The sequence below is a fragment of the Hakea prostrata genome, chromosome 10 (assembly GCF_041222555.1).
Source record: "Hakea prostrata isolate BN-2017 chromosome 10, UWA_Hpros_2, whole genome shotgun sequence".
In the NCBI taxonomy this organism is placed as follows: Eukaryota; Viridiplantae; Streptophyta; class Magnoliopsida; order Proteales; family Proteaceae; genus Hakea; species Hakea prostrata.
In genome coordinates, this window is record NC_142609.1 from 9,118,472 (window position 1) to 9,190,560 (window position 72,089).

Below are 72,089 nucleotides of genomic sequence, written 5' to 3' on the forward strand. Positions count from 1 at the left end.
GGCAATTGTTGGAATCAAAGTTTACGGTGTGATATTAGGAAGAGATTTCGCCGAAGGTTTTGCATTGGTGTCGTCGACAATTGTGATGGCGGCTATTCTCGCCGGAACACTAACTTGGGATGTATCAAGGAAAGCTACGCATGCTTTATGCCCAGATCCGACGGCCGAGAGATCTTGAAGAGGAATTTGCTGGCATGGAGTTGCAGTTCGATCACCGATGTCTCAGGTCTGCTTCCACTTTCCACATCCCGTCTTTAGGGGAGATAAAAATCTGGGTGTAATAACTAATCACCTTATTGTGACATGCTTTGGCAAAAAGACAGAAATTGAGAATAGTTGAATGGCTTGAATCTCAATCAATCACGTTAGTGTGAATTGGCAAAATAATTATGTAAATTCCAAAGGTAATTTAAACAATGGCACGTAATCCTGACCTTTCGTTCTGGTAATATAATTTTACAAAACATGCACTCAATGAATTGATCGATATCAGAAAACCGACCAAGTTCCCACACCGAATTATGTTAATTCGTTTGGCAATTTCGATTTGGGAATAATGTAATGATAAACAATTCCCCAATCTTCATGAAAAATTATTATTTTAAAGAGAAGAGGAACGTACGACATACCTTATGAGTGGATTACTCAAAAAGAGAATTTGAAGGTAGTATTACCTCACAAGGGAATTTGATCACCTCCTTATTATTTGGAGGTTGATTTAGTGTTTCTGATCTGATTTGCACGATGGCTTTTTGATCAAGATTCCCACGGACGGCGCCAATTGTTACTGCACAATCCTGTTCGTATGAGTTCATCTCGAACTAAAACATTACTTGGACTGCAATACGAACTTTAGTGATTGAGTCCTACTCAAATATGAGTTATTGAGTCCCAGTCGAATACTTTGTCTTCGGTTATTAATCTACTAGGATTCACTTTGTTATCCTGCCTTTACGCTTGTATAACTGACCTTGACTTGGTCTGTTTGACCTGGGTGTATTCGAACTGGTTCAACCTAGGTTTATCCGACCTGGTCCGACCTGAGTTTATCCGAACTGGTTTGAGCCATTTTATTTATTCTATATCATACAACCATCCTGTAAACCAAGAAATAAAAGTTTTACAAATGAAGTGAAAGAGAAACAGTAGGTTCTTATACTTTTCAGAAAATCCTAATCTAAAAATTAGATTTCTCAGATACAAAAGATTCAAAGTTATGTTGGTCGGAAGTACAAGCATGTTGGCCATCAAATCTCTAAAATCCGAACAACATGAAGCTCGGACTTCAGAGACTGGGGGGGGGGGCTTATGATATAGAATAAATAAAATGGCTCGAACTAGTTCGGATAAACCGAGGTCGAACCAGTTCGGATACATCCAAGTCGAACAGACCAAGTCAAGGTCGGTTATACAAGTGTAAAGGCAGGATAACAAAGTGAATCCTAGTAGATTGATAACCGAAGACAAAGTATTCGACTGGGACTCAATAACTCATATTTGAGTAGGACTCAATCACTAAAGTTTGTATTGTAGTCCAAGTAATGTTTTAGTTCGAGACGAACTCATACGTAGAAAACCTATAAAAAGGTAAGGGAGCACAAGAGAAAAGTATGTTGAATAGAACTATAACTATTCAAATTCTTATGGTTTATTACTTTCTTATCTTCCTCAATCGGATTCCTAACTAGATCGTCGGAAGTGAAAACTCGACCTCCACGGTCGAGCTCATTCTTACAGGTTCATCCGGCTGAAGGGACAAACATGATTGTGCGGCAACAAGAGTAATGGTAAAGGAGTAGGCCATTTATTTTTTTGGTTAAAATACTTTCATCCCAAGGAGGAACACAAAGTCCTAGAGTTACAAACCGATTGAAGCCCTGGAATAGAAAGCGGCCAATCTGTCCTTGTAAGGACAAGGCCTTCCTGGCTAGGCATCTGCAAGAGTTTGCTGCCCTAGGAATATAAGAAAAGATACATGTTAAGGGAAGGTTTACTAAATTGCAATAAGTCCCTAAGGAGTAGACATTTTAGAAAAAGGAGAATAGTAAAGCCTTCTACGTGGTGCAACATAACAATTCCCTTCCTTTCTTGCCTTTTCTCCACCATTCTTTCTTTTTCTTTCATGGCTTCAATTTGGAATGACATCCGCTCAACGTTAAATGCAGCTTCAGCCACTTACAGAAAACCTCACTTCTTACCAAAAACCTAACAGAAGTGCATGTTTGATACAACTGAGACACAAAGAATCAGTGAGAAACAACTATTTCTTTCCCCTTCCCTGGTTTCCTACTCAAAACCTGTGGATTCTTTGTTCCTGACCATATCTATACGTCTATACATACTCTCTATATGTCATCCATGAAGATATTGGATCATTCAAGGATGCCATTAAAAAATGATGGAAAACCTTTTAATCATTTCAATCATGCTCTTCGTTGTGCCAACCCAGTCTTCCTAGTGTAAATTCCAAGTTAGGATTCTTGATGTCCAAACGGGATCCAACAAAGCTTTTGGACTGGCTGCAGTCACTCTCCTGCGAGGATGAAATACATGTTATCTCATGTTCGCAACTGAAAATGTGAACACAAGGGAGTGAATTGTACAATGAACATGAACAGTAGATCTTTACCTCAACATGGTGTCCAGATCTTTGCTGAGAGGATAAGGTTGGAGGTCTGTGTCCATCCATATCACTTGAATTACTTTGCCGCCAAGATTCTCTAATGCTGAAAGTAATTTCATAGAAAAGAAGAAGCAACCATGACCGGATTTTGGAGGAAAGCAATATCAATAATGACAAATTTGAGAAATTAAATTGAACTAGAGATTTTGTGTAGCATAAAACAAAATTGTCATTTTTCTACTATAAAATATATAGGAATCTATCTTCTCACTGACTCTCATTCTAGATGCACCCAACCCTATCCACATCAGTCAAGGAGATGGCAACCAATCGTCTGCCCGAAGGGGGCTAGCGTGGTTAAAAGTTAAAAGGCTTCCATCATGAATCTGTAAGCATATCGCATCCTTCACAAGGCCCATCAAATGGATTTTTATTTGCGGCAGCGTCTGCTGCCAGCTGCCGATGGTGGAGATCTCACCACGTTTGCAAAAGAAAATCCAACGGTGTGGGATTAAAAGTCAGGGGTTTAATTGTAAATGTGATTTTTTATTTTTTCATTGAAGGATTTTGAAAGTTTGTAAATTTACGAAATGAAACTCTTGTTCTACCCAACTCCAACGTCTTCTCTCGTCTCCAGCGACTAAAATCATCCTGCAACGGAGACCTAAAAACAAATGACCTTCCCAAGGTTTCTTTATCCACCATTTTCATGGCGTAAAAACCGCTCCCTTCGCTCCTAAGTAGGTAGAGGTAGACCTTCCCAAGGTTGCCACTCCCAATAGTACGAACAAAGCTTGAAATCTATAGTTTAACCCTTCTTTTCGGCCAGAAGAAGCAAAACGTATAGCTTCCCAGGCAGAATCAGACGACCTGTGAGGCTTCAAGTTGAGATTCTTTGGAGACTGAAATGGCATCTTCGCTAGGATTTCAAGAGCATCCAATGAAAGGCGATAAAAACTACTGTTACTTTTGCTAGCCATCGAGCTCTGGCTAGAATTAAGAGTTTCAAAACCAATCTCACTGTCCGACTCCGGTAAAAACTCTTAACATTTTAGGGACGACCTCAGCTTGAAAACTTCAACACGTTTATAAATTCTGAAAGCACTATAACTACATAGCATCTCCCAAAATTTATTTGATGAACAATTAGACAAAACAGAGGACATTCTAAGTAGAAAGGCTAGACAATGAGAGAATCAGAGAAAACGAACCAAAGAACATTCATAAACAGAGGATAACACTGTATTTTATTGTTTCCTCTGCTTGTTCTTGAACCAGATACAAAGCAATCAGGAAAACCCCCAAAAGATCGTGACAGCACAAGAAGGGCAAAAGCCAGGACAAAAGCCAAAAGAAAAGACTAGGATTCTTCAAAAGAAGCGAACAACCGTTCATTTTGAATTGGAAATTCTCGTCTCCACCAATGAAAACCTAATCAAGAACCATTTATAGAAAATGAACCGTCAAATACTCAAAACCAAGTCATTTTCTCAGTCAAGAACAAATTGAAATTCATGAACACCGTCTACATCTCGATTAGAACCACCTTCTCCACATCGTCTCAGCCAAGAATCGCAGCTTTTCTCTGCAACGCTTTCACTCACACAGAGTTACACTTCGTTTTCGAAATCAATCACATGGAACCCAAGAGCCAAAACGTGTTTTTTAAAGATAAAGAAATTGTAACAACGCGTAAAAGCCTCCAAGATCTTCTCATTAGTTTTTTCTGCTGGTAAATGAGGGTCGTTGTTTTTAGGGCTCCGTTGCAGGATGACTTCAGTCGCCCAGAGACGAGAGAAGACGTTGGAGTTGGGTAGAACGAGGGTTTCATTTCGTAAATTTACTAACTTTCAAAACCCTTCAATGTAAAAATAAAAAATCACATTTACAATTAAACCCCCGACTCTTAATCCTACACTGTTGAATTTTCTTTTGCAGACGTGGCGAGATCTCCACCATTGGCAGCCGGCAGCAGCCACTGCCGCAAATAAAAATCCCAAATTCACCATCAGAATGGACTTTTGGGGATACCAATCATAGATCCGTTCAGTTCTGCTTCTAAACTAAAGCAAAATCTTAATTGCAGGAACAAGTAATGTCAAACTATCAGTTTTGCCCTATATGGCTATAACCTTAACCGTATCATCTATAGTAACATTTTCTCTTCCATACCCCCGGCCGTGTGCATTAATGTGCACGCTTGGTAATGCCTCTATTTCTTTGTTCTGGCATTTTAGAAGAATGGAGTCTTCCATTTTGGTCTATTGGTCAATTTTTATGTGCTAGCAAAACAGACTAGCCTTTTCCTTTTTTTTTTTTTTTTTTTCTTTCTCTCCCTCTCTCTCCCTCTCTCTCTCTCTCTCTTCATGCTCCTTCTCAATCCATACACTCCATGTCTTTGCTTCATGATAAGGCAAGCCCTTTGCCAAATAAGTATGTCAAATGCCGAAACAATATGAACATTTGATTAAACACCCTACTCTTTTTTTTTTTGGTAAACAACAATCTTATTCAAAGCGGGCAATGGGTGTGGGGGGGGGGGGGGACATAGTTCCGCCAACCACGCAATGGAAGATGGCCATTCTTTCGGGCCCGAAACCGAAAGGGCCTTCCTGGCTAAGAGATTTGCAATTACATTAGAACTCCTAGGAATAAAGGCAGGGATACAATGTATGAAGTTATCCATTAAATAATATATATCTTGGATCAGAGGCTCCACTATCATCGGGGGTTGAATCTCACCTGCAAGATACCTGATTATCTGCTTACAGTCCGACTCAATTAGAATTGACTCATATCCGCATGCAAGCACCTCCAATAGTCCTACTCTGAAAGCAAGAATTTCTCCTTCCTCAGCAGAATTATAGTTTCCAGGTAATGATGAAGCACTCAAGAGCTTTCCCTTGGCATCTCGAATGATGATGCCTACACTGCCCTTCTTTGTTCTTGCAATCCATGATGCATCTGTATTAACTTTCACAAAACCTCTTGGAGGGGGTTCCCAAATAAACGGAACATTTTCTTCATATCCAACCCCTCTTTCTGAAGCTATTATTGCTGATTTTTGGATGTCCCAAAACTCTTGCAAGGAGTAGACTGTCTTCTCAACCACTTCTTGAGGTTTCCAACTCCTTTCTCCCATGATCCGGTCATTTCTAGCTTTCCATAACCACCACACTACAAAGGAACTGGAAATTTTCATACTTTCTGCATCTTGCTTGCTTTATTTGCTGAATTCCTTCCAAAATGGATATCCATTCTTGAAGAGATCTACATTTATCATCTGAGATTCTCCAAGAGAGAGGAGAACCAAACCATACACTCTTCACAAATTGGTAATGTAGTAGTACATGGGAAGTTGTTTCCTCATCCAAACCGCATTCTCCACTCAATGCATCTACTCCAATTAGATTAGATTAGATGTAGTTGCAATGTAAAGTACTTCTTGGAAATTAGATTAGATGTAGTTGCAAGACATTCATTGCACGCCCTCCACAAAAAGTTCCTAATTTTTGGCCATGTTTTACACTTCCATATCTCTTTCCAATGTTCGTCACTGAACTCGTTCCAACTATGAGTTTTAGATGTAGACGGGATCTTCCTTTCCTCCTCTTGATGTTGTATAAGTACTTTATGGGCACTCTTCACTGAGAATCTACCATCTCTACTGCAGCCCCAAACTAGAGCATCTTCATTAGGAAACAATGCCAACTTGATGTTTAAGATTGCACTAGCCTCTTCAGGAGAAAACCATCTAATGATTTTTGTGTTGTTCCATGTTCTTGATTGTTGGTTTATCAAGTCTGCCACTTTTGAAACCCCACAATCATTCGGCTTTTTAGAAAGAACTTTGAACTTCTTAAGTGTAGGAATCCATGGATCTTTCCACACATCAATATGGTCTCCCATTCCTATTTTCCAAATAAGCCCTTTTTTGAGTACTTCTCTACCTTCAATGATATTTCTCCATGCCCAAGATGGATTATTGCCCAACCTTGCCTCCAAGAATGTTGTATTTGGGAAATAGATCTTTTTGAGGAATTGAGCCCAACATGCATCGGGTTGAGAGAGAAGTCTCCAAGCTACCTTGCTTAGCATAGCTTTATTTTTCATTAATGTATCTTTGAAACCCATTCCCCCCTTGGCCTTTTCCTTGCACAATCTTTTCCAAGACATCCAATGTATTTTCGCTTTTTCCTTTGTCCCTCCCCAAAAGAATCTCGCAGCCCTATTATTGTGGATGGAGTTCATAATTTTAAAGTGAGAGGTGGCATAGATAGAAGATGGTAGAGCCACAGCTTTTAAAATTACTTCCCTACTAGTTTGATTCAAGAGCTTGTGTGTCCATCCTTGGGATCGAATCTTATCACTAAGGGAGTGAAATAATGCCACTTTAGATATCCCAAAATCTGTTGGAAGACCTAGATATTTGGTTGGCCCATTTCCATAGGATACCTTCAGAATTCTTGAGAACCACCTCTTCACTCTTTGCAAAGTATTAGGGCTAAAACATACATTGGACTTGTTGTAGTTTATCATCTGGCCTGAAGCTTTGCAATAAGCATTGATTCCTTCTTTCAAAGCATGGACACTCTTCAGGTTTACTTCAAAGAAAAGTACACAATCATCGGCAAACATCAAATGTGTGAGAGGATCTATTCTTCCCTTTATGCGAATTCCTTTAATTTCACTTCTTCTTTCTCCACGTGTGATCATCTGAGTCAGGCCTTGTGAACACAGTACCAAAAGTGCTGGTAATAAAGGGCCTTAGCCCTCTTTTCGGGGTTACCATAAATTACTCAGATCCATTGATTAAAAAAGAGTATTTCACAGATGATAACACATTTAATATTAAATCAACAAATCTAATATTAAACCCTAGCTGAGTAAGAATGGCCGCAACATACCTCCATTCAACTCTATCATATGCTCTTTTCATGTCCAGTTTGAGGGCCAACATTGCCTTCTTGCCTTTCTTCTTCTTTCTAATGAAATGGAAAGCTTCATGAGCCATAAATATATTATCTGAGATGAGTCGATCTTTCACAAAGGCCATCTGGGCTGAAGGAACAAGATCAAGTAATAGGGAGTGGAGTCTGGATGCTAGCACTTTGGTAGCCACCTTCACTGCAACACTACACAGGCTTATTGGTCTAAAGTCCTCCACAAGCTCAGGAGCATCCCTTCTTTGGTATTAAGCATAGAAAGGTATCATTTGTACCCTCGGGGAGGAAACCTGATGAGGAAAAATCACACATGAATTTAAACAATTCGTCATGGTTTAGTTCCCAGAATTTTGGAAAAATAGAGGAGGGAAACCATCAACACTAGGGATTTTCGATGGACCCATAGCATACAAGGCACTTTTCATTTCATCAATGGAAGGGGCTACAAGTAACATAGAATTTTGTTCCTCTGAAACATTTGGTTGAATGCCTTGAAGTACACAAGTGAGATCTATATCTTCTACCTCTTCAGATGTGAAGAGAGTTTGGTAGTAGGCTTCAAACAAGCTGTAAATATTCTCCTCATTGGAGCACCAATCTCCATCATCATTCTTTATTTTAAAGATTCGGTTATGTCTTCTCCTTGCCACTGTCGTTACATGAAAGAAAGATGTATTTTTCTCGCCATCTTGGAGCCAATCAACCTTGGATTTTTGTCTCCATAATGTCTCCTCACAAGCTAGTAATTGTTCCAATTCCTTAGACATTTGATTCTCTTTGATTTGAGAAGCTTCTTGTACTCGATTACCTTGTAATTGAGAAAGCTTCTTCTTGAGATTTTCAATTTGAGTATGAATATTGCCAAAAGAATTTTGATTCCATTCTTTGAGGTCTTCTTGACACCACCTAACTTCTTGAATAACAGTGAGGGAGGTGGGGTATCCGGTTCTCTTAACCATGCTTTCTTCACTACAGCTTCACAATTTGGATTCTTCAGCCACATAGCTTCGAATTGAAAAAGGCGAGGGCCTCTCCTAGGTCTCCCATTCGAATCAATCACCAAAGGGGCATGATTAAAAGATACTGCAGTCTCCACAAGTACTATTGTTTCTGAAAAATTACAAAGCCACTCAGAATTACCCAAAGCTCTATCCAACTTGATTCGGATATTAGTTGCACCAATTCTTTTGTTACTCCAGGTATAGGCTGCACCATGTGAGCCTAAATCTTTGAACCCACAGCCATTCACCATTTCTTGAAATTGTCCATACGTCTTTCTTGCCTGTACATGCACCTCCACTTTTTTCCTGCCAAGAAAGAAATGAATTGAAGTCACCTACACACAACCAATTCCCTTGTCTTCCTTCACTCATTTTGGTCAATGCCTCCCACACTTGATTTTCTTTTATGTTTTTTGGGATCCCCATATACTAGAGTTAGAAAAGATTGTTGTTTCTTGAAAGTAATGAAACAGTCAATCATTCTTCTATTTGATTCCATAATTTCCATCTTAACATCACCATTCCAGAATAATGCCAATCCCCCTGCCATTCTTAAAGGATCCACAGTTATGCTGCATTCCATTCCAATTTTTTTCCTTATTTTTTTCTATTTCAACTAAACTAATCTTGGTCTCCATCAATAACAAAATATATGGTTTCCACTTCTTGGTGAGATTTGTGAGAGCTCGAATTGAAGGGGGGCTCGCCAGACCCCTACAGTTTCAAGAGATGATTATTATTGTGACCCATGATGCTGGTCTCCACCACGCACCACGGGGTTAAGTTGTAAAAAATGATCACCTTCCTCCTCTTATTCCTGACCACTATGAGAGGCTAATTCATGAGAGCCTTTTCTTTTTTTCTTATTTGTACTCTCATTAGGCATTTCCATCTCGCCTTGAGTAGCACTTTCACTCTCAAAATAGAAAGAATTTTGAAAGTTGGCTTCGATTGAGAGAGGGGAAGCAACGTTCACATTCTAATTTATGATGTGGGAATTTTGAATTTTACTAACATGTGTATTCTGGTGAAGATAAGCTTCAGAGTTCTAGGTAAAGTGTGAGATGGATAATTGGGTTGGTAGCATTATTTGATTTTGGGAATGTGAGTGGGCTGGGTAGATTGTATATTAGGTGAAGGTGGGCTTACGGGTGGGGAATTTAGTGGGGAGGAAAATGGGCTTGGGCTTGGGCTTGTGGGTATTGGGTTCAAATTCGGTCGGGACATATTGGGTATTAGTTGAGAAGGATAAGGGTTAATGAGGGAGACAGATGCTAGGGTTGGGAGTAAAGATGATATGAGGCGGTGGAATTCAGGATTGGAGAGAGAGGCAGCCGTTTCAGAGGAGAGAGAGGAGAGATTACCCACTAGGTTGGGTTGGGCAATCTCCATGATCTGTTGTAGGGTGGGGTCGGAGCATCAGTCTGGGTTGATAGTACTGTTGTGTTGCTCTCTCTGGCCGATTGTGGTCCCCTATGCATGCTCTAAGAAATGGAGTTGAAGATTTGAGCGACTGGCACTAAGGACGCCGTGTCAGAGATGGTCGGTGCTGTGTTTTCTTCTCCTTCTCCGGTGCGGCGACGTTTTCCGTTGCAATATTTGGATTTCTACGTCTGTAATGATCTGAAAATGCATAATAAAGGGATATTGCTTTTTTTATCATTCTCTTCTCAGGTGGTGCTGCTCGCAGATTTGATCCTCTTCGGTTGAAAGTTCTTCTTTGATGTTGAGTAGTAAACAAGTGTGGACATCTTTCCTCTTCATGCCCTAACATCCCACACCCGTAGCAGTACATGGGAAGTCTTTCCCATTTAATCAAGATATGATCCACCGACCCTGATCGTCTTCTTGCCGGGATTGATGATTTTAGGGGTTTCCTTCGATCAATGGTAATACGGCATCTGAAGAAGCAAACCCTCTCTCCCCACTATGTCTCGTTTATAATCATCCCCCTACCTGGTTCTTCGATCAAAGCTACTAATTGAAAGCCAAATTCTAGATTTAGCAGATCAGTTGGTATATCATGAAATTGACACCAGAAGTCGATGTGTGTGAATGCCCATTGTTTGTCATCTCTCCATGGTTCTAGCATAAGCACGTTACCACCAATGCCCCAAGGTGATTCTTCAATAACATTGAACATGTCTTGATTATATTCAAACTGAAACTTATACTGATCTCCTGTCATTTGTGTGATTTCTAGTGATTTAACAAGGTTCCAAGATTTGGCAAGAGCTTCAAAAATGGCTTGTCTTTGGTAAGGCTTCCCTACTAGCACCCAACCTACAAGTGTGTTACCATTGCCTTCGTGTGCTTTATCTTCAAATTCATCTGGCACATCTATTCCTTCATCATCTGAAAAAATTATTTCTGAATAATCTTCGATATCACTCTGATATGATGGTCGATGAATAGGTCCTCTCCCTCTTCCTCTTCCACTTCTTGAAGCCATTCTAATCCTTACTGTTCAGAAGAACTAGAAATCCAAAAGAATGCTACAGTTCAGTAAATTTTTCCAGCAGCTAGAAATCTAGTTTAATGGAGAATGAAATGCCCTGGGAAACATTCAGATTCACACTAAGTATGAACAATTACAGAAGATATTCACTCACAGAGGAGGAGAATAGTATTATAGAGGTTGAACTCACAAATTTTGACATGGCCTACTCTTTGATGCTACATTGCCCATTATCTTTGACATTGCATTCTTTAGAAGTGCTGACAAATTCCTTGCACTGATAAATATTTCCAGCATGAGTGGTAGTAGATTATGAATTCTTTTAAGGGAAAAAACAGTTGCAAGTTGATGCGTCCAAAATCTGCTCAGCCCTTAGATCTCCTGAGAATGACCTGCAAAATAAAGCGTTAGATGTGGCCCGATCGCTGGGATCGGGAGTCCACCTCCGAAGGCTAAGTCAGCTGATGAACTTAATCACAAACGGCTCTGCTAGAGCACAGAGCTAAGGAATGAATAACAGGAATACGATTTAGATAGTAAGCATTTGAGTGATTTTTTGTCCCTCCCTACCTTGTGGGTAGGTGATGTCTTATATAGAGTGTACCTTCGAATCTCCGTCATTGGATGTATTTGAGCCTTCTTCGGATAGTCGTTGGATCCTAACTGATAGATCCATTGAGTGATAGACTTCTACTAGTTTGGACTAGTAGATGACTCCTAGGATAACCCGACTGTTATCTGATGGTTATCCGTATGATAGCGATGAGTGTCAGCCGCCGAATTCTGCTAGCCGTCATCAGGTTGATTAACCTATTCCGAAAGTCGATGATTAGGGCGTGCTTGTGGTTGAGTAAGTTTTCTTCTTCAGCAAGCCATCTCATGGACCCGGCTCGCTCGGAAGCGAGTCGATTCCTTTCGTCCCGACCGAAGTCGAGGGTCGAACCAAGAATGAACCAAGTTCGATCATATTTTATCCGTATCACGAGCCCCCCAGACCAAGCGTTAGGTCGATCCCGAGGGCTTGGTTTTTAACTGGGTTCTTCGTTGAATGTCATGTCACATTTAATGCGGTTATGTCACTTTTTTTCTCGAGCATTGTAAGGGTGATGCCACGCGTCCTTTTGTAGCCCAAACTATCGTTGCTCATGCAATCCAAAACGACGGTTTCTGAGCGCCTGCTTTGGATTCGTGAGTTCAAACTTTCGAACCGTCTTCAAATCTCGATCGTTGATGCCGAATTCATCTATATCATACACGTCCTTGAACACTCGTGCGGGTGCTTAAAAGCGGTTCGCTGTCTTCGTAGGTTTCATTCTGCTTGTCTGGAATTTTGAAACCTCGTCGTCTTCTTCGGGCCTTCACGATCCTCTCATCCTCGAGCTTTCTGCCTCAGTGATTCAGTAACTTTACTGACTCCTTTGCAAAGTTTACTTTCGTCTCTAGGTTTCTTTTTCTCTAGAAACCACAGTCATATTTCTCAGTAATGGAGGACAGTAGGGTTTCTTCTGACGTTTCCCCTGTGCCCAGCACCGGTAAGGGCGATAGTGGTGATGAGGTCTTTGTTTCTGTTCCCTCTGAGCAGTCGGATAGTGACAAGAAAACCCTAACTGCTCTCTGGCGTGACTTCGCAGAAGTTAGCCAAAAACGAGAAGAAGAAAAAACTGAGACTTCTTCTGCCTTTCCTGAGTCTGGACCATCCATGACTCCTAAGATGACTGCCGAGTCCTCTGGGCAGTCAAAACAAACTACCAAATCCACTAGTGGACCTGATTCCGTTGCTTCCTCCTATAATAAGGAAAATCTTCCTTTAGCCATGTGGGGTTTTGACTTTCCTTCTTCGTACCATCTTAGGGCTCCCAATTCTGATGAGAGAGTCGACAACCCTTCCGGGTGAGTTTTCCCTGTATATTGATACATTAGAAAGCGGTGTTCACTTTCCCTTTTTCAATCCTTTGTTTGCAGCCATTCTGAATCATTGGGACATTTGTCCTAGAATGTTTCTTCCCAATAGCTGGCGTCTCATCGTCGGCTTCTTGGGTTTACGTTTTGAACTTGGCATCACGCCTTCTCTTCCTCTTTTTGTACATTTTCATGTTCTTTCTATTTCCCATCCTCCCGGCTAGGTTGTGCTTTCCAAGCGCAACAAAGTGGAGCTTGACTGGACGGGTAGCATTCTTCCAAAGGAACTTGCCCTTCCAATCATAAAGGATGGCGCAAGTGGTATTTTTTCTGCCGAGTGCCTCAATCAGATCTTAACTTCTTGACCGTCTGGAAATAGTACACTTCATACTCTGAGGGTAACCGGGTCCTTCCATTATCCAAAGAAGACAAAACGGCCGTTGGGAAGATCAAGTCAATTCCATGGTATCAAGAGATACATGGAATAAAGATTCCTAACCGCTTCGTTTCACTTTCTTGACGATACTGTGAATTTTTTCAATTCTGACTCTCGTCCTTCTTTGCAGTGCCTCCAAGAATGAATCCCAAAAGTCTTCAGATGAAAGCTGCCAGGGCTGTTGTGACGCCTGAACAACGGTCTCCTCGAGCCTTGACTATAGAACAAGTAGCTTTTGCTCCACCTCCAGACCCATCTTATAAGGGTATTAGGAACCTGAAGCCAGTGGTTGAGGCTTCGGGGAGAGGGAAAGACCAATGGAAGAGGTAGACCTCCCCTCTCCCATTCGAACTAAAAGAAAGCACGATTCAGCTGATGCTTCTGCTCCGAAGAAATCCAAGAAGAATAAAGATTTTGAGGAGATCTTCGTGCCTCAATGGACGCTGATGCGGACAGATAGGGCAACATAGGATCCTGAGAAGGCTGCCGAATGGAGCTCTCTCGGTCTTTTGCTTGCCGATCGTCAGGCCTTTGAGGCCCTGGAGGATGACGTTCTCGTTCTTCATTCCACGAGGTACTATTTTCCTTGATCTTCCACCAATTGCTTTGTAGTATCTCATGAGCTTTTCTCCTCGTCTTTCTAGGAATGCCGTGTTGAGCTTTTATCAACACATGGAGGCGTTGAACCGAGTTGGTCGCAATGGCTCCTTGCTGCAAACCTGCGAAGAGAATTTGGCGAAGGCCAATTCTGAGGTAGACCGGCTGAAGAAAATAGCCGATGAGTTGAAGGAGAAGCACGATGAAGAGATGAATTCCTTGAAGAAGGAACTTGACTCGTCAATTACTCGTGCTGTTGCTGCCGAACGCGAGGCCAAGAAGCATAAAAATGAGGCTATTGCTTTTGGCGAGAGCCTCGAGTTTAAGTCTTGGATAATGAGCGCTTGTTGAAGATGGCAGTTCCCAGCTAACCCGAACATATTAAACCAGATCTTCGGAGGGACTGCATTCGGAAGTATCTGAACATCGTCCCCTTCACCAAATTGATGGGCTCCTTCAACCTTCAAGCTTACCGAGCGGGGCAAAATGACGTATGGGAAAAGATCCTTGAATCTAACCCTTCCTTCGACACAACTCCCTTTCGAGAGGTGTGTCACAAGGGAATCTTTTGGAAGCTTAAGTTGGAATTCCCCGACTGGGTTTTGGAAGAGGAGGATCCTATCCCAGCAGACCCAAATATTGAGGAGTATCTTGCTGACTCGCCGCCTCTTCCCGTAGAACCTCAACAACCTGCCTCGGAGAAAGATCCTGAGGAAGAGCCTTTGGTCAATAATGAGGAAGAAACATAGGAAACCATCTCCTTATTTTCCTCTTTCTTTTGTAAGGGTTGACCCTCCACAATTTTAATGAAATGGAAATCAGTCTTTGTTTTCTCGAACTCTTCCAATGATTGCCTTAATACTTCCTCATCTCATATTCAAAAAATTGTCTTAAGAACCATATGTGAATAATATAAGTTATCATGTAGATTAACTCATACCTTAACATTCGGGATATCATGGAAACGCGTTCGGGAAAGATGTGTTTGGTCTACTGCTAGACCTTGTATGCCATATGAACTCTTATCTCCCAATTGCTCCTTTTATGACGAAACCTTGACGAAACCCAAACGTTTCTTGTATTCGTATACCAATCGCTCCTCCTAAGGAGTTAGAAATACTCTATTATTTAATGCTGGTGCGACGGTTGGTACTTGGCAGTATCTCGTATCAGGTGCATACTGTTCCACGTGGAAACTTTGTTCAACCTTCGAATTTCGAATTTGAAGTGCCGTTATCTTCTGACCGTTGATCCTGCATATTCAGGAATTCGAAGCGTTCCTTCCATCCTGTCCCTTGATTGTCTTGGGCTTTCAACCATCGCATCCCTCTTTGAGGCTATTTAAGCCCCTCAAGGGTACTTCATTTTTATCTCGCTTTCTGAAAGTTATTTATGTCTGATAGATTTGCAAAACGACATTCCGTCTTCCTTTGCTGTATCCGTACTCTTGTCCTCCAACACTATCTTCGATCAGAATCTGAACGAGTAAGTCTTCTTTTCTGTTTATGTCACGAATCTCTTCTTCTCCCTGAGTAAACTCCACAGTATTCATACTTGGGGTTTACTTATAATGAATGTTCTGAGTAGTTCATGTTCAACAGAGATCTAGGGATTTCCCTTTTCTGTTTGTTGTTGGATTCTTGTACTGACACTGCTTTTTTGTTTTTGCAGTGCCTCCCAGAATTAACTTGGACTTTATTAGGGCAAATTCTTGCAAGAAAACTGCCCCAGTACCGACGAAGGTTGCTTCCTCTGAGGTGATTGTCGTTGGCGAATCTTCTAAACGTGAGGAGACTGTTGTTGGTGAATTTTCAGATCAGATTCCCATAGTTTCTGCTAATGTTTCTCCCACGCTCCCTCTGCCTGAAGAGACCGTTCGGTCTCCCCTGATGAAGACCCTTCGAGCATCTGAGGCAAATATGTTGGCATCTAAGGAAGATGCGGTCCCTACCGGTGCCGCTTCTATTTCCAACTCTAGAGCTTGTTTGGCATCCTCCTCCTTTCCTTCTCCGGAGCTGGAGGATTTTGCCACTAGGAAGCGCCCTAGGTTGGCTGATGATGTAGCTCATCCTTCTTGTTCGTTGAAGAGGTCTGACTTGGTGACAAGCGACTTTGACAAGGCACTAGAATGGTGCACTACTGTTCAGATGCCTGCCAAGAGTAGAGCCCTCTCCACGATCCCGGACAGTGATTTCATAAAATCACTGGTGATGTAAGTTTTTCTTCATTACCTTTTGTTCTGAAGACTTTTCTTTTGCTCTTGACTATCTCTGAAGTTATTGCAGGAGTCTCACTGGTAACTTCCACAACCAAGTGGAAGCAGCCTCTAGACTCAGTAGACTGAGTGATGAAGTTTCCAGGCTTCGGGAAGACTCCAAAGCCAAAGACACTGAGATTGCTCGTCTTGGAAACCCAGCTTGGGAGATTGCCCGAGAGAAGAATTCCGAGATCGAGCGTCTTCGTTTGGATTTGGATGATGCCAGGGAGAAGATCCGTTGGCTGGAACGGGAAGCAGGGAAGTCAGGGGTGAAAGGGTTTGAAGCGTTACCCCAAAGGCAAGCTGTTATCCCTTTGCCCGAGTCCCTCCCAACTGATGTTCACAGGGCTTGCATCTTCAAGTATTTGCACAGTAAGCCTTTTGTTGATATGTTGAACGCTTATAACTTGCAGGCATACCGGGATGGCGAAAACGAAGTATGGGAATCGATACTAAGGAGTAATCCTTATTTCAACACGACTCCCCACCGCGCCAATAGTCATCCTGAAGTGTTTGCAAAGCTGGGACTTCCTCCTCCTACCTGGTCCAAGGATGCGATAGACCTTCCACCCCCAGATCCGGACATAATGCATCATCTCGACGATTCTCCTCTGAAAGGATTCAGCTATGAAGAGCTTGCCTTGAATGCAGGTTTGATCAAAGATCAGACTTCTTCCGGTAAAGCTAGATAAAGAGTATGGAGTTGCGGAGGATTTTGTACTTGCAGAATGCTTCGCAATCCCTAAGGGAGAAAAACAAATGATAACATATGTTTTCCCGACCTCGTTCTTCTTCTTCTTCTTCTTGAATCTGTGTTTCTTCTTGACTCTGTGTTTCTTCTGACAAAGCTTCTTCGATCCTGTTTAACTTCTTAATGATCACCGATGATGACTTCTTTTTTTTTTGACCGAGTGAAGATTGTACCCGAACACTTGTTGTTTCATATGTATGTTTGATGTAAAGGTTGGCCCCTTCTGGTCGTTTAAAGAAATAAAGAATTAACTTCATCTTGAACTTTGTCAATCACTTGAGTCATTGTTGCAATAGGTCTTAGCCGTTCAGAACAGTGCCTTTACTTAGACATTTCCGTAGAAATTCAGTAAGTCTGAGAAGGAACTCACTCGGGTTTTAAACCGATGCCTTTACTTAAGAATTTCCGGAGAAATTCAATAAGTCTGAGAAGGAACTCACTCGGGTTTTAAACCGATGCCTATACTTAAGAATTTCCGGAGAAATTCAATAAGTCTGAGAAGGAACTCACTCGGGTTTTAAACCGATGCCTTGTAGAAGGAACTCACTCGGGTTTTAAACAGATGCCTTTTGATTTTGTCCGCCGCTGGATCTGTTCTTGAGTGTTGTATGATGTCCCCCAATCAAAAGACAGTATGTTGAAAACTGATAATTGTATTGATTGAGTTGAAATTTGTTACATCATGAACGAAAATGATAATCTTCAAGGATAATATTTCTTCAGGTGCCTGGCATTCCACGAACGATCCAACTCTTTCTGGGTTGTCATGTTCTTTAGCTTATAAGCTCCTGAACCAACTTGTTTAATAACCATATATGGTCCTTCCCATGAAGGGTCCAATTTCCTTTGATGGCGTGGATCTGAAGCTAAGGTATTTCTCAATACCAAGTCTCCTGCTAAGTATTGACGATTCCTCACTCGGGAATTATAATGTGATGCTATCCTTCGTTGATAATGTTGAGTTCGTGCTATTGCTTTTGCACGAACTTCATCCAACAAATCAAGGCTATCAAGCAGTCCTTGTTCGTTCGCTTTTTCTTCGAACTCTCTGACCGTAGTGTTCCAGCCATTACTTCCACAAGTGCCAATGCCTCAGATCCATAAGCCAACTTAAATGGAGTTTCTCCTGTGGGTGTTTGAACCGTAGTTCGGTAGGCCCACAGTACATTCTGTAATTCTTCGACCCACAAGGCTTTGTCAGCTTCGAGTCTTTTCTTTATTCCCTCAAGTAATGTTTGGTTTGTAACCTCTACTTGACCATTGCTTTGGGGGTATGCCACTGATGACATAAGATGCTCAATCAAATAAGTTCCGCAAAATTGCTCAAATTGTGGATAGTCAAATTGGGTGCCATGATCGGTAACGATTATTTTTGGCATCCCGAACCGATATATAATTGACTCGAGCATGAACTTCTCCACTTTTCTTTTAGTGATGGTTGCCTCGACCCATTTGGTGAAGTAGTCGATTGCTACTATAAGATATTCTCTTCCGCCCAACGCCTTGGTGAATTTGCCCATGATATCGATTCCCCACATCGCAAAAGGGATGGGATCTAAAATTGAAGTCATGGTTTCAGCTGGGCTTTTAGATACTGTAGCGTGGATTTGACAATTGCTACACCGGCGAACATATTCCATAGCAACTTGTTGGAGCTTAGGTCAAGACAACCCAAGCCTTAGAATTTTGTGTGCCAGGGCTCGACCGCCCATGTGAGCACCACAAATTCCTTCATGCACCTCAGCCAGAGCTGATTCTGATCCCTCGGGACCCAAACATCTCAGGAGGGGTCCAGAATAAGATCTTCTGTAAAGCCTTCCATTTTGTATAATGAATCGCGCTGATCGCACTTTGATTAATCTCACCTCTTTCGGATCCTCTGGTAGTTTATCATCTCTCAGATATTCGACTATTGGATCCATCCAGCAACGCTCCGCTTCAATATAGGAAATTTTCTTCTCGTGATAACTTGGAAATGTTATCTCTTCTATGTAGACCAAAGGGTCTAAATTTTTTTCTTTAGCATTGGCTAATCGGGATAGCTCATTTGCCATTGTATTTTCTTTTCTTGAAATCTGACATACTTTCAGATTCCTGAACTCTTTCTCCAATGCTTGCACAATCTCTTGGTATTTCTGTAACCGTGGTTCTTTAACGCCATACTCCCCTTGTACTTGGTTGACAATAAGCTGGGAGTCACTATAAATAGTTACATTTGCTATCGCCAATGCTTTTGCAAGTTTAAGTCCAGATGTTAGGGCCTCGTACTCTGCCTCATTATTACTTGCCTCGAATGCAAATCTTAATGCATATCGAATAATAAATCCCGCCGGACTCTTCAGGAGAATTCCAGCCCCTGCTCCATCCTTGTTACTCGAACCATCCACATATACCTCCCACACTGTCGGGATAGTGGGTTCGGTAACTTCTTCCATGGGTGCAGCACTACAAAGTCGGCTAGTGCTTGAGCTTTGATTGCCGTTTGAGGCTTAAAGCTTACTTGGAACTCGCTGAGTTCAACCGACCATGCCACCATTCTTCCAGACAAATCAGGTTTACGAAGAACTTTACTAAGGGGAAAAGTAGTAAATACCTCGATTGAATGAGCCTGAAAATATGGCCATAGTTTCCTAGCCGCTATCATAAGAGCTAGAGCCTGCTTCTCGATATGAGAATACCGTGTCTCCGCGTCAAGTAGTACGTGGCTGACATAATAAATTGGCCATTGCTTCTTGTCCGTTTCCCGAACGAGTACTGCGCTGATTGCCGAAGGGGATGTTGCTAAATATAGCTGCAAGATTTCTCCCTTCTCGGGTTGAGATAATAGCGGTGGTCTCCCCAACGTCTCCTTCAGTTCTTCAAAAGCTTTTTGACAGTCCTTGGTCCATTTTGCCTCCTTACTGCCCCTCAAATCTTTGAATGCCTTGAAAAAAGGTAGACACTTTTCTCCTAACTGTGAGATGAAACGGTTTAAAGTGGCTACTCTCCCCGTTAAACATTGCACCTCCCGGACAGTTTTGGGGGCTTCCATATCAATCAAAGTTTGTATTTTGGCTGGGTTAGCCTCAATACCCCTTTGTGATACAATGAAGCCCAAGAATTTGCCTGACGAAACTCCGAAGGCACATTTCTCCGGATTCAGCTTCATCTGGTATTTTTGCAATACTGAAAATACCTCTGTTAAATCTTCAATATGTTTCGTCCTTGCAATGCTCTTTACTAGCATATCGTCAACATAAGCTTCGACATTCTTCCCGATCAAGTCCTTGAAAATTTTGTTGACGGCCCTTTGATAAGTAGCTCCTGCATTCTTCAGGCTGAATGGCATGACTTTATAATAAAAACTTTTACGATCAGTCATGAAAGCCGTAAAATTTTCGTCCTCCTTGTTCATGAGGATCTGATTATATCCTGAGTAGGCATCCATGAAACTCAATGTTTCATAGCCTGCAGTTGCATCTATCAAGAGATTGATCCTGAGCAACGGATAACAATCTTTAGGGCAAACCTTGTTGAGATCTGTGTAATCTGTACACATCCTCCACTTCCTGTTTGCCTTTTTGACCATCACCACGTTGGCCAGCCAGATTGGGCATTCAATTGGTTCGATGAAACCAGAACTCTTCAATTTTTCAACTTCACCCCGAACGGTTTAGTATTTTTCCAGGTGGTTCACACAGAACACTTCTACCTCATTAGCTCCCACTAGGCCCTCAATGCTCAAACATCACATAGATTGTGAGCCATGGATGTCCAGTAAATAGAAACACATTCAAAACTGGACAAAAAACTCAGACGGATCACCATCTGACAATCCGTCTGAGACGGCTCTCTGTCTGGGAGTCCATCTCCCCAGAAAACTACCGTCTCACCAGACGGACAATCCGTCTGGCATTCGGTGACCAGACGGATTTTGAGACGACGTACCGTCTGAGAGTTTGTCTGGCTTCTGTGACCAGACAAATTCTGAGACGGCGCACCGTCTAAGAGTCCGTCTGGCTTATGTGACCAGACGGATTTTGAGACGGCTCACCGTCTCAGAATCCGTCTAGTACACGGACGTCAATTCCCCATTTAACAAAAATAATATTTTTTTTCTCAAAAAAACAGAAAATCATGTTTATTTTTTCAAAAAATCATCTAAAAACACATGAAAAAAAATCCAACATTAAATCTTAAACAAAAATTATCATCATGGATTATTAATTCATGCAAATCTTCATTAGGGAAAATCACAAGGATCCTCCCACTCGGATCCGAACTAAAAAATAAGGGTTTCCAAAAAAACCCTATCAATTCTCCCATGGGTTTCGTATTAAACCCTGGATTCTTTGCGGGTTTCAATAAACCCTTGATCCTCCCATTGGATCCATTCATTGAAATTAAACAATGGGGAGGAACAAAGAACCGTGGGAACCAATGGCTCTGATGCCAATGTTGGTAATACTCCAAAATAGTTCAATTCAATTAATTGATGGGGGAAAGATTCCTTACCTAGATTCGCTTTCTCTTTTGTGAAGTATTCGCAGCGGAAGTAAATTTGGATCCACGTTCTCGTTCCACCACCAAATCTCTACCTGAATGATTCCACAATCACAAGGAAAGGGAAGTATTTCCACAACCCAAATGCCTGTGGAATAAAAGATGAAAGAAGATCTAAAGCAAGGAAGGAAACCTCCAAGCCAGCGATTCTAGGAGAGAGAGAGAGAAAGATGGAGCCGCCTCTTTTCTGGAAGAAATCTCGTACGAATGAATCACACCCTATCACTAATGCGGTGGTTATAAATATATAACCTATATTCTGTAACCGCCCTAATTGTGAGTTTCCAGACTTATGACCTCGCGGATGGAGAGGGATTCGAACTGGGGGAGGATACTAATAGAGAAAGTGGGGAAGGAAAAGCACGGTGCTAGCCCTTGGGCAACTAATTTATTAATTATATTAATAAATTCCAACATGTCCAATTTCCTTTTTTTAATTATTTTATGTTTTCTGCATTTTTTCTGGTCGACCACTTCCCCAATCATCACATCTCGCCTTCCTGATAAATCGGACCAAACCGAAAAACCCAGTCCTTCCCTGGTCTTCCTCCTTAATTTGCATATTTGCTTTCAACTACAACACCTATGTCTTTATTTCCAATCCACCTTCTGCTTCTTCTTTCTTTCCATGTATATAGCCTCTTGTTAGTTTGTCTTCTTCTCTGAAGAGTATCATATTTCAAACAATATTAAGTTTTGGTTTATAGAGACAACAATATGTAGTGTCTATCATTCCTTAGTTTCTGACCTGCAATTACCACCAAGAATCGAATATCTTAAATACAGTCCAAGTCTCGAACCCTAGCCTCTCCAAGTACCTTAAATGATACAAAGTAAAATCAAATATTGAATCAACATAATTTCTCACCTAACAAATCAAGAAATGGAGAATAAAAGAGAAGCTAGCAAACATTGGAAGATGTCCAAATTTTATCATTAATTTCTCTGAAAGTTGGGTAGAGGCAACGGCATCATGCTTGATGCCACCACTACAACAACTGACTATGTTGAAGGGGGAGGTGAAATAACCTTTCTAACTGAAGTTAGCGGAACAAAAAACAAAGAGACTCAATTGAAGGGTGATCTAGTCCATTTCCCAAATTGATTCAAAGAGAATCTCTGCTATTTTAGTGTTTTCATTGTGGAACTTATGAGAAAATAATAGGGGAACGGAGTCTTTGATCATGGCAAAAAAAAAAAAAAAAAAATGAAAAGAGGAAGGAGCAGTTGGGGTTTATTTGTTAGGGTGTCAGGAAGAAAATGAAATGATCTTCAGTTGAAAAGATGAGGATAAGGGATAACGAGAGAGGATGGTCTCTGATCAGTGGTGGTCTCCAATCAATGGTGACACAAGAGGATTACCGGGACATATCTTTGCCTGATGGGGGGAGTGGAGGGTTAGTCTTAGGGGTAACATTGTCCAAAAGGAGGAAAGGATATTGTTTTGGCTATTTTTGTAAACCTTAACTTTTTTATTCATTTTAGTTCATTGAAACATTGAGTGGCTAGTTTTGAAAGAGAACCTAAAAGTGGCTAATCATGTAATTTTTCTGAATATTATTGGTTGTCAAATCTCCAAAGATGCATGGCCCCACTACACTCGAAGACTTATAAGAGCACCTATGTTCGTATCATATGTGGCGGAATTTTCTTCCTTCATATGACATGTCAATCATATCGTCATCCTTTTTGTGTCTAGGTGCCTGTGGTGCGGTGCACTCTTCCCTCCGAGAACATTTTTTCTAACGATATACTTGAATGTGAAAGTGCATGTTTACGTTCAACTATAGAGCATGAATTAAAATGTTGAACGGCAACATGGTGAAAGTAACTTTGGGCCCTATTGTAATAGTGTCACTTTAAACAAATCTACTAGGGGTCTTACTTTTGCTATGCATTGAGCTCCTAAAAGCCTATAGCCTTGTTGAAGTCAAACACCAACTTGGAAGGTTGGCAAAGCAAAGACTAGAAGGTAGAAGATGCTGAGGCGGTTGAAGAGATGAAGTCGGTTCAGTTCAGAAGCTTGATGAAGATAGTATAATGCTGCAGAATCTTCAAGAGGATTGTAGAAGATGCAGAGGCAATTGAGCAACAAAGTCGGTTCAGAAACATAGTAGAAGCTTGAGGAAAAATCAGAGGCGGTAGAAGATAGAGTTGGCTCAAAGTAAACCGACTGTTTCAGATGAAACAGTCGGTTAAGAATCTTATAAATAGAATGGAATTGCTATTGTGAAAGTATGCGTGAGGAGAGCTAGTGGAAGGAGAGAAGGAGAGTAAGAGAAGAAGCAGGTGTAGAAACACCTTTGATACACGTGAGCAGAAAGAGATTGAAGAGAGAGAGAGTTAATAGTGGAGAGAAAAAGTGTTGTAGCACGTCTTTTGTAAGCTTTCCTTTTTTAAATTAGAAGAGTGTTTCTTTGTTGTAGTGTTTTTCTAAACCTCCTTCTTGTGAGAATTATATACAACTGTTTGTGAGTGGTTATACCATCACCTTGTTGTGCGCCAACACGTGGTATCAGAGCCTTGTTCGATTCTAGTTGATCTGAAGCATCAACTTGATATGGGATGGCGAATATGATCCAGCCTCAGATTCCTAAATTATCAAAATCCAATTATGATAATTGGAGCATTCAGATGAAGGTACTGCTTGGATCTTAAGATCTGTGGGAGATTGTCGATGAAGGCTATACAGAATCAGCTGCAGAAGTAGCCCTATCCGATGCACAAAAAAGTACGTTGAAGGATTTAAGAAGGAAAGACAAGAAAACTCTATTTCTCATTTATCAAGGTGTTGACGAATCAGTGTTCGAAAAGATTTCAAATGTCATATCAGCAAAGCAGGCATGGGATATTCTGCAGAAATCCTATCAAGGCGTGGATAAAGCAAAAAAGGTACGCCTTCAAGCTCTAAAAGCTGAATTTGAAACTCTTAGAATGAGTACATTTGAGTCTATTTTTGATTACTTTAGTCGAGTTCAAATTATTAGTAATCAAATGAAGAGAAATGGAGAAATATTAGATGATGTCCGGATTATGGAAAAGATCCTTAGATCCCTTGTTCCAAAATTTGAACATATTGTGGTGGCGATTGAGGAATCTAAGGATCCATCCACAATCTCTATTGATGAGCTTATGGGTTCTCTCCAAGCTCACGAGAAAAGGATAAATAGAAATAAAAATCTTGGTGAAAGTTTGGATCAAGCTCTACAGAGTAAATTATCCATAAAAGATGAAGGTTCAAGTAGCAGAAATCAAGGACGAGGACTAGGAAATCGTGGACGAAGCAGTCGCGGACGAGAAATATTCAAAGGCAGCAACTATAGCAATTATGGTGGACGTGGAGGATGGAGAGAACAAAATAATTATGATCGAGGACGATCCAATATAAGAGGTCGAGGTTGGAGATCAAGAGGACGTGGTTCTTATTCTCAAAGAAATGAAAGATCCCAATATCAATGCTATAATTGTAAGAGGTATGGTCATCTCAGCTATGAGTGCCAGGAAAAGCTTGAACCAAAGATTGAAGAAAAGACTCACCTTGCTAAAGAAGTGGTGAATGATCAATCCACAGTGTTGCTGACCTATAGAGGAGATGGAAAAGAACAGGAGCATACCTGGTTCCTTGACACCGGCGCAAGTAATCACATGTGTGGCATCAAGGAATATTTTACAGAATTGAACGAGACAGTCCAAGGAGAAGTCATGTTTGGTGATTCATCTAAGATTCCAGTCAAAGGAAAATGCAAGATAATGATCCAGGCGAAGAATGGAGACCACAAGTTCATCACAGATGTCTATTATGTTCCAGGACTACAAAGCAACATAATAAGTCTTGGACAACTCCTAGAAAAGGGTATGAGATCTATCTCTAGAATTTCACACTCACTATTATGAACAAGGTTGGAGATTTGATTGCAAGAGTAAAGATGTCTAAGAATAGACTATTTACTTTGGACATCAAAGAAGAAAAGGTAAAGTGCCTAAACTTCATCATTAAGAATGACTCATGGTTATGGCATTTGTGGTTTGGGCATCTTGGCTTCAACGGCTTAAAATTACTGTGGAAATCAAAGATGGTGAATGGTTTACCAAAGATTGATCATCCAAATCAAATCTGTGAAGGATGCATTCGAGGAAAGTCATACAGAAAAAGCTTTGAAGTTGGAAAGTCAAGAAGAGCAACAAAGCTTTTGCAGCTGATTCACAGTTATATAGTTTGACCACTTGAGGTTGCATCACTTGGAGGTCACAGGTACTTTATTACCTTTATTGATGATTTTAGCCGTAGTATTTGGGTATATTTCATTAAAGAAAAATCAGATGCTTTAGACAAATTTAAAGAGTTTAAAGCACTGATTGAAAAGCAAAGTGGCTATCATATCAAGACTCTCAGATTAGATAGAGGAGGTGAGTATACTTCAAGATAATTTGAAAATTTTTGCAAAGAGAATGATATCTTGCACCAGCTCACAGCTGCTTATACTCCACAACAAAATGGAATCGCAGAACAGAAGAATAACACAATTCTCGACATGGTGAGAAGCATCTTGAAAGGTAAGAATCTACTTAAAGTCTTTTGGGTTGAAGCTGTAGCATTTGTTGTTTATCTACTTAACAGATGCCCAACTAAAAGAGTCAAGTTCAAGACACCTTTTGAAGCATGGACCGGGTACAAACCCAGTGTTAGTCATTTCAAAATCTTTGGATGCATTGCATATGCACATGTGCTAGAGCAAAAAAGGAGAAAGCTAGATGATAGAGGAGAAAAGCATATTTTCATAGGCTATGATGCAAGAACAAAAGCCTACAGACTCTACAACCCAATTAGCAAGAAACTTATAATCTCAAGAGATGTTGATTTTGATGAAGCAGATCATTGGAAGTGGACAGAAGAAGAAGAAAAGAATGTCAAAGGAACATTTTTGGAAAATGAAGAAGCTCTTCAAGAACAAGCACCGACGCAGAATGAAGATCCAAGTTAGACTCCTCCACCATGTCCAGTTCCAATAACTCCAGACAGCAGTAGCTCCTCAACAGAAGCTCTTACAAGAACACGAAGCCTTAGTGATATCTACAACACTTCTGAACCAATACAAATGATAGATGATTTTACATTGTTTTGCCTTTTAGCAGAATGTGATCCAATCACATATAAAGAAGTTGCTCGTGAAAAGAAATGGCAAAAAGCCATGGATGAAGAAATAGAAGCCATCAAGAAAAATGATACATGGGAGCTCACTGATTTGCTAAAAGGACACAAGACAATTGGAGTAAAGTGGGTGTATAAGACGAAGACAAATCAAGAAGGAAAAGTTGAGAAAAACAAGGCAAGACTTGTTGCAAAAGGCTACAAGCAACAACAAGGTATTGATTATGATGAAGTATTTGCACCAGTTGCAAGGATTGACACCATTAGACTTCTGATTGCTTTGGCAGCTCAGAACAAGTGGAGAATCTATCAGATGGATGTAAAATCAGCTTTTCTCAATGGATACCTGGAAGAAGAAGTATACATTGAGCAACCCTAAGGATATGTGAAGAAAGGCCAAGAAGATAAAATATACAAGCTAAGGAAAGCATTGTATGGCTTAAAGCAAGCACCAAGGACTTGGAACATGAGGGTTGATGCATATTTCCAGCAGAACGGCTTCACAAAGAGTCCATATGAACACACCTTATATACAAAGATAAATGGAGATGGAGATATCATGTTCATTTGTCTCTATGTGAATGACATGATTTTCACAGGAAATAATCCAAGTATGTTCGAAGACTTTAAGAAAGCCATGACACGAGAATTTTAGATGACAGATATTGGAAAGATGTCATGTTTTCTTGGAATAGAGGTAACGCAAGCAGATGAAGGAATCTTCATTTCACAGAAGAAGTATGCAGAACAAGTACTCAAGAAGTTCAAGATGGATCATTGCAAGGCAATAGAAACACCAGCAGATACAAATGTGAAGCTGAGACGTGATTCAGAAGAAGAGCATGTCAATCCTACTTTCTATAGAAGCCTGATTGGAAGCCTAAGGTACTTAACTATCACAAGATCAAACATCATGTATATAGTAGGTGTTGTTAGCAGATACATGGAAGAACCAAAGCAATGTCACTTCATCACAGCAAAGAGGATTCTAAGGTACATAAGAGGTACAACTTCTCAAGGTCTGTTCTATACCCAGTCAAATAATCCAAGACTAGTTGGCTACACCGACAGTGATTATGGGTGAGACCTAGATACAAGAAAAAGTACTTCAGGGTATGTATTTCTTATTGGATCTGTAGCAGTTTCATGGTCATCAAAGAAGCAATCAACTATGGCGCTTTCATCATGTGAAGTAGAATATATTGCAGCAGCATTATGTACATGCCAAGCAATATGGTTGAGGAATCTTATGCAAGAGATGCATCATCCACAAAAGGATCCTACAACCATATACATTGACAATAAGTCAGCACTCTTTCTCGTGAAGAATCCAGTGGCCCACAGCAGAACTAAGCACATTGACACGAAGTACCATTTTATACGACAGCATGTGAAAGACAACAATGTGAAGCTGGCATACTGTCAAACTGAAGATCAAATTGCAAATATTTTTACAAAGCCACTCAAGACTGAAGTGTTCAAGAGATTAAAAGCACAACTCGGCATGACATGTTGAGTTTGAGGGGGAGTGTTGAAGTCAAACACTGACTTGGAAGGTCGGCAAAGCAAAGACTAGAAGGTAGAAGATGCAGAGGCGGTTGAAGAGATGAAGTCGGTTCAGTTCAGAAGCTTGATGAAGATAGTAGAATGCTGCAGAATCTTCAAGAGGATTGTAGAAGATGCATAGGCGGTTGAGCAACAAAGTCGGTTCAGAAACATAGTAGAAGCTTGAGGAAAGATCAGAGGCAGTAGAAGATAGAGTTGGTTAAGAATCTTATAAATAGAATGGAACTGCTATTGTGAAAGTATGTGCGTGAAAATTAGAGAATAGAAGAAAGAGAGCTAGTGGAAGGAGAGACGGAGAGTAAGAGAAGAAGCAAGTGTAGAAACACCTTTGATACACATGAGCAGAAAGAGATTGAAGAGAGAGAGAGTTAATAGTGGAGAGAAAAAGTGTCGTAGCACGTCTTTTGTAAGCTTTCATTTTTCAAATTAGAAGAGTGTTTCTTTGTTGTAGTGTTTTTTTAAACCTCCTTCTTGTGAGAATTATATACAACTGTTTGTGAGTGGTTATACCATTACCTTGTTGCGCCAACAAGCCTACCCTATATTCGTTTAGGAAGAACGACCTTGAGAATAAATTTCAAATCAATTTTTTGTTCTCTTAAAATTCTTTCTCCCTATCTTTATCGAGAGAAATTATCTCAAGTCAGTTATTCTGTGTCCAAGAATTCTTGAACCAATTAGGAAGTTGAATATAAGAAAATACTTGGGAATAAAAAGTGAAGAAGCAGCCTTTTAAGAGAATATATATATATATATTGCTCAAATCTGGGAAGGAGGGAAGGTAAAAAGTTTGGCTTACACGAAAGAGGAAAAGTAATCCAATTGTTACGCCCCTTGATATTCTTGTCTGCATGAGGAAGAGAATACAATCAAAGCTAGATTACAACCATGAGTACTGAAGATGAAACTCTCTTTCGTTCTTTTATTCTTTTCAAATTCAAGTCAAGACAAACTTTGAAATGGCCTGTACTTCCCAATGTCAAGTATTTCTTTCGTGTAGCCTTGGGAATTTTATGCTTGGTTAGGGAAGTAGGGCGAGGAGTTGAGGGAAGAAAGTAAATTAAGTCATTCTGGATCTTGTAGCTTAATTCTAGGTTCTGTTCCATCCAAAGGTGACAAATGGTAACTCCAAAAGCTACCTTACTGTTACAGTTTTAACTGGACCATGTGAAGGATAAACCACTATATACGTAGACATACTGTATTCTTTGTATTCTTGTATTGGTACATCTAAGTCTTGTACTTACAGCTGTCTATAAACACTGTAATCTGAGTCTGTAATAATCAATTGAAATCACATTCTCTAAATGGTATCAGTTTGTTTTCTCTGACGAAATTATCAAAATGCCTTCTGCAATCTCTTGTGTTGATTGCATTATCCCAGAATGGCACTTGGACCTTAGTTCCCGCTCTCCTCATCAGTGTTGTGGACTGCAAATGGGTCTTTCGTATTAAACGAATATCAGATGGAACCATCCCATGTTATAAAGCTGCGCTTGGTTGCTATTAGATCACCAGAGGACAGGATTTGATTTTGAGACATCTAGTCATATAGTTTAGCCGGTAAAAGTACGCCTTGTTCTCTCCTACTCATGATCTCTTGGAGCTCTTGTAGGCGATGTACGGTATCACGGCCTTCAATGGAGCAGGCGGAATACTGTGCTATTCCCTCTATTACAACTGAAATTATATGGATTAGATCCCTTCTTACTGTAACGGAAGTCTTCTTGCCGACTGCTTCTACAATCCTTTGTGATAATCTGAGTGCTACGTTACTCACGATGAATTCTATTTTCTACTCCCACACACTAAACATTTGCAACTAGATTTTCATTATGTGTATGAACTTGCGTCTAGCAAATGTCTCTCTTCGCTTTGTCTCTACAGCTGTTCAGGTTGCGATGCCTTAACCAAGGAACTGTTTAGGCCTCGGTTTCTCTTCCTACATGACAAGCTTGCTGTCCAAGGCGTTCTTCACTTGTAGGGGCATGTAAGGATAAGCCACCTTATATGTAGATATAATTTATTCTTTGTATTCTTGTATTTGTACATCTAAGTCTTGTATTTACAGTGTATAATTACTATAATCAAGTGAAATCATATTTTCTACAGACCAACCCCTAAAAGTGTTCCTAATCCACCTCTCCTCAAGGAATGCAATGAAAATGGGCAGTAGTAGAATACATATTAATTCCCTTGAAGAAATCTGAGTTGGAAGAGACGATAAAAAGAGATTATATGAATGTATACTTTTTTATTGCTACTTTGTCCTTCAAAAGAAGCCGTTTCTGTTTGTTAATGATATATTTGCTACGTTCGACCCTCCAATTGTTTGAATAGAGATTTTTTAGTAATATTAACCTTTCCCTTTCTACGCAATTTATGGTTTCCTTTCAATTATTAGTTAAACACGGCTAAAGGTACCTATTTGATTTGAGTAATTCTATTGAAGCAGAAAAGAAAAGTAAATAAAAGGCTAAATATTCCACGGCACTCTATATTATAATACAACCAATTATAATGTATGGTGCAAAGTGTTGGGCTATTAATAAATATTATATAGTTCTACCAAAAAAATAATAATAAGTATTATATAGATAGACTCAATATAGTAGAAATGAAGATGTTAAGATGGATAAATGACAAAACTATTAAGAATATAAGATAAGGAAAGATCATATTAGAATTGATCTGGGTGTAGCTCCGACAAATGATAAGCTACAAGAAAATTATTTGATGTGGCACAACTACATTCAACAGAGGCCTGTCAATGCCCCTATGAGGAGAAGCAATCTGATCAAGATTGAAGGAATTAGAAGAGCTAGGGCTAACCTAAGATTACCTTAAGAGGAGTGACAAGAAAGAATATGCATAGCTTAGGTCTTGTATCTAATATCACCTCATTGAAAGACAAATATTCATGTATTGACCCATGAAGTTGGGAGCAGGCATCTTGTTATCATTATTGTTGTACTTTATATCATAATTAGCTGAACTATAAAAGAAAGTAGAGCTCATAAAATAGGAAAATAATAGAGATAGAGATCCAGAAATCTTAATCAAACGTATCTGGAAAAATGCCAATAGCCCAAACAAATTCATTTAGTTTCCATTGTATATATACCAAATTGCAGGATCCAATCCACTATCAAACAAAAATTGTAAAGATACTTACTATTGAAGAGGTTAACAAATTAGCTAATATCAGAATATCCCTCTTATTCTCACACTCTTAATGTTAGAACGCAAATACACTAAAGTAGCCCAGATTTGATGCCTTTCTTAACAAGGAAATCTGCAGTTGGATTAGATTCCCTATAACAGGAGGAGATCTTCCACCTGAGAGATCTTAAATATGATTTCAGTACAGCAATCTTCTATATAATATTGTGATTAAGGAATATCTTGGTGTAAACTGTACTTCAAGAATCAAAACAGTATGATAATCTAATCCCCAGGTTAATATATTTTATCAAAGTGATCTAGGTCATAACTTTTTACTATACAATTCATGAGATCCTACGTGACAACGTGCAATAATTATAATATAGTAAAGAAAGGGAGCAATGGAAATCAAGGGATAGGTCTTTTTGGTTATATATGCAATCTCCTCGTGAAGAGAATAAGAACCTTGTTAGAGTACTAAAATATATATGTAGATATATATTTTTTTTGGTTAAAATATATGTAGATATTAACAGCTAGCTAAAAGGAGAAGAAGAGAAAAGCGTTTCAGGTTCCTTTCTTTTCTTCAATCAGAACGTTTTATGTTGGGAAACCCTTTATGTTGTATGTGTTTTGCTTTTATGTGTATGGAAGCTATTCTCCATAGAAACTTGAAAAAGAAAGATAATTAAAGAGAAACTGGAAAAGCAAAGGCTGCCAGAAGAGATCTTTTATTCTTCACAAACTGAAGATATATAGACATGGGCTGCATTTCTAAGCCAAGCTTACCCATGCAAAGGGAAAAGGAGAAGCATTCATCAATATATCTGTAAGTAAAAGAGCACGTGCACAAAGAGCATCTGGGTTCTGAGGGAGAGAGAGAGAGAGAGAGAGAGAGAGAGAGAGAGAGAGAGAGAGAGAGAGAGAGAGAGAGAAAGAGGGATGACTACCTTGAAGAGTTACTCCATAAAGTGGTGGTGGTTGTAGATGGGTAATCTGTGTCTCTGTGTATAGATCCATCTGATGCTCCTCCTTGATGATCAATTAATCGTGGTAAACTAAGATCACCCGACGCTGGCATGATATCTTCTTCTCCAGACCCATCTGATTGACCTGCAAGAGAAAACGGAAAAGATAAATTCTTGTAATAAGGTCAGAGAAAGAGAGATTTGTTTTTGTGTATGTGTGTGGTTAGGTACCACAGAGAGAGAAGAAGAAGAAGAGAAAGGATCTCAAAATGGAAAGAAATAGAGGAGGAGAGAAGAGATAAGGCTGCTAAAACAAGGTGAAGGCTAAACAATACGAATTACCTGAGGAAGCTGCAGGTTTGTCAGTAGTCTTAACAGTTCGATACATCTGCAAAGGCAAAGTATAACAAAAGTAATAAGTGAAAATGAAAGAAAAGCGAACCAGTTAACGAGGGTTAAAAAAATAAGAAATAAAAATGGAAAGGCCAAAGAGCCCTCGTTTCCCCAAAAGAAATAGAAATAACAATAAACAAAGAAATCAGGAAAAAGCCATTCCCAAACCGAATCAGATGGTTTCCTCTCTCTCTCTGTGCTTTTTTTATTTTTTGTTTTTCTTCATTAACCACGAGGTTGATGTTTGGTAAGGATCAGTAATGATCTGTATTATTGTGAAATGATGACTACTTTTCCCCTTATCATTCCCGTACGCAGTCTCTCTCTCTCGTTCTGTCTTTCTCTGGATCTCTCTAAAAGAAGAAGTTGTCGTGCCTAACAAAACCAGACTGTTCATTCATTCATTCAGCCTCAGCATTCATCGGATACTGTGCCAGACTAATAGATTTGATCTGACCGGTAAGAGAAAGAGAGTATCCGAGAGAGAACGAAAGGAGAAAAACGGAAGGTGTTTTGCAGTTAACAATACCTGCAAATGACTTTTCACATGAGCTAATGTGAGATCCTTGACATCCATGAGCTCAAGAACGGATTTTGGAGTAGCCCCTGAAAACCAAACAAATAATTATGATACTAATTATATTTAGAAAAAAAAAAACAAACAAACAAACAAAAACCGAAGATCTCTAATGTTCTTTTTCCTTTATAAAGTACAAAATTAGATAAAAATCAAGAACTAAGCAGTAAAGACAGTAAAAATGCTCACTTTCATGTCCGCCAAGGAGCTCCACTGCGTGAACAAAGCGAGCATGAAGGGTGCTTGTCCAACGCATACGCGGCGCTCTCATACTCCGCTTTGCCGGCAGCTTTGGCATGAATCTTGATCTAATCATTCCATGAGAACCTTCTGAAGGCCCCAAACCATACTGCTGATGGGGATACTGGAGGTTGTGTTGGTGTAGGTTGTATTGATGGTGCAGTAGTTGCTGAGATTTGAATGAATCCGACGAAAATCCATTTAACATAGAAGAAGTCACCGCTATCCGATAAGCTGTTGGAGATGAAGAAGAGGAGTTGGGTCCAGAGTTTAAGATTGCCATGGGATCCAAACCTCCAGGTAGAAAGCCAGTAGAAGTAGAAGCAGAAGAACAAGAGGAAGAAGCAGAAGGTGGTGATGACGAAGACCAAGAAGGATAAGAAGACGACATTGGGTACGAACACATCTTTGAAGGATCGTTCTCTCTTGAATGCTCTAAAGGCATAAAAGGGAATGAACGGCTGTGATAGATGGGAATCCCTTTGATCGGTCTCAAGCCTTCTGACACATCATGAAGTGGTGAGGCACCTTGATTAGTGAGTCGGTTTCTGCTGTTAAGATGGTGAAGAAACTGATGATGCTGCTCTTGATGTAGTTCTACTATTTCATCTTCTTTACTTCCTCTGATGAAGTTTCTCCTCCAACAGTTCTCAGATTCCAACCCATTTCTTGGATTTGTCAGTAAAAGCTGTGTGTGTGGATCTGTTCTCACTGATGAGCTATCACCGTTTGACCTCAAACCTTCCGGTCGTCGCCGAAGATCGAACCTGTTGTCCGGCTTGCTGTTGCTATTGTACATGGAGGAAGGAGCACTATTAGGTGGGCTAATGTGCAAGGATAGATCAGGAGCTGACATCGAAGAGGACTCTACAAACATTGTCGACCCCAAGGGGAATTTTTTTGCTCGATTCAGACAAAACCACTGTTTTTCCAGTTCCAAAGATAAACTGAATTGGGTATCTGAGCTTTTGATGAAGTGGGTCTTTCTCCTCCTTACTTATCCTTACTCTATCAAGGGGAGAAGAAAGTGAGATGGAGGAGCGCCTGGGTATGCTCAGGAGGAGTTCAGATTTAAGAGAGAGAGAGTGAAAGAAGAAGAAGAAGAGAATTGCAGAGCGATTTTCAGATAGGCACAGTATTCTTCTGGTCTTTTCTCTTCTTCTTCTTTAAGAAACAGACATGCTCGACAGAGGAAAATAGAGGGACGAAGAAGGGGATAGAAGACGGATAGGGAAACAGATGGGATATGTATGTTGTTACGCAATGAAAGATGAATTAAAAATTTGAAAAAGGCATGGAAAGGAGAGGGATGGATTTGGGTCTGCGTTCCTCGAGACTATATCGCAGAAAATGACACTCAAACTAGTCTCTGTCTGTGCGTCTCTGTTTCTCTCTCTCTTCCCTTCCTTTTCTCCATTGATCTATGGTCAAAACACGCAAAGCAGCAAAAGAATGGACCATGGACTTCTTTCCCCGGAGACGACGGGATAAAAAAATACAAGATAGAGAAACAGACACTCCCAAGTGATTCCTTTCCCCCCACTGTCTTCGCTTCTCTGATCACTTTCTCTCTTTCTCTGGTTGTTTGCTTTTTATTTTACTCATGGACTTTTTTTAATAATTTTACACAATCAGGTGGGTTGGGGTTTCAAACTCTCAAGTGGTTTTTGGTTTCTTCAAAATTTCGTGGGATAAACAAGTTTTAATGGTGATAGATTCTCGGGAGATATTGAGAAGGACAAAGCAATAATGGAGTGCATTGACCTGAGTGACCCATCCCACAAAGGGTTGTTTGAAAGGGTTGTTTGTTTGCTTTCAAATTGTTAACATCGTAAACCCTAATTCCACATACCTTCTAATTCCCTTTCATCCTCCCAAATATTCCCCTTCTAATCCTTCAACAACAGCTGCTCCTGTCAACCATCATGTGTGGTTTTAATTACGCCATCCCTCTCCCCACCACATAACCTTCCATCCACGCTACACCTCTCCCCCTCCCCCGGCTATATATATATATATATATGATTTCAATACCCTATTGAATATATCAATACTACCCCTCATTAAATAACATTCAAGCCCTCTTCTTATTTGGAAATTTTTTTTTGTCACACTTACTGGGAATTAGCACCTAGCCTCTTTATGTTTTTCCATTGAGGTGGTTCCACCAACTTACGTGGATCTAGAATAATCCTTATGGGGAAGATTTTATATGTTGGACCCCGGGTTTTTTTTTTTTTTTTTAATATTTTTTATAGCAAATTAGAAACTCCTTGCATCTCTACCTGATGCGTCCAAAATCTGCTCAGCCCTTAGATCTCCTGTGGATGACCTGCAAAAACGAACGTCAGATGTGGCCCGACCGCTAGGGTCGGGAGTCCACCTCCGAAGGTTAAGTCAGTTGATGAACTGATCATAAACGGCTCTGCTTGAGCACAGAGCTAAAGAATGAATAATGAAAATACGATTCAGATTGTATGTGTTTTCCCTACCTTGTGGGCAGGTGATGTATTATATAGTGTGCACCTTCGAATCTCCTTTGTTTGATGTATTTGAGCCTTCTTCGGATAGCCGTCAGATCTTAACGAATAGATCCGTTAATAATAGATCCATTTGAGGTTGGGCTAATAGATAACTCCTTTGATAATATGAGCGTTATATGGTAGTTATCCATAAATAACGATCAGTATCTTTTGCAAATGTTGCTAACCGTCTCCTTGACGATTAATCCATTCCGATTATAGCGGATTCGGGCATGCCTGTTGAATGAGTCAGTTTACTTCCTCAGCAAGCTACCTTTTGAACCTGGCCCGCTTGGAAGCGAGTCGATTCCTTTCGTCTCGACCGGGGTCGAGGGTCGAACCAAGGATGAACCCGGTTCGATTATATTTTCTCCGTATCACGAGCCCCCCAGACCAAGCGTTCGGACAATTCCGAGGGCTTGGTTTTGAACTTGGTAATCTGTTGAAAGAGGGCTTTGCATAATCCTCAGCTTATTAAATGTTGTATCGCATTTAATGCGGCTGTATTGCTTTTTTCTCGAGCGTTGTGAATGTCTTCACTTTCCATGGGAGTGATGCCACGTGTCCTCTGCAGCCAAAATCATCATTGCTCACGAAATCAAAACGACGGTTTCTGCATCGTCTGTTTTGATTTGTGAGTTCAAACTTTCGAAACGTCTTCAAATCATGATCGTTGATGTTGAATCCATCTCGATCGTACACGTCCCCGATCATCTGTGTGAGTGCTTAAAAGCGGTTCATTGTCTTCATAGGTTTCATTCTCTTTGTCTAGAATTTTGAAACTTTGTCGTCTTCTTCGCGCTCTAACGATCTTCTCGCTCTAACGATCTTCTCGCTCTTAAGCCTTCTGCCTCGGTGATTCAGTAAGTCTACTGTCTCCTTTGTAACCTTTACTTTCGTCTCCGATATCTTTTTTGCCAAAGACCACAACAAGACCTTTACAGTGATGGGAGGTGGTAGGGTTTCCTCTGAAATTCCTTCTGAACATAGCGCCGGTAAGGGCGATTTTGGTGATGAGGCCTTTGTTTCCGTCCCTCCTGAGCAGTCAGATAGTGACAAGAAAACCTTAACTGCTCTTTGGCGTGACTTCGAAAAAGTTAGCCAACACAAAAGAGCAGAAGAAAGTGATGAGGCTCCTTCTGCGCTTCCTGAGTCTGGACCATCCAGAACTCCAAAGGCGACTGCCGAATCTTCTGAGCAGTCCAAACAACCTATCAAGTTGACTGATGAACCTGGTTCTGTTCCCTCCTCCTTTATTGAGGAGAACCTTCCTTCGGCCATTAACGCTTCGACTTTCCTTCTTCATACCACCTTAGAGCCCCCACTCCTGATGAGAGGGTTAATTCGATCCTTCCTGGCGAATTTTCCCTGTATATAGATACTTTGGAAAGCGGAGTTCGCTTTCCCTTCTTCAATACTTTGTTTTCTGCCATTTTAAATCATTGGGAGATTTGTCCTGGCATGCTCCTTCCCAACAGCTGGCGTCTCATCGTCGGCTTTCTGGGTTTATATTTTGAACTTGGCATCACACCTTCTCTTCCTCTTTTTGTACATTTTCATGTTCTGTCTCTTTCTCACCCTTCAAGTTGGGTTGTTCTTTCCAAGCGCAACAAAGTTGAGCTTGACTGGTCGGACAACATTCTTGCCAGGAGAACATGTCCTTCCAATCACAAGGGGTGGTGCAAGCGGTATTTCTTCTGCCGAGCGCCTCAATCAGACCTTAACTTCCCGACCACCTGGAAACTGTTCACTTCATATTTTGAGGGCAACCGGGTCCCTCCACTATCCAAGGTAGATAGAGCAGCTGTCAAGAAGATCAAGTCAATTCCATGGTATCAAGAGATACATGGTTCTGAGATGGAATACACCCCCATTCTTCAATATTGGGGGCTGGCTCAATGTGAGCTTTCTAACTGTCATGTTTCATTTTTCTTGAGTGTACTGCAACCTTATTCAACTTTCTGACTTTTGTCCTTCTCTGCAGTGCCTCCAAGAATTAACCTAGACAACCTTCGAGTTAAGGCTGTCAAGGCCGTTGTGACTGCAAAGCAACTGTCTCCCGAGCATTGACTGTAGACCAAGTGGCCTCTATGCCTCCTCCTGACCCTTCTTATAAGGGTATAAGAAACTTGAGGCCAATAGTTGAGGCCTCGGGAGAGGAAAAAGACCGATGGTGGAAGAGGTCGAAGTCCCTTCTCCCGTTCGATCCAAAAGGAAGCATGACTTGATCGATGCTTCTGCCCCGAAGAAATCCAAAAAGAACAAAGATTCTGAGGAGGTCTTCGTTCCTCAATGCTCATTGGTGGTGTCAAACTAGGTCACACAAGACCATGAGAAGGCTGACGAGTGGAGCTCTCTCGGCCTCATGTCTGCCAATCGCCAAGCCTTTGAAACCTTGCAAGACGACTCTCTCGTTTGTCTGTCCACAAGGTATTATTTTTCTTGGTCTTTTGCTACTTGTTTTGTAATCTCTCCTGGGATTTTGATAATTTGCTTGCTTTCTCAGGAACATCGTGCTGAACTTCTACCAACACATGGAGGCCTTGAGCCGAGTTGGTCGTAACGGCCTTGTTACAAGGCTTCGAAGAGAATTTGGCGAAGGCCAATTCTGAGGTGGACCGGCTGAAGAAAGCAGCCGAAGTGTAGAAGGAGGAGAATGACAAGTTTGTCAACTCTTTGAAAAAAGATCTTGACTTGTCCATCAGTCGTGCTGCTGCTGTTGAGCGTGAGGCTAAGAAGCAGAAAATGCCTGCTACCGACAGTACTGACAAACTTGAGTTTCAAGCCATAGAGAATGGGCGTCTGAAGGAGATGGCAGTTCCCAGCAAACCTAAACATCTTTCACAAGATCTTCGAAGAGACTGCATTCGGAAGTATCTAAACAGCGTCCCCTTCAGCGTTCTGATGACTCCATTCAACCTTCAAGCTTACGAGCGGGGCAGAATGATGTCTGGAAAGCTATTCTTGAAGCTAACCCTTCCTTTGACACAACTCCCTTCTAGAGTGTTTGCCACAAGGAAGTCTTTGAGAAGCTTGAGCTGCCTTTTCCAGACTGGGTTTGGGAGGAAGAGGACCCTATTTCAGCGGATCCAGATATCGAGAAGTATCTTGATGATTCACCGCCTCTTCCCGAAGAACCTCCAAAGCCTGCCTCAGACAAGGATCCTTCGGCCCAAACTATTAAAGAACAATAGGAAGCTATCTCCTTTTTTTTTTTTTTGGGTTGATCTTGTACTAAAGATGCTTTCTTTTCCTTTGTAGTGCCTCCAAGAGTCAACTTGGATAATATTAGGGTGAAATCTTTCAAGAAGACTGCTCCAATGCTGGCGAAGGTTGTTCCATGCGAGGAGATTGTTGTTGGTGAATTTTCTAAACACGGGGAGATTGCTGTTGGTGAATCTTCTAAAGTTCGATTCCTGCAGCTTCCGCTGGTGCCTCTCCCGCGTCTCCTTCATTGATAGAGACCGTTTGGTCTCCCAAGGAGGATGCGGCTCCTTCTGTAGCTATTCGCACTGCCGAAACCCCTGCTGGCGTTTCATTGGAGTCTTCTTCCATGATGAAGACCGTTCGGTTAAGGAAGATGTGGTTCCTGCGGTCATCGTTCGGGTTCCCAAACCTGCCTCTAGTGCTTGTTTGGCATCCTCCTCCAATCCTCCAACTGTTGTGGAGGTTTTCGAGGAGGCCGAGGGTGCTGCTTCTAGAAAGCACCCTCGGTTAAATGATGATGTGTTCCAACCTTCCTAGTCGCTGAAGAGGTTTGACTTGGTGACAGGCAATTTTGACAAGGCACTAGAATGGTGCACTCTGTCCAGATGCCTGCTAAGAGCAGAGCCTTCTCTACGGTCCCGGATAGGGATTTTATGAAGTCCTTGGTGATGTAAGTTTCTATCCATTTGCCTTCTTTCGTTTTGAAGATTTTTTGCTCTTGACTAACTCTTGAGTTGTTGCAGGAGCCTTGCTGGTAACTTCCACAATCAGGTGGAAGCAGCTTTTAGACTCAGTAGACTGAGTGATGAGCTTTCCAGGCTTCTGGAAGAATCCAAAGCCAAGGATGTTGAGATTGCTCGTCTTGGAAACAATGCTTGGGAGGTTGCCCGAGTGAAGAATTCTGAAAACGAGCAACTTCGTTCGGATTTGGATGGTGCCAGGGAGAAAATCCGAAAGCTAGAGCGGGAAGTTGAGAAGCTTTCGGAAGGGGCGAAAGGGTCTGGAGCCGTATCAACGCCACAAAGGCAAGTTGTTACCCTTTTGCCCGAGTCCCTTCCGACTGATGTTCGCAGGGCTTGCATCTTCAAATATTTGCAGAGTAAGCCTTTTGTTGACATGCCGAACGCTTATAACTTGTAGGCATATCAGGACAGTGAGAATGAGGTATGGGAATCAATACTAAGGAGAAATCCTTATTTCAACACGACTCCCACCGCACAAATTGTCATCCCGAAGTGTTTGCAAAGCTGGGACTTCCTCTTCCTGCCTGGGCCAAGGACGTGGTGGACCTCCCTCCTCCAGATCCGGATATAATGCATTAGCTTGATGACTCTCCTCCTTTGTCTCCTCTTAAAGGATTCAGCTATGAAGATCTTGCCTTGAATGCAGGTCTGATCCAAGGCCAAGCCTCTTCAGAAAAAACTGGATAAAGAGTATGGAATTGCGGAGGATTTTGTAGGTGGGAGTTTACAGAATTCTTCACAATCCCCGAGGAAGAGAACCAAATGATGAGAAGACCTATGTCTCCATGGCCAATAGCCATCATATGTCTTCTCGACTCTGTTCTTCTTGACTCTGTGTTGCTTCTAACAAAGTTGCTTCGATCTTGTCTTTGGAGTTCTTCACAATCCCCGATGATGATTTTTCCACTTGACCAAATGAGGATTGTATCTCAACACTTGTTATCTCATATGTACATTTGATGTAAAGGTTGACGCCTTGTAGAAGGTGTGAAATCCAGCCCAAACCTATCCAGGACACCCTATCTGTTTTGGGTGAAGAAAGGTTAGTTTAATGATTGACCTTGAAGTTGGACCTTGATAACAATGTTGCTACCTTTTGAAAGCCTTAGGAAGTCATGTCAAACCTTTCCTTAGGGTAAATCCAAGGTCTCGAAGTGAAGGAAGAAGTCTTTATGGGCCCTCTCTATAGAAGACATTGTGTGACCCGAAACCCATGGATATTGTTGATGGTGCTCCCTACTTGGAAGCATTGTCAGTGTTTAGTGAGAAACTGTGCATCAAAGAGGGGTGAATTATTTGAAGTACCTAATGAACTCCCGTGCTCAATCCAAAGGTATTTCTAGAAACTAGACTTCTCGATTGACTTGTAGGAGAAAACCCCACTCAATTTGACCCTGTATAGCCCTCCGAATCCCTGTCCGAAGTTGCTGAACTGTGCATTGGTCGACTGGTTGGTCGATTGGGGCTAGTAGACCAATCAATCGACCAATGGTGTGTTAAATCCAAGAAAATCTTCGATTTAGGGTTTTTCACTCTCTATTTAACCCTACTTTGAGTTTCTTAGTTACGGCTGCCTCCTAAACACCCAGAGAACGTGGGAAGACCTTTCCAAAACTCTTTTCGATGATTTTGAAGATTCCTCTGCAGATCTGAAGCCTCTCATCTCTGATCTGACAATTCAAGGTTAGTATCTCTTTTGAATTCTAAATTATTCTTTCTTTGATCTTGTTGTTGATTGAGATCAGGAAGAAGATGTTGCATTCTTGCAACCATCTATTCCATGATCTCATTCTATTCTTTGAGATCTATGATCATCATTGTGATCTTAACCCTAGCCGAATATTTTCTTGAAACCCTGACCCTTGTTTGATTTTTGGAAACCTTTGGTAACCTCCCATGCGAGGGAAACCTCATGGGTAATGTTTAGATTAATCTAAACTTGATTATTCAATGATTTTCTTGTTATATTTGGCCAAGCAATTTATTCCCTTTCATCCTGTGATCATAGCCTTTTCATGAGAGCCATAAGGTTTAAACCCTAGTTTCTTGGTTCAAATCAAGAACCCATCTCTTGACCTTGACTTGATGATTTTACCTTCCTATATAGTTCTAATACATTCTAGGAAGTTCCCCTTCGAATTTTGGATCAATCCGACTTCAAACGAAGAAGTTATGACCAATCTAGTTTCTGCAACCCGTACTGACTCGGTTGGTCGACTGGGTCAGTAGACCAAGCACTCGACCAATGAAGGCAGTAGCTTCATTTTTCGCTTAGTTTGATTAGTTTGCTCTCTGATCTTTTAGGTATCTTTCCTAATGTTATATCTATGATTGTTAGGGGTTTATTTGCTAAGTTTGGAGTTGCTCTCTTTGATCTTTGGATTATCTTCGGCGATAATCAAGGTAAGGACAGTTATTTCATGATAACATAGATCGCATACTCTTTGGTTTCTACTTTAAGAAACTCTGAGTTTATTTACTGTTCTTGTATTTTATACTTCTGATATACTATTGTAAGTACAGTAGCACTTCACTTATGTTTTCTTTTTCATTATTCAAGCTTATATGAATTGCTTATTACTATATTGTTTAATGATTTGATTATGCTTTTATATTCTCTTTTATATGATGAAGTGTTGATTGGATATGACATGACTGATTTGAGAATGTGTTTGATTAGGTATGGTTTGGGATTGAGAGGTGTCCTTTTGACACTTCTGTCCTTGGCCATTATTGGAAATAGTATGGGATGTTTCCGGGGTTGCCCATTGACGCTTTCCCGAATCATTGATTGTCATACCTAGGACTGTCTAGTAGTGTTTGGCTAGGATGTCCCTGTTATATCAGACCTAAATCGGAAGGGTATTGAGACCGAAAGACCTGTGGCAGGAATGGGGATTCACGGGCGCTCAAGACCGATAACCAACTTGTGAGAGGATGGGAATCACATTGTGGGGGCCATTTATTGGAAGGTTGCATATGGATAGACTTGGGCTCATGGGCGCTCAAGACCGGTAACCAACCCATGAGGGGACATGAGAGCTTCCCGTTTACCATATGTGGATAACCAATAGGGTTGATGAGTCCGTAGTCAGGGACTATTAGGACTCTAGTGGAAAGGATACCGGAAAGGATCGCCAGGGGCGAGGAATGGACGTATCTGGACCTGAGTTGATGTAACTAATTAGATGACTTGCATTGGGCTAGGCTTAACCCTGACATGCGCCAGTACTTAGACCAATGGTGATGTGAGAGAGCGGTGACTTAACCCCAGCATGCATAGAGTTTAGATGCATAAATACATTATTTGTTTCATATTGCATTGCATCTTGTTATGTTCTGCAGCATGTTATTTATGTTGTTATGAGTTAACTTGTCTTACTGGGTTTCTTTCGAAACTCACTCCTTTTGTACCATATCTTTTGTTAGACTTCTCTACAGGTTAGGAATACTTTGATGGTACGTATGAGGAAGCGCAAGGTGAAGAAGATGAAGAAGAGCCGACAGAAGATGTGGATTAGATTTCTCTTGCTTCTTCTGAACTTATCTATTACTTTACTTGTATTAGCTTAGAGCTTTACTTAGATTTCGATCTACCTTCCGCATATGTTGTGGAGTATATTTCCGCTATAATCTACAGTTGTCTTTTGATTTGGTATCTTGTTATTTCGCACTCTGATATTCTTAATGATCCTTCTGAGATATTTTCTTGAATTTTATTATTAACTTATCATAATACAATGATTTATTCTTGCTTTTGATTATGTTATTGTGCTAAATAGATATGATCGTTCCTAAACTTGATCTTTTGGGCTGTGGATCACTCCCACGGGTAACCCAGATAGGGTTTAGGCTGGGTGTATTTGGGCGGGATGTGACTGAAGGTCCCACATGGGTTTTAAACCGATGCCTTGTAGAAGGTCCCACACGGGTTTTAAACTGATGCTTTACTTAAGGATTTTCGGAGAAATTCAATAAGTTTGAGAAGGCCTAACTCGGGTTTTAAACCGACGCCTTGTAGAAAGTCCCACACGGGTTATATACCGATGCCTTTACTTAAGGGTTTCCGGAGAAATTCAATAAGTTTGAGAAGGTCTCACTCGGGTTTTAAACCGACGCCTTATAGAAGATCCCACACGGGTTTTAAACCGATGCCTTTACTTAAGGATTTCCGGAGAAATTCAATAAGTTTGAGAAGGTCTCACTCGGGTTTTAAACCGACGCCTTGTAGAAGGTCCCACATGGGTTTTAAACCGATGCCTTTTGATATTGTCGTTGGATCTGATCTAGAGTATTGTGTGTTGCCCCCAATCAAAAGATAGTGTGTTGAAAACGGAGAATTGTATTGATTGAGTTGAATGCTGTTACATCATGAATGAAAATGATAATCTTCTCAAGGTTAATATTTCTTCAAGTGTCTAGCATTCCACGAACGATCCATCTCTTTGTTTGTTGGCATGTTCTTCAGCTTATATGCTCCTGAACCGACCGGTTTAGTTACCATATATGGGCCTTCCCATGAAGGGTCCAATTTCCTCTGGTGGCGTGGGTTTGAAGCTAAGGTATTCCTTAATAATAAGTCTCCCACTTGGTACCGACGACTCTTCACTCGGGAATTGTAATGTGACACTATCCTTCTTTGATAATGTTGAGTTCGTGCTATTGCTTTTGTACGCCGCTTGTGACTGACTTTCATGAATTCCCAACTTCATCTAATAGTTCAAGGCTATCTAGCAATCCTTGTTCGTTTGCTTTTTCCTTGAACTCTCTTTCCCGTAGTGTTCCAACCATTACCTCGACAGGCACCAATGCTTCAGACTCGTAGGCCAGTTTAAAAGGAGTTTCTCCTGTGGGAGTTCGAACCGTAGTTCGGTAGGCCCACAGAATGTTGTGCAATTCTTCGTGTCACATCCACCCAGCCGGTACCCTATCTGGCATACCCGGGAATGTGATCCACAGTCCAAGGATCAAGCATCAAGGGACTATGCCTCCCACATACGCGATAACACAATCATGAACAATGATAATCAAGGTAAAAGCAATAAATAACATATATCATGAATAAGATAAGATCAAATAATCAGAGTGCGGAAATAAATGATACCAAGTGTATAAGTATAATCATAAGAATGAGAAAATGAGTGAAAGTCACTCTCTCAATGGCAGCGGAAAAGTAGTAAAAACCAAGTTAAGTTACAATCCCATGTCTAAAGAGTAACTCAAAGAAAGTTAATTACATATCCCAAATGTTCAACAAAATCCAGGGGAATGGGGCACTAAGCAAGGGTTTCTTTTATCTTAATGATTATCTCCTTAGAAGTGTGGACGAAGAAAGCCCAGCACGGCCGCTCCCTTACCAAAGTGGGGCTAACCCTGGTACATAGAGTAATCCTCTTTGGCACCATAACTCTGATCTTCACTGTAGCTACCACCTGGAGGGTAGTATGAGGGATCAAAGTCCGTCTCGTAGAGTGTGCCATCAGAGTCTTCAGCACCTGCAGGAAAATCTAACAACATTTGCACAAAAGGAATGAGTTCAAAAGAACTCAGCAAGGCAGTCATTCCATAATTCATAACCATATGAGTACAAATCATAACATGATGCAATATGATATGAAACATGTGATGCAAGTATGATTCTAACTCTACGAATGCTAGTCCTCCAAGGTAGACATGCTAAAAGCCATAGCACCATACTTCTTTGTGGGTCTCAAGTCATGGAATTGGGTCCTGCATCCATCTCGGACAAATCCATGGTTGGGGTTTCGGTCACTGCTCTCTCACATCACCATTTGGTCTAAGTATTGGCGCATGTCAAGGTAAAGCCTAGCCCAATGCAAGTCATCTACTTAGTCATATCAAGTCAGATCCAGATATGTCCATTCCTCGCCCCGGGCGATCCTTTCCGGTATCCTTCACACTAGAGTTAGCATAGTCCCGGACTATGGACTCATCAACCCTATTGGTCATCCACAAATAATAGACGGGAAGCTCTCATGTCCTCTCACGAGTTGGTTACTGTCTTGAGCGCCCGTGAGCCCAAGTCTAGCTATTTGCAACCCTACCAATAAATGGCCCCTTTCGGGTATCCGTAGCATGGTTTATGTCCTCCCCCGGGTTGGTTACCGGTCTTGAGCGCCCATCAAACCATACACTACCATGGGTCGTTCGGTCTCAATGCTCTTCCGATTTGGGTCTAACACGACAAGGACAATCCTAGCCACACAATTAGATAATCCTATGTATGTCATCCAATAACTCGGGAAAGTATCGTTAGGCACCTTCGGAGAACATCCCATACTATTCCCTCCGATGCCCAAGGACAGAAGCGTCAATAGGACACTTCCCAATCCCAAGTTATACCTAGGCAATCACATACTCAAGTCCATCATATCTCATACATTTGATACATCATCATGATAAAAGTTAAATCATATTATCAAAGTGATCAATCATTTATACAAGTAGCAAGAATAATAAATCCTTATAACAAGAGAATATGAAATCCATTAATACTGTTCTAACACATGTATAGTAGTCCTATGATATTCAAAAGCAATTAAGAGACTATGTTCACTAAGTTAGAAGCATCAAACCATTAAGTACACAGTCTATGTGTTTATGGCAATAACCATCCTTACCTTAGGTTGAGTTGATGACGATTCAAGAGTTACCAAGGAATGATCCAATAGTAGTGTTAAGACCCTAAACAAACATAAATAATAGATTAGAGAAGAAATCGGGAAGATCGGATGTTGAACGGGTCAAGAATGGTTGAAGTTGCTGTCAGCAACAAGTTTGGTCAATGCTCTTGGTCGATGGCATCGACCAAGGATGATCGACCAAAATTGTCTTCAGGGCTGCATAATGGGTTTTGGGGATTTTGGTCCGGAATTGGTCTTCCGGGGTTTGGATCGATCCGGAACTTGGAGGGATGCTTAAGAACAGTATGAGAACACTACAAATCAAGGAATTAACACAATCCAATGGTCTAAATAGAAAGCCCCAAATTAGACTACTAAGTTCAATAGACAAGCATCATGGCATGGATTGAAATCAATTGCATTTGCATTGGAAAGGCATGCATTAGCTAGGGGAACTTATAGGAATTTGATTAGGATCATATGCTAGTGATAAACATATACATAGCACACTATATACCTCAGTTTTAGACGAGAAAGCATGAAGTTAAGAAGAAAATCAAAGAATGCATATGCAAGGCTTGAAATGAGAGCATAGCATCAATGGACAAGTGAGAGGATCATAGGTTAAGCAAGAGTGAGCACTTGGAGTGATGGTTGCAAGGTTGCAAGGTTGCAACACCATCTCCAAGGTCTCAACAGCAAGAAGAGGGATAGAAAGAATAGAAAAGAATAGAATAGAGAGTGAGAGTGATGAATCATATCTTGTAGTTGTTGACGGAGACAAGGAACCAATGATGCCCATGTCGCCTGGTGTCGCTGTGTCGTCGTCTGGCGACACCGGCGACATGTCAGACATGTTGCCCGACTTGTGGATCATCAAGAAGCGCCGAAGGAGATAGGCGGAGAGAGTTAGAAGGGCAGAGACAGAGAAGAGAGAAACCGTGCAGAGGAAGAAGGAAAGTAGCAGAACTGCAGAAGTTGTGGCCTAGGGTTTCGTCTAGAGGCTCTGTGAACAAATCCGGTTGGTGACTCTGAGTCTGAGTCTGGTCGGCCGGTTTCAGACATAGGAAGCTCCCATGATCGGACTTGATAGAAGGCAAATTAGGCAAACACAAACCCTACCTGTTCTTGGTTCTCTTCTTCGTCTTCTCTTGCTGTAAGCCTGTAACACCTCTCAATCTAGTTGGTTTTCTGTGTTCCTTAACTTCCTTTTGGATCTCGATTAGCCGGCCTTAATCATCACGCTGAACCGTTCATCACGGCTTGCTGCTGGTTGTTGATGGTTGAAGGAGCAGACTGCAAACGCAGGGGTGTCGACTTTTTCGACTGTCAGTGATATATCTCCGATTTTCCGGCGATATATCGTCGACATATTGTAAAGTCGGTATCGCCAGGGGGTGTCGTGTTGCCCCCTGGCGACACCTCGACATTTCACCCCGTGTCGGCGGTACTATGCAAGGAACAATGATTAACAATGATTTTTGGTGGAATCTTCGTAAAAAAAGCCTAGGAGGTGCTTTGGGAAGCTCTCCCATGTTCTCAGGAGTGATAATGATTGGAATAGGGCTCAAAACACGAGGCTAGTATAAATAGAATAGGGAATATTCCAAAGAATCATTAACTTAGAGTCTGGGAAACTTTGGACGATGGTCTTTGGTCGATGGCATCGACCAAAGAGGATCGACCAAAACAGAATTCAACAGAAAATCAAAATTAGTTTAGCAACTTCGGATAGGGATTTGGAGGGCTATACAGGGTCAAATTGAATGGGATTTTCTTCTACAATTCAATCAAGAAGTCTAGTTTCGGGAAATACCTTCGGATTGTGCACGGGAGTCCATTAGGTACTTCAACTAAATCACTCTTCTCCGATGTGCAGATTTTCACTAAACACCAACAATCTACTCAAGTAAGGGGTATCATTGTCAATGTCCATGGGCTCAGACTCCAACTCATAATTATCAATCAAAAGGGTCCACAAGTCTCTTCTACCACCACTTCGGGTCTTCGGACCTAAAAACAACAGTGGATCCGGGTTAGAGTCAGGGTTAGGATAGGGGTGGATTTTACACTTTGACCCATAAAGCTTTATCAGCTTCGAGTCTCTTCTTTATCCCCTCAAGTAATGTTCGGTTTGTAACCTCTACTTGGCCGTTGCTTTGGGGGTATGCTACTGATGACATACGATGCTCGATCAGATATGTACTGCAAAATTGTTCAAATTGTGGATTATCGAATTGTGTGCCATGATCAGTCACGAGTGTTTTTGGCATCCCGAACCGATAAATGATAGACTCTAACACGAACTTCTCCACCTTTCTTTCAGTGATGGTCACCAGAGCACAAGCCTCGACCTATTTGGTGAAGTAATCAATTGCTACTATTAGATATTTTCTTCCGCCGGATGCCTTGGTGAATTTTCCCATGATATCGATTCCCCACATTGTGAAAGGGATGGGGTCTAGAATCGAAGTCAAGGTTTCAGCTGGTCTTTTTGATACCATAGCATGGATCTGGCAATTGCTACACCGACGAACATATTCCATAGCAGCTTGTTGGAGCTTCGGCCAATACAAGCCGAGTCTCAAAATTTTGTGGGCCAGAGCCCGACCGCCCATGTGAGCCCCACAAATTCCTTCATGAACCTTTGCTAGAGCTATTTTCGATCCTTTGGGACCCAAGCGTCTTAAGAGGGGTCCAGCATAGGACCTTCGGTATAGCCTTCCATTCTGTATTATAAATCGTGCTGCCTATACCTTGATTAATTTTGTCTCTTATGGATCTTCTGGATATCTCCTTCTCCTAATTGCTTGGGAATGTTACTCCCTCTATATAGATCAAAGGGTCTAAATTCTTTTCCTTGGCATAGCTAGTCTTGATAGCTCATCTGCCATTATATTTTCTTTTCTTGGGATCTGACATACTTTCAGATTCCTGAATTCTTTCTGCAAAGTTTGCACAATCTCTTGATATTTTTGTAGTCTGGGTTCTTTGATGCCATACTCCCCTTGTACTTGATTGACAATAAGCTGCGAGTCACTAAAGATAGTTACCTCAAAAGCTATCGCCAATGCTTTTGACAAGCGAAGTCCAGCTATTAAAGCCTCGTACTCCACTTCATTATTACTTGCTTCAAATGCAAATCTTAACGCATACCGAATAATAAAACCTGCTAGGCTTTACAAAAGAATTCTTGCCCCTGCTCCTTGTTTATTGCTTGAGCCATCCACGTATACCTCCCACATGGTCGGAATACTAGGCTCGACAATCTCCTCCATTGGTGCAGTAGTTTCTAATACGAAGTCATCCAATGCTTGGGCCTTGATTGCCATTCGAGGCTTAAAGCTTACTTGGAATTTGCTTAGCTCGACCGACCATGCCACCATTCTTCCAGACAAATTAGGTTTACGAAGAACTTTTCTAAGGGGAAAAGTAGTAAATACCTTGATTGGATGCGCATGAAAGTATGGCCATAGCTTTCTGGCTGCTATCATAAGAGCCAAAGCCTGCTTTTCGATCTGCGAATATCGCGTTTCCGTGTCGAATAGTACGTGGTTGACATAATAGATTGGCCACTACTTTTTGTCTTTTTCCCGAACGAGCACCACACTTACTGCCAAGGGGGATGTTGCTAAATATAGTTGCAAAATTTCCCCCTTTTTTGGTTGGGACAGGAGTAGTGGTCTTCCTAGTGTTTCCTTCAAATCTTCGAATGCTTTTTGACACTCTTCAGACCATTTCACCTCCTTACTGCCTCTCAAATCTTTAAGTGCTTTGAAAAAAGGTAGGCACTTTTCTCCCGACTGTGAGATGAACCGGTTCAATGCGGCTACTCTTCCCATTAGGCATTACACATCTCGAACAGTCTTAGGTGCTTCCATGTCTATCAAAGCCTGTATTTTGGCCGGATTAGCCTCAATACCTCTTTGTGATACCATAAAGCCCAGGAACTTGCCCGACGAGACACGAAGGTGCATTTTTCCCGGGTTCAGCTTCATCTGGTATTTCCACAATATTGAAAATACCTCTACTAAATCTTCAATATGTTTTGACCTTGCAGTGCTCTTTACCAGCATATCGTCAATATATGCTTCCATGTTTCTCCCGATCAGGTCTTTAAATATTTTGTTGACAGCTCTTTGATAAGTAGCCCTTGCATTTTCAGGCCGATCGGCATGACTTTATAGTAGAAGCTTTCACGATCGGTCATGAAAGCAGTAAACTTTTCATCCTCTTTGTTCATGAGTATCTGGTTGTATCCCGAGTATGCATCCATGAAACTCAATGTTTCATATCCTGCTGTGGCATCTATCAACAGATCTATCCTGGGCAACGGATAACAATCTTTTGGGCAAGCCTTGTTGAGATCTGTGTAATCTGTACACATTCTCCACTTTCCATTTGCCTTTTTGACCATTACCACGTTGGCCAACCAGACTGGGCATTCTATGGGTTCAATGAAACCAGAGTTCTTCAAATTTTCAACCTCACCCCGAATGGCCTCATGCTTTTCTATGGAGAAATTTCTCCTCTTTTGAATTACTAGTTTTACCTTCGGATCTATCCAAAGTTTATGCTCTACAACCTGCCGATCAATTCCCGGCATATCCTCTGCAGACCACGCGAACACATCGCTATTTTGTTGAAGAAAAAACTTTAGTTCCTTCTTGAATTCCTCTAGCTGCTCAGACCCGATGTAAATAATTCTTCTTTCATTATCAGGATACAGCTGGATTTGTTCCAACTTCTTGAATGGCTCGGGCCTTTGCATCTCTACCTCGTCCCGATCGTCTCGTATTTCTATTGGTAACGTAGTTACCTTCCTTAGGCCCTCCTTATCTTTCAAATATGCTACATAGCATTGTCGAAGATTCTTTGGTCAGAAGAAACCTGACCAATTCCCATTTCTGTCGGGAATTTTATCTTTAGGTGCTTTGTTGAAACTATAGCACCTAACTTCGATAGGGATGGCCTTCCGAGAATGACGTTGTAAGCTGGAAGTTCTCGAACCACCAAGAAGTTTACCCGAACAGTAGCCTCTTTAGGGAAGCTTCCGATTGATAAATCTAGCTGTACTGATCCTTCAGCTATTGCGGACGATCCCGCAAAGCCATACAAGTGCGTGGATGACGGTTCCATCAAATCTTCATCCACTTTAAGCTTTTGATAAGCTGCATAAGATAAAAGGTCTGCAGCAGACCCGGTGTCAACTAACACTTTGTGTACTTCTCGGCGAGCAATCTCTACCTTGATGACTATGGTATCATCATGAGGTAAACAGACGCCTCTTTCGTCTTCCTCACCGAAGGTGATCGAACCCTCACCATTCGGCCTTTTCCGCTTCTGCGTATCTCCGATCCCAACGAACTTGGATTTAGCCTTCAGCTTCTGAAGCGACTCAGGTTTGGGACCTCCAAATATTGTCAATATGGGTGACCGAGTGGCTTCGATCACTTCCTTACCTTTCTTAGATTTAGGAGCCTCGGTCGGTCGTTCTGGACTTACTGAACGTTCCCTCTTGTTACCTGTGTCTCGCGGTTCCATTCATCTCCCTCTGACGAAATTGGACAAGTGTCCTTGCAATATTGATCTTTCAATATCGGCTTTTTAAGTGCCTATAATCATTGGTATAATGACCGTAATCCTTGTGGAAACGGCAATACCTCTCCCTATCTTGCTCCCCAGGCTTCGTGGAAAGCTTTGGTGGCCACTTCAAGATATTCTGCCTCTTAATAATGTTTAAGATGTCAGCCCGAGGAGTATTTAATGGAGTATACTCACTCTTGCCAGGAGATCTTTGCTGCCATGCCTGGCGAGGCTTTCCAACTCGATCACGAACATTTTGCCTCGGCCTCTACTTGTTCTCACCTACCTTCTATTCTTTTGTAGAGGCCTTGTTGTCCCCTTGACGTGCATCCAGGATCTTCGTCACCTTTGCCTGCTTCTGACACCTTTGCACTAGTTTAGCATAGGTGGTGGGCATGTCTTGAAGTAGTAACTCCAAGAGTCGCCGGTTAGTGAGTCCAATGAACAAAGCAGTTTTAGCTATCTGTTCATCTAGATTCTCTATCTCCATTGTGACCCTATTAAATTTTTTCAGATATTCCTGAATCGATTCGCTTTTCCCTTGCCTGATAGTAAACAAGGTCTCCTCGGTCTTTTTAATCTGGATTCCACTTTGGAATCGTCCTATGAATTTTCGTGCCAACTCTTCAAAGTCCACGATCCTTCCCGACAGGAGATTTGAAAACCATTTCTGAGCTGCTCTAGTCAAAGATGAACCAAAAACCTTGCAAAGGATTTCATCTGAATTACCCGCAACAGCCATAGTCTGCTGGTAGTAACTGATATGAGCGATGGGATCTCCCGAACCATCGAACGTAGGTTGGCAACCGGAAATTATGAGGAAATTAATATCCGGCTATGGCCTCGGCAAACAAAGTCTTTCGAATAACCGAATAAATATCATTAGTTATTCTCCCTCTCGCCAATTGTCTGAGTTTTTGATTGATATTAGCCAATTCTTGACCAATATGTGCTGATCGATCATCGACGATACGATCATTCTCCCAAACCGCGCCCCTGATAGTCGGTGAGTGAGTTCGTACTCCTACACCCAACCTTGTCGTTGAATCAGTTGTGCTTCCTTGCGGTCCTTCAAACCGCTCATCTCTCCTAGGGAGTTCTTCAGTTCTCCTAGGTTCTCCTTCTTGCCTCCGGGCGCCTTCCCGGTGGAGTGGATCAGGAGGATTATTATCTCCCTGACCACCATCCTCCCATACTTCAAGAGGTCGACTTCCCTCAGGGATATCAGGATTATTTGCTCCAGGGAGTTGAACGCCAGCTTCTCGCTGGGCTGCTGCAGCTATTGCTGCTGATCTAGTAACCATGGCTTTCTGAAGCGTTTCCCACAGACGGCGCCAAATGATGCGTCCAAAATCTGCTCAGCCCTTAAATCTCCTGTGGATGACCTACAAAAACGAACGTCAGATGTGGCCCGACCGCTGGGGTCGGGTGTCCACCTCCGAAGGCTAAGTCAGTTGATGAACTGATCATAAACGGCTCTGCTTGAGCACAGAGCTAAAGAATGAATAATGAGAATACTATTTAGATTGTATGTGTCTTCCCTACCTTGTGAGTAGGTGATGTATTATATAGTGTGTACCTTCGAATCTCCTTCGTTGGATGTATTTGAGCCTTGTTCGGATAGCCGTCAGATCTTAACGAATAGATCCGTTTGAGGTTGGGCTAATAAATAACTCCTTTTATAATATGAGCGTTATATGGTAGTTATCCATATAATAACAATTGGTATCTTCCGCAAATGTTGCTAACCGTCTCCTTGATGATTAATCCATTCCGATTATAGTGGATTCGGGCGTGCCTGTTGACTGAGTCAGTTTACTTCCTCAGCAAGCTACCTTTTGAACCCGGGTCACTCGGAAGCGAATCGATTCCTTTCGTCCCGACCGGGGTCGAGGGTCGAACCAAGGATGAACCCGGTTCGATTATATTTTCTCCATATCACTACCATTAGCAGTGTAAGTGTAACCTTGATGGTTTGAGCCACCCTGTCTTGCCAAAGCTCAAAGCTGATTTAGACTTGAAATTTTAGTTCTATGATCTAGTCAGGGTGGCTCTAGATTAGGGTTATGATGCCAAGTCAAGGTTGAGTTTTGATTAGACTTAACATTTTTTAGGATTTTTTTGTGAAAGTAAAGCAATAATGGAGTTATGAAATGTTTTGTCGTTGTGCCATAAGGTTATGGACAATCTAATCCTATTACAATCATATTTCTTAGTTTTATACACTCATAGTTTTGAACTTATAGTGAACACTAACAGACTATTTATGGCTACACAAGACAACCAGTTTTGAACTCTCCAAAATCTCAATGGGTAGAAGGCACATTTCGCAAATTCCTTATATCTACTCATAACAGTGCAAGATTGAGAAGCCAACATGAAATTTGGGGATTGGGAGGTGTGTTTTGGTTTCTTTCAATTTGAATTCCACTGGCTTGGTCGTTAGAGATGGATCGCCGATCAAGCTGATTGGCTCCATTTTTAACTTTAAGCTTCAAAATCAATTGTAGGCGAACAGAATCTCAGACAAGCACAAAGAAGTTAATCCAGTCGGACTAGAATTAATCAGTTTAGTTAGATCTACCTCTATGGCATGATTGACACCAACAAGAGGATATCAAAAACAGCTTGTATAGTGCACCATATTGCATCAAAATGATACGAAAGAAGTTATGCATGATAGGTTGGGTTTAAATCTTCTGCGGCGACCAATGTAACGGCCATCCAGTAGCCGCTACTAGGGAGCCGCCATGTTTCATAATATATCTCAATCGTTCAATAGTTTGAAAATTGTACCCATCTCTAAGCCAATCTAATTGAATCTAATTGATCCAGTTCAACAATCGAACCAAAACATCTAACCAAACCTAAAAATCACTCCCTCTTTACTCGCTTCGACTTACAAACCCCTCTTCCCTCAACGTTGTTGTCATCATGTCTGTCGCCGTCATCTTGTTCTTCTATTCGTCTTCTAAGGCTATAGTTTTACTCAGCTTCACAAACTTGAGTATCATTGGTTTCAAAGCTTTAGACTTACATATTTATGATTTCTAAAATCACTCTCGTTTGTGTCTTCCACTGCTTCCATTCCTTCGTTATCTTTAATTGCCGCAAAATCATCCGATGAATTTCCAACCTCCTCTAGATGACATTTGCCTTCAAAACTTCTTGAAATCATTGAAACATAGACTGAGACCACAGATAAATTACTTATATAAACCTTAACACCAGCATCAGTTCCACTAACAGCGCTACCATGGGACATTCATAACCTTCAATTTCCAGCCAAGGACCTAATCTGAGGTTTAAGTCGATATCAAACCCTCACTAACGACGAAGCAAAATCCACATCTTTCTCAACCAAAGCGGTTTCATCAGGTTTATCCATCTTCTAATTGTGCATTCGTTGATGATCCTGTTGAAATTCCATGACAACATGACTTGGAAAAGCCATAGATTCTACCAAAAGTTGAAAATTTTATTAACTGAGAGAGAAGATAAAAGTCCGGATCAGCGACCCCGACGTGGAACTCCCCCGATGCTTCCTGACCACAAACATCTGTGGGGCCCACAGTAAAAAACACTTTTTGAAAAAAAAAAAATTTTTTTTTTTTTTTCACTAGTGAGACCCATTTAGTAAGAACGATACTAATTACTAAATGAGAGGGCAAGCCATGCAACTCCAATTCCAATATGATGATTCCTGCAATTGAATGCCACCAGATGCCTGCCAGAATGGACGATAGCGAAGTTGTGGGAAGTGGATGGAGACAAGAGGGTTTGTGAGTCAATCGAGCTTTCATCCGATGGTTTGATCGATAGACCATCTAAACTAGGCCGGTTTAACAGGGACTGAGTACTTAAATTATTGAATGGTTGAGATATATTATTGAGATATATTAAGAAACATGTGGCGGCTCCCTGGTAGCGGTAGCTACAGTGTTCGCCACTGAAGATTTAAACCCTGATAGGTCCACGGTACTTAATGTCGGTGATATATCGCCATGTCGGACATGGGCGACATGACACTGGCCATCGAAACGAAAGTTACAACTTGTCGCCAGAAAATCGCCGGAAATCGGTGCTTTTTCGTCGAACCTTTCGAAATGTCGACGAAATCAACTATTTTGTCGCTGACAGCATGAGTACAACCGCTGCTGGTGTGTTCGACCGCCGGAAGAGAGGAAGAAAATAGCTGATACAAGCCGCAGCTCTTCCAAATTTTCGACGGACTGAATACTCCGGTCTTCTCTCCGTTCGCCGGTAACAAAACTAATCGAAAACCCTCTCTGCTCTGTCTCTCTCCAACTCTTCTCCACGACTCCACCACCGCTGCAAGCCTGCAACTCTTCTCCCACATGACCTGAGTCACCTGACTACCTTTCTCTGCGATCTCTCTCTGCGATCCCTCTCTGCGATCCCTCTCTGCAATCTCTCTCTGCGACCTCTCTCTGCGACCTCTCCCTCTCCAACTCTTCTCCTCCACCGCTGCAAGCCTGAGCAGAACTGAACGAAATCGAAGCGGCATTCATGCATGCAACGACTTCGTCTTCTATCAAGCAAAGAAGATCTTTTTCTCCCGAGGCCGTCGAAGTTCATTCCAAAGCCTGGCGCTTGACTAGATCACTGGGTCGATGTCATCAAAGATTCAAAACCCTTCTGTTGATCGATCAGAAGAGGAAAGTTGTTCGATCGCAGATGTAGATTCATTTGTTCCCAGCATTGGGCAATGGAAGTATGGAACCCTGTCTATTCTCCTTACCTACGTAAAATGAAGGCTGCAACCTCAGTCTGCAATCTCTCCCTCTCTCTCTCTCTCTCTCCAGTGCAATCTCTTCTCTCCACTCTCCCTCAGTCTGATCTCTCTCTCTTGGTCTGCCCTCTGCGACGGTGCACTGTGCACAACCGTCTAAACTGAAGTTACTCTCGCCCGCTAAATGTCGTCGACAAGTCACCGACTTTTCGAGGTTTCGGTGGTGTCGCCGGCCACCGACACGGCGACACCAACCGATACGTCGGACCTTGGATAGGTCCTTCATAAAGCAGCTAATGTCACCGTCCAAAAAGTGAACAGAGTCTAAGCCATCCAAAGCTATTAGTAGTAAAGAAGCCACTCAAGAAAATGTAAAATACCCATACTGACTTTTCATTCGTGGATTATGAACTTCTATACACAATTAGATATTAGAATGACGAGAGTCTTCACTAGGAAGCATATCATCACATAAGCGTAAGTTATATTCCTTGGAGTTATACACATCGTAGTTAACACTAATAAATCAGTATGTTGTTGAGGCAGCGCACTCACAATAGTAAAATGTAGAAAACTAGTAAGTAGAGGAGTTGCATCTCTCTACCCCTCCACTATGTGGGGTCAGCTTACAGAGATTGGTGGTGAATGTTGAAAACGGTCAATGGGATTCTGCCCTTCTGATCATTTATTCTTTTTCACCGGTAACAATTTAATATCCTATTAATGGTACATTCATTGGACGTTGTGCATTGATGAAATGGTGCTGCATGCCTAGAACGTGGGTCCCCTCAGCCACATGTTTGTGCGTGTCTGTTCATGTTTATGTGTCTTTGTACCATTGACATTGGTACAGCAAGTATATTCTGCTCAATAAAGTATAACTACTGTACATTCTTTATTACCATGACCATTGAAATTCAATTACTGGTCTCTTTTTAGATGATTTGATAGGAAATACTTCGAAAGCAAATTTATTAGGTGCTTAATTACTACCACTCAAAATTAACAACTGAATCCAATTAACACTTAGCATCTCATTATTGATCAATCAATATTGTTGACCACTATCTTAAATATCTTCTTTACCGGAATTTTTTTTTAAATATCTTGGCTAATTCATGTGTATTGAAAATAAAGTTTTAAGCAAATTACATGTATACTCCTTACTTTTTTGCCAACTATTTCATTAACATTTCCTAAAAAAAATTCTATTACAAATATCTCACTTTTTGAATGCTAATATAGTGGTGGTAGTCTTCTATTATGGATGATAAAATTAAGAGCTGAATTTGAATCTCCAACACTCTGGATTTTAATTTGCAGCAACGGCTGTGATGAGGAAAGAATAAATAAACCTGAACTAGTTCGGTTTGAACTTAGTCCGACCAGCTAGGACCAAGTTAGACCGACCAAGTCAAGGTCGGTTGGATAAATACAAAGGTTGAATAATAAGGTAAATCTGAATAAGATTCTAGCCAAAGAAATAGTATTCAACCAGGACTCTACTACTCATGTTCAAGTAGGACTCAAGGACTAAGATTCTGATTGCAACCTAATTAGGGTTTGAGTCCCAGTCAAACTCATACAGAGAAAGGCTATAAAAAGGTATGAGAACATAAGAGAAAGGTATGCTGAATATAGCCATCACTATTCGTATTATTATTGTTCATTACTTTCTTGCCTTCCTTAGTCGGATTTCTAACTAGATCGTCGGAGGTGAAAACTCGACCTCCACGGTCGAGCTCATCTTTGCAGGTTCAACCGGCTGAAGCGACGAACAGGATTGTGCAGCAACAATTGGCGTCGTCTGTGGGAACCTAATCAAAAAGCTATTATGAAGACGAGATTAGGTTTGGTGATCGAAGAGGTGTCTGGCGGAGAAAAGGAGGTCGACCAGTTTGGAATGGAAAAAATTCCCGAACTCCAGATTCAGCAAGATTCTCCAATTCTTCCAGACACTCAAGCAAATCAATACGCGACAACGCATCAAATTGTCGAAGTTCAAAAGGAACAAGTTGAGATGAGAAAAGCAATCTCATCCTTAGGCGAGTTGATCAGGATGGCCATGCAACATGTAATTGCTCCCGAAGGAGATTCTCAGAAAAAACAAAAAAGTATCTAGACCTCCAACCCTTAGTATTTGAGGGAAGAATTCCTGTTCCAACAAAGTTACCCTCCCATCCAGACTGCAGAGCAGTTCGTTTGGAAAGATAGAACCAACGATCCTGCTCCGGTTTCTTATACATAAAAAATTGAAGAAACAAATTTATGGTCGGAATCACACCGACCTCTTTTTGTTTACAGAAGCCCCAAAAGCAGATTATGTTGCGCCAACTATTTGGCGCTAACATCCCTGGGCACATCCCAAACTGGTTGAGAGTTTCAACGAAGACTGGGTGCACGGGAAGCCTAAAGCCACTAACAAAGGCATCCTCATACACAACAAATTCACCTTGAGGAGGTAAGTGAGCACGTTCATGAAAACCTGGAACCCTGATCACAAAATTATCAGGAATAGCATATCGAGCTCGGATAAGCTCCAGCTCACTCTCAGTGAGCTCGGAAGGGAAGAAGCCGGGACCAGAACTACTAGGATCAAAATCTACATGTTCGGAAGTCTTAGGTCGAGTTCTCTCAAAGGCAAGTTCGGATGGAGAAAGATTGTTTAACCATCTTGTCCTATTGGTACTGAACCGAGCTCGAATACTTAAAGACCTAAACTCATCGTTACTAAGAAAATTCGGACGAGTACTAGGAGATAAGCTCGGATCAATAGAGGTTCCACTCTCAGTATCACTATACCTAGAAGAAGAAGCCTCACCATCCCCAGGTCGAACAATCTCAGGCTCAGAAGATGAAGGACCGGAAGAAGTTTCAGAGGGTCTAACAACTTTCCTTTTAACACCCATCACTAAACTACGATTACAGTGGCATAAATGGAAAAAATGACAAGCAGATTCCAAGCAAAAGGAAAAAGAAAATATACTCAGAATACAGCACAAAACAAAAAACAAAGACCATCAAAAGATTCGTGAAGAGAATATGAACTCACTTGCAAGAGGAATCTAAGAACAGAGCCTTCGTGAAGGTTCAAATAAAATCTTGAAAATCCTGCAGCCTTCGTCTTCTCCACAGATGCAACAAGGAATACAGTAAAAAGTGAAAGAGAAAAGGAAGTTCAAATTTATATACTCCCTAACAAATCCAGATCTAACGGAAGAAAAGGGAGGAATACAAAACGCTTCTAATCTACTGACTTTAAAAGTTTTCCACATCCAACGACCACGTATAAAGGCCCTTCAGGAAGATTCCAATCAAACGCTAGCAATTTGGAACCAAAACGATTATTCTTCTCAGACTCTTAAATATCCCAAAAAGTCATTATGGAGGGTCATCATTTCCAGGCCACGTGTCATTACAGAAAATACGTGCAGAAAGAACGTGCGCCGTCGTTTCATATTTTACGGCGCAACACCCTGTCAGATGATGTCAGCCATAAAACCTCCAATGCCAGGCTGTGAATACACACAAGTAACAGAGGTCGGAAGTGTGGATGTGTTCGGTCACCAAATCTCTAAAGCCCAAGCAAGATAAAGCTCGGACTCCAGAGACTCGGGGGCTTATGATGAGGAAAGAATAAATAAACCTGAACCAGTTCAGTTTAAACCCAGTTCGACCAGAGCGACTAAACCAGTTCGGTTTGAACTTAGTCCGACCAGCTCGGACCAAGTTAGATCTACCAAGTCAAGGTCGGTTGGATAAATACAAAGGTTGAATAATAAGGTAAATCTGAATAAGATTCTAGCCAAAGAAATAGTATTCAACCAGGACTCTACTACTCATGTTCGAGTAGGACTCAAGGACTAAGATTCTGATCGCAACCTAATTAGGGTTTGAGTCCCACTCAAACTCATACAAAGAAAGGCTATAAAAAGGTATGAGAACACAAGAGAAAGGTATGCTGAATAGAGCCATCACTATTCGTATTATTATTGTTCATTACTTTCTTGCCTTCCTTAGTCGGATTTCTAACTAGATCGTCGAAGGTGAAAACTCGACCTCCACGGTCGAGCTCATCTTTGTAGGTTCAACCGGCTGAAGGGACGAACAGGATTGTGCAGCAACAGGCTGCTACCAGCATCGAGTGATCATGATTTCACCACATATACTATGTTGCATCTAACGGTCTAAATCGAAAGTAAAAAAGTGGGTTGGTAAATATAAATTTTATTTTTTACATTTAAGGGTTATAATTTTTTTTTTAATTTGCAAAAAGAAGACCCTGGTTCATATCCGACTCTAAACCTCATTCACCCATCTTTCTTCTCGTAGCCTGCAACCTCATCCAAATCACATTTGAGCTCGAATCAACCAAGGTTACATTGGAAGGCCACCAAATTATCAATGTCGGTTAATAACCTATCTTTCATGGAGGATATGAGGATCAAATATTCTGGCTTTAGGGATTTTCCTAAGAATCTAAACCAAACTTGATTTAAGTTAATGACAAGTTAGAGATACCATTTATTTGCTCGAATTACAAAAGAGATTGGTTTCTCATGCTGCCTGCTTCTTTAAGGGAGAAATTGGCTTGAGAGAGATGAGAGGGCTTCCAAGTAAAATCTTGAACCTGCCTACCAGTTGCTGCTGACCCAAGGTCTCTCAAGCAACTTACAAAGTTTATTTCTTCTGTAAGCATCAGAACATGACTAATCTGTCTGAGGCCTAAATGCAATTAAGAGGCAAACATTTGATTGAAAATCGACACAACCTCGGCTTAATTTCGTCTATCGGAAAAGTTACTCCACTTCCGTCCAAACCCAAATGATGAAATCCCTAGCAAGATCAAAAGCGAAACCCATGGTGTCCAATCGAAATGAAAATTTTAAAGAATAAAATGATTTGGATAGCTTTCATATGAAATAAAATTTTCAATGAAGCCTGTAGGTTGTCGATTTGAGCTCAAATGTGATTTGGATGTGGTTACAGACCACAAGAAGAAAGATGGGTGAATGAGGCTTTAGAGTCAGATATGAACCAAGGGCTTTTTTGTTAAATTTAAAAAAAAAATTAAAACCCTTAAATGTAAAAACTAAAATTTATATTTAACAACCCTTTTTACTTTTGATTTAGACCGTTAGATGCAACATAGTATAAGTGGTGAAATCTTGGCCGCTCGTTGCAGGCAGTAGGGCTGCCGCAAATTAAAATCCCAACACTCCAAACCTCCATCCCCTGGCCCCAAGTCCTTTCTAACTAGTTTCATGATGAAAATAAAAAATAAATAAACATCTCACTATGCCCAATCTACTATAAATTTTAAATAACAACACATATTTGCCCTTGCTAACTCTTCTTATGATTGAGAAAAATATTGAAAAAAAATGCTTAAAAATTGGAGTTGTCACTTAATTTCCGAATCTCATTATTCTAACACAAGGCATGATAAATTAGAGGATGTATGTGTAATTTGCTTTAGATTTTCCTCTTTGTTAGGAAATGTTGCATCTTAAACCCGATCCACGTCTCGACTAATAGAAGGATGCCTCCTACAAAAGAAGATAGACGCAGGCTGGCTAGGATGCCAGGCAACCGCCTCCGATGGTTAAGTCAGTCGGGGATCAAACTAGGATTCCGAGCTAATTCCGCTCATAGATTATTCAAAAAAGTTTGTTCTTACCTAAGGATTGAGACCTTGTTAAATAATGTTGGGTTACCTTTCTTAGAGCCGACAGGATCCCGCACACTTGCTCATCTAGCTGCGTTTGGGATGAACACCCGATAGGAGTTTCCATTCATGTTGACATGTCCTTTTTTGCCTTAGCATTGGTGTGGCATTCCTTATTGGTTTCATTCAAGAGGGATCAGTCCTGACCTATTAGCCAGGAGATAGGCCGAGTGACAAACCGATCATGTACTTGTGTGTATCCACACTTGTGTATCTTATTTGTAACATTAGCCCCCTAGCCTGTGCAACGAGGGTTATCATCAAGTGGGTTAGTTCTCATCGAGACATATATTATTACGATGTTCCAATGATTGTACTGTGCTTCTCGAGCCACATAATGGGTATGCGACCGTTGAGTTCCCAGTTGCATGATTACACGTCATATGACAGTTAGTCATAATGACTCCCCCGAGTAACTCAATCATCTCACAACTCTGACCGTTGATCGTACCATTTTCCATCCATTCAATTAAGATCATTTCCACATCTTCCAGAGGTATAAATACCCCCCCCTCATTTCTCCATTGCAAGTACTTCACACATCGCTTTGACTACTCTTGACTCAGCTCCCAGCCTTTCCTTATTTTTGTTTGCTTTTGCGTGTTTTCTTGACTAGTAAGTCTTAATTTTCCTCCTTGCAATATGTTAAGAAATGTGGCTTGGACCCCGACCGTAGTTATAAGTTTGATCTCCCGAAGAATCCTAGGAATAAATCCCACCTTGCTTGACAAGGTTATGCGAGCGAGGGTGACAGTGACCAAATGGGAGTTGTTTGCCTCGCAGATGACCATCTCAAGGACTTGCATGAGCAGTCCTCTAAGGATTTGTCCTACCGATCCCCAATGTAAAGCCCTGCTGAAGATGACCCGAAGGAGTTTAATGAGGTGCTCTACCTAGTTCAGTCTTTCGTTGAATCTTGGGGTCAACCGGGATCTTTGTCCATCCGGACTGATGAAGGTCTTGACCCCTCTGAACGGGATGTTTTCGATCCAGAGAATGAAACCACCGTTCCTTCTACCTCTTGCGCTGGCCCTTCCTCTCAAGCCAAAGCTTCGGTTCCTCGTCCTCCATTCCAACGCCTGAGGGGGTCTCATGGCCCCTTCCCTCCAAAGCCTGATAGGAAGAGGTTAAGTGCCGTTGCCTTGGATCGGGCCCAAAACAAGCCCCGTACTCCTTGGCACGTTGATTACGTCCAAAGTACCTCGGGTCCTGACTTTTATCCATGTACCCTTACTCCCACGGATTGAGTCGGTTTCTTACTTCAACTTTCTTAAGGGGTATGAGGTTTGTCTCTCGACTCAGGATGAAAGGACAAACCATCCTCCCAAGGGATTCTTTCTCTGTATTTGACGCCTTCATCGGGGGGCTATGGTTCCCCTTCCATCCTCTCTTTGTGGAGGTTCTAAACCATTTCCTCATTTTCCTGGCCAACCTCAGCCCGAACAGTTGGCGTAATGTCATGGGGTTTGTAGGTTTTTGTAACAATCTAGGCATTGTCCGGACCTTCCATCTCTTCCACTACTTTTATATGCTTCGCCCTCACTAGCAACAAGGTTGGTACTATTTGGCCAAAAGGCCTTCCTGGGTGCTTGAGTACTAGGGCAACTTCATCAAGCACGAGACCCACCCGTGCACCACAAAAAAAGTGGAGGGATTTTTTCTTGTTCTGCTGGTCTTCTTCTCCCGTCCCTTTCATTTGTGATTTCCAATAGAGGATGAGGGAGAAGCTTGACATGTTAAATACCCTGTTTGACCCGACTAGGAAGAGATGGAGATCATCCGGGAGATAAATCGGGTTGAGGGAGATTTTTTGTGTTGTACATGGATACACCATGGAATATACTCCTGTCTTGCAGCTGTGGGGTTTCTCGCCGAGTGAGCCCATCTCTTAATGAATGTATTTTCTTCTCTCTCTCTCTCTCTCTCTCTCTCTCTCTCTCTCTCTCTCTCTCTCTTTTATTTATTTTACTTGTATCTAACCGATCACCTTTCCATTTGCAATGCCTAAGGGAGTTTCACTAGATGCTCTGACAGTTGCTTCTAGTGGGGTGGTCACCCTTGCTCGGGCCAAGTAGCGTCCTCAAAAGCCAAAACTGACTGTTGAAGTCGCTGCTGCCATTGTCAAGCCTCCACCCCCAGCCAAAAGTTCCAAGAAGAGCGATGCCCCAAAGGTTTTTGAGATAGCCGTCGCGCCCACTCTAGATAATGTTCAGGCCCCACCTCAAAAACATGCTAAGAGGCCTGTTGCCTCGACATCATCTAAGCCATCAGGTGCCTTTGTCCCCCACTAGGACCTAATGGCTTGGGACTCCGTGTTCGTGACTCCGGATACTTCCGGAGTTGGATTGAGAACACTACTCTTCCATTTGACTGGGAGTATCTGAGAGATTCCTGGGACAAAGAGCTTCTCCCAAATGCTTACAAGTAAAATGCTTAATTCTTTTTTGTGTTGCCTTGATCCTTATTTGACTCCTTGTTTCTTCAGGTACCCTGGCTGGGGGCACCCCTGCTTTGTGGAGGTTGCGGATCGAATGGCTCAATCAGGCCGGGGAGCTGAAACTCTCGCAGGAGTTGTGCAAGTAGATGAACCATAGCTCCCACCAGGACAAGTTGGAGCTCGGGGCACTGAAAAGATGTTGAAGCTTTGAAGGGTAAGAACTCCAAGCTGAGGGAGAATCAAGACAAATACAAGGGGAAATCTAAATCCCTAGGGAGCTTGGTAAGGCCTCTTCGGATTTGGACAAATAGACCACCCTTCTTGACCAGCTAGACGAAGAAAATAAGGATTTGAAAGAGGTGGTTGAGCTGCTGAAATGTGCATCTTCATCTTCTTGGGAAGCACCCGAAGAGGTGAGGAGGAGGGTGCTAGAGGAGTACTTCAAGACTCCTCAGTTTGTGAACCTACAGTTGTGTGAAATCTAGCCCTAACCCTAACCCGAAAACCCTGTGTTTGTAGGTCCGAAGAGCCGAAGTGGAGGTAGAAGACAACTATGGGCCATCTTATTAGAAGACATGGTGTTTGACCTAGAACCCATGGAAATTGATGATGGAGTTCCATACTTGGAAACCTTGTCAGAGTTGGAGAAGAAACTGCACCTTGATGAAAAAGAGCTTGGTTGATGGACTTAAAGCTTATTTGGACATGGTTTGAAGGCATCCTGTTACGTAAGTTGTTTAATGAGTTGGAAGAAGCCCATTTGAAAATATTGAGGTTTGGTGCTTCAATTCCCTGACTTGGGCTTGCTGTCAGCCTGGGTCGACTGGGGCAATTGACCCACTGCTGACAGGATCTGTGTAAGATCTTCTGATTAGGGTTTTGATGCTCTATTTAATAGGACTTTGTGGTTTTTAGCCACTTTTGTTTCTAAAACCTCTGGAGAATGTGGAGAACCTCTCTCAAGCCCCCTCTCTTTGGTGTGTGGAAGATCCATTGCAAATTCTCAAGTTCTTCGATGATTACTCCTCATTAAGGTTAGTAGTCTCTCTTAGTCTTCTATTGATTTACTCGTATATTGATTTCTTCTCATTGCTGTGATTATGGAGATGGTATTGCATCCTTGCAAACACCTCTTCTTCAATCTCTGTAGTTGTGAGTGAATCCCCATTCACTCCAACACTTCTATGATCTACATAGTTGATTTTAAGAAGAGATCATGTGATATCTTCATGAATGTATGATCATTCCATTATTTTGATTTCTAAAGCATGATAGATCTGTTCTCATGTTAGTTTTATCTTTGATCTACTGTTATTATTCTTCTAGATTGAATCCTCATTCTCTCTAGCCTCTCCGTTGATTTCACGGACTATTTTCTATGAAAACCTTGTTTTTGATCAATTTAGGAACCTACTATTTTGATCATTGTATGTCTAATCTATGCTAGTTAATCTTAGGTTATTGTTCCTAAGGTTCCTTTGAATTGTTGGAGTGTTTTGAATCCAGGAAGATGAGTTTCGGATCAAAATTCAAAATTCTGCTTTGTACTTTTCATTGGGTCGACTAGACCAATTGACCCAACCAATCAGCCCAAGCGGCCAGTAATGGATTTCTTCGTCTGTTTTGATTCGTTTGACCTCTAATCTTCTAGGGTTTGTTCTTAATGACTTATTTATGCTTGTTTATGGTTTGTTTGCTAACCTTGGACCTATCCTCTTTGATCCTCCAGAATTATTCGAAGTTATTTAAGGTAAGGATGGTTAATTCTATAATAACCTAGATTGCATGATCTATAGTTTCTAATTGTGATTTGCTTGAGTTTATTGATGTTCTTATAATTCTTATTACTTCTATTACTGCTGTAAGTGATCTAAGTACAATGGGTCTTATTTATGTATTTCTTTTATTTAATTGATCATGTATGAATGATTATCTTTCTATGTATTGAGATATCAGTTGTGTATGTGAATGACTAATTTGGGCATGTGATTGCTTAAGTAATAATTTGGGATTGGGGAATGTCCTTTAGACATTTCTGTCTCTGGACTTCAGTGGAAGTGGTATGGGACATTTCCTATGGTACCCCTTGACTCTTTCCTATGGTACCCCTTGACTTCAGTGGAAGTGGTATGGGACATTTCCTATGGACATCATGGGCTTGTCTTGCAGTGTTTGGCTAGGATGTCCCCATTATATCAGACCCGATTCGGAAGGGTATTGAGACTGAGTTACCCATGGCAGCAATGGGGGTTTGTGGACGCTCAAGACCAGTAACCAACCTGTTAGAGGACATGAATCACATTGTGGGGGCCATTCATTGGTAGGGTTGCAGTAGTAGACTTGGGCTCATGAGCGTTCAAAACCGGTAACTAACCCGTGAGAGGACATGAGAGCTTCCTGTTTACTATTTGTGGATGACCAATAGGGTTGATGAGTCCATAGTCCGAGTTGGTTGTAGCCATAGGATACGCTGACTCTAGTGAGAAGGATACTGGAAATGTTGGAATTTATTAATATAATTAATAAATTAAATACCCAAGGGCAAATTTGGAAACTCACTATTAGGGCGGTTACAAAATAGGGTTATATATTTTGGTAACCACCGCATAAGTGAGTGTGTTTACATTACGTAAGTCTTCCAAGAAAAGGAGGCGGCTCCCATCTCTCTCTCCCTCTCTCCAAGAAACGCAGGAAGGAGAAACCTAGTGGAGGTTTCCTTCCTTTGCCTTAGATCTTTCTTCCATCTTTTTTCCACATGGCATTTGGGTTGTGGAAATACTTCCCTTTCCTTGTGATTGTGGAATCATCCCAGTAGAGATTTGGTGGTGGAACGAGAACGTGGATCCAGATTTACTTCCGCTGTGAATACTTCACAAAAGGGAAAGCGAATCCAGGTAAGGAATCTTTTCCCCATCAATTAATTGAATTGAACTATTTTGGAGTATTACCAATAGGAAAGGATCGCGAGAGGCGAGGAATGGAAGTATCTTACTCTAACTTGATATAACTAAGTAGGAGACTTGCATTGGGCTAGGCTTAACCTTGACATGCGCCAAAACTCAAACCAATGGTTATGTGAGAGAGCAGTTGTGAAATCCAGCCCTAACCTTGACCCGAAAACCCTGTTGTTTGTAGGTCCGAAGACCCGAAGTGAAGGAAGAAGGAAACTATGGGTCATCTCAGTGGAAGACATGATGTTTGACCCAGAACCCATGGAGATTAATGATGGTGCTCCATACTTGGAAACTTTGGCAGTGTTTGAGAAGAAGAAATTGTACCTTGATGAAGAAGAGCTTAGTTGATGGACCTAAAGCCTAGTTGGACATGGTTTGAAGGCATTCCTCTATGCTAGGTGAGTCATTTGTTGAGTTGGGAGAAGCCCACTTGAATTTGAAGAGGATTGGGCCTTGATTTCCCTATCTGGGCCTTGCTGTCAAGCTTGGTCAACCAACCAATTGACTAACTGCTGACAAAATCAGAGAAGATCTTCTGTTTAGGGTTTTTGATGCTCTATTTAATAGGACTTCATATTTCTTAGCCTCTTTTGTTTCTAAAACCTCTAGAGAACGTGGGAAGCCTCTTTGAAAGCCTCTCCTTGGTGTTGTTCAAGGACTCTTGCAAGATCTCAAGTTCTTCATCTCTTGTTCATCTTCCAGGATAGTAATCTCTTAACTTTCTTTTGATTTACTCTTGTATTGATCTAATCTTATTGCTATGATTATGAAGATGGTATTGCAACATTGCAAACACCTCTTCTACAATCTCTAAGGTTGAAAATGAATCTCCATTCATTCCAATGATGCTATGATCTTCATACTTGATTTTTAGAAGAGATCATAGTATTCTTCATGAAAGCATGATTTAATCTTATTGTTTTGAATTCTCTAGCATGATAGATCTACTCTCATGTTGGTATTCATCTAGAGTGAATCCTTGTTCTCTCTAGTTTCTCTTTGGATTCATGGTTTGTTTTCATTGAAAACTATGTTTTTTTTATCAAATTAGAGAGTATTATATATATATATATATATATATATATATATTATCACTGTTGGTGTCTAATCTATGCTAGGTAGTCTTAGATTACTATTCCTAATGTTCTCTTGAAATTTCAGAGTGTTTTGAATCCTAGAAGATGAGTTTCGGATCAAAATTCTCAATTTGGCTGCTTACTGTCTACCTGGTCAACAACACCAAACTGCCAGGCAGAACAACATTGGTTTTCTTCGTCCGATTTGATCCATTTGACCTCCAATCTTCTAGGGCTTTTTCCTAATGATGTATCTATGCTTGTTTAGGGTTTATTTGCTAACTTTGGACTTGATATCTTGTTCCTCCAAATTTTCTTCGAATCTATTTAAGGTAAGAACAGTTGTTTCCATATTAACAAAGATTTCATGAATCTTAGTTTCTAATTAGAGAACTTCATAGATTCCCTGTTGTTCTTCTATTTTCTTAATATGATATTACTACCGCAAAAAACCCAAAAACCTAAAAAACCCCCCCCAACCCCGACCCCAAACCCTGTTTTTTGTAGGTCCGATGACCAAGTAAAGTAAGAAGTCAGCTTGGGCCATCCCAGAGAGGACTTGGTGTCGGCTTGAATCCATGAAAGTTGATGATGAGGTTCTATTTATGGAAACTGAATCCTGATGAAGATCTGATTAGTTGATGGACTTGGAGTGCTCTCTATCTTGGTTTGAAGGCATTTCTACCTATTAGGTAAGTCACTTGACTTGTGTGCAAAACCCCTTAGGATTGGATTTGACCGGACCTTCAATCCCGTTTGGCTTGGCAGCATTGGTCGACCGATTGGTCGACCGGGCCCGACCAATCCACCGACCAATGAGGCGTCTTTGGCAATTAGGTTGTTCTTGCTCTATTTAAGTCCAATCCGAGTCCACCGCATTGCTGCCTCCAAACTCTCCGGAACGAACCAAAGACCTCGCAAGCACTCTCTTGCATCCTTGGTGTTTTCTTGACGGATCTTCGCGAAACTCCTTGCATCAAAAGGTATGTCACCTCTCCTCCCTCCATCTTGTTTCTCCTTTGAGTTGAGAGACAGTAGAAGAGATGCGCATCTCTGTGCAAACATCTCCGAACATGTTCTCATGATCATCCTAAGGATTTGAGGCTAGAACAATGATCTTAACCATGATCATTGCAAGCTTTGAAGGAATCATGATCAAACCATGATCTAATCTTGTTAAACTCTAATCTGAATTCTGATCTCTTGGATCTTCTATGTTGATCATGTTAGTAGTTAATTAGGTGTTTTCCTTCCATGATCCATAATCTACAAATCTTTAGTTGTTCCTTCACCTTACTATGTGTTCTTCATGATGCATGGTAGTTACATATATGGTAGGTTTTATTTCCTTATTTAGATTTATGCTTCTAAGCCTTATTCCATGAAGATCTATGTATGTTTTCATGATACCATTACCGAAGCAAAGATCTATCCTCCTATTGTTCTTGTCTTTGTTTTCTATTTCAAATCATCAAGATCCATGGTTGATTTAATTATGGTAACTTTTGTTTCCTAATTTGGATCTTGATATCTTGATTGGATTAGTGTTTTGAGGTCCCCTATATGTTAGAATACTACGATGTAGTCTACCCCTTGATTAGTACCCTTTGAACCACCAAATTGGATTTCATATCTTAAAACCGAGGCACCGCAGCAGGCGATGGACCAGCGACCAATCCACTCGACCAATGAGTACAGCAACTCCGAGTTGGTCATGTTGGATGTTTTGGATCTTTCGTTAGGGATCTTTCCTAATATGTTGTATATACTTGTTTAGGACCCTCTCAAGTTTGCCGAGATCTACTTGATTTCTTAGGATTCCTGCGAGTTATAAAGGTAAGGATGGTTATTTCCTTAATTACATAGATAGCATGAATCTAGTTTCTATATTGAATATCATAGATATGATTCCTAAATTAGATTCTTACAATGATATACTACTGTTGCATAACTTGATTACAGAGCATACTATTCATATTAAATTGATTCATGTATGATTTACTTACCAATGTTATAAAAGTGATTGTAATTATTGATTTCTTTCCATATATGAAGTTACCATATATGTGGTGATATGAATTGATGCATGTGTATGCTAAGTATGGTTTGGAAAGGAGAGGTGTCCTGACACCGCTTGGACTACTACGGGAATATTATGGGATGTTTCCGGAGATGCCCTCCGGACACCCCAAACCGTGGATGACATATCAGGATTGCTAGTAGTGTTTGGCTAGGATGTCCGATGTCGGACCCAACGGAGGGGTATGAGACCGAACGACCCGGGAGCAATGGGGATCATGGGCGCCAAGACCGGAACCAACCCGGAGAGGACAGGAACACATTGTGGGGGCCATTATTGGTAGGGTTGCATATGGTTAGACTTGGGCCACGGGCGCTAAGACCGGTAACCAACCCGTGAGAGGACGTGAGAGCTCCGACCATATGTGGATGATCAATAGGGTGATGAGTCCGTAGTCCGAGTTGGCGGGCCATAGGATACGCCGACCTAGTGTGAAGGATACCGGAAAGGATCGTCGGGGACGAGGAATGGAAGTATCGGATCGACTTGATGTAACTAAGTAGAAGACTGCATTGGCAGGTTACCCGACAGCGCCAAGACATACCAAATGGTTGTGAGAGAGTGTGTTGACAACCCCCGCCAAGGTTGTCCCGAGGGATGAAGGACCCAACCAACGGCGCTCAAGACCGGTGAAATGATCCGTGAGAGAATCCAAGATATCTTAAATGGTTGATGATGTGAGTGGACCCAAAGAAGTACGGGCATGACTAAAGCATGTCTACCAATAGAGACCAGCATACATAGAGTTAGATTCATTCATCATTGCTGCTCATATCATATTGCATTATGTT

General features: G+C 41.3%; 1 protein-coding gene across 1 annotated transcript; it reads right to left on the reverse strand.

The window, feature by feature from the left end:
- Positions 1 to 1,777: 1,777 nt before the first annotated feature.
- LOC149001821 (transcription repressor KAN1-like) lies at positions 1,778 to 35,198 on the reverse strand. Its single transcript, XM_089136844.1, has 6 exons — positions 33,518 to 35,198; positions 33,281 to 33,357; positions 32,701 to 32,746; positions 32,341 to 32,503; positions 2,630 to 2,726; positions 1,778 to 2,533 (listed from the first exon to the last, which is right to left on the reverse strand). Exons 1-6 carry the CDS (start codon positions 34,443 to 34,445, stop codon positions 2,420 to 2,422), a joined length of 1,425 nt encoding a protein of 474 aa, XP_088992970.1. The 5' UTR covers positions 34,446 to 35,198; the 3' UTR covers positions 1,778 to 2,419.
- Positions 35,199 to 72,089: the final 36,891 nt, after the last annotated feature.

Excerpts from the sequence above, each read along its gene's own strand:
- LOC149001821 (XM_089136844.1), bottom strand. The coding sequence starts at position 34,445 with ATGTTTGTAGAGTCCTCTTCGATGTCAGCTCCTGATCTATCCTTGCAC. Across the intron at positions 32,504-32,700 it reads CAAACCTGCAGCTTCCTCAG|GTCAATCAGATGGGTCTGGA; the intron begins GTAATTCGTATT and ends TTTCTCTTGCAG. Across the intron at positions 2,534-2,629 it reads GATCTGGACACCATGTTGAG|GAGAGTGACTGCAGCCAGTC; the intron begins GTAAAGATCTAC and ends TCATCCTCGCAG.